General features: G+C 35.3%; 2 protein-coding genes across 2 annotated transcripts; both read right to left on the bottom strand.

Annotated features, from left to right (window-relative positions):
- Nucleotides 1-6,435: 6,435 nt before the first annotated feature.
- LOC121245979 (serine/threonine-protein phosphatase 4 regulatory subunit 3-like) lies at nucleotides 6,436-41,579 on the bottom strand. The gene is made up of 24 exons (XM_041143923.1): nucleotides 41,242-41,579; nucleotides 31,061-31,141; nucleotides 30,803-30,902; nucleotides 30,611-30,695; nucleotides 30,455-30,504; nucleotides 29,019-29,098; nucleotides 15,290-15,349; nucleotides 14,998-15,097; nucleotides 14,822-14,899; nucleotides 13,707-13,774; nucleotides 13,536-13,604; nucleotides 13,364-13,441; nucleotides 13,191-13,286; nucleotides 12,432-12,502; nucleotides 10,944-11,021; nucleotides 10,722-10,815; nucleotides 9,805-9,903; nucleotides 9,072-9,289; nucleotides 8,866-8,980; nucleotides 8,252-8,383; nucleotides 8,056-8,163; nucleotides 7,873-7,982; nucleotides 7,689-7,790; nucleotides 6,436-7,586 (listed from the first exon to the last, which is right to left on the bottom strand). Exons 1-24 carry the CDS (start codon nucleotides 41,284-41,286, stop codon nucleotides 7,058-7,060), a joined length of 2,646 nt encoding a protein of 881 aa, XP_040999857.1. The 5' UTR covers nucleotides 41,287-41,579; the 3' UTR covers nucleotides 6,436-7,057.
- Nucleotides 41,580-70,218: 28,639 nt separating this feature from the next.
- Nucleotides 70,219-70,956, bottom strand: LOC121245980 (60S ribosomal protein L29-1-like). Its single transcript, XM_041143925.1, has 3 exons — nucleotides 70,813-70,956; nucleotides 70,624-70,727; nucleotides 70,219-70,526 (listed from the first exon to the last, which is right to left on the bottom strand). The coding sequence occupies exons 2-3, from the start codon at nucleotides 70,723-70,725 to the stop codon at nucleotides 70,443-70,445; spliced, it is 186 nt and encodes a 61-aa protein (XP_040999859.1). The 5' UTR covers nucleotides 70,726-70,727; nucleotides 70,813-70,956; the 3' UTR covers nucleotides 70,219-70,442.
- Nucleotides 70,957-71,966: the final 1,010 nt, after the last annotated feature.

Genomic DNA, 71,966 nt, shown 5'->3' on the forward strand with positions numbered 1-71,966 from the left:
TTAATTTTTTTAAATTATAAAATAATAATAATATTAAAAAATAATATTTTAATAATATTTTATTTAATTTTTAACTTTTTTATCAACTCACCATCCAAACAAAAGATTAATCTTGATCGTCATCTGTTTCATGCTATAGCTAGTAGAATAGATTATTTGTATTATATTTTATAATTTTATCCATAATTCTTGATGATCATGAACACATTTTAACTTTTTACTAGCATCTCTATAAACTCCACACACACATATATATTAATACTTTTCAAATAACATGTTTAGTCTTCAGAATATAATTTCATCTAACTTATTTAAATATTAAAAATATTCTCAATATAATTATATATAGAGATAACAGTACTATAAAAATAAGGTTTTTATATAAGTTTATATAAAATGTAATAATCAATTATAATTTTGTATTAGACGACTCATTTAATAAACAGATCATTATAAAGTATTTGATCGAACAATTTCGAGCGTCTTGTGATCAATATTTAATTATACTATTACTAACAACTATATATATTTTTACAGTAAAAATTTCGAAGCAGAATTTTATATCAATTTCATTAAAGCATTGTAATCGTAGCTAAAACTTCTAAGTAATTAGTTGTTAATGTCATGATAAACTTAGAAAATAATTATAATGACATACAGATTGCCATTGGAAGTAAATAAACATCAATATATCGAGAAGAAATAATCTTCACAGCAGCCATTGCTTGGCTACATCCATTGCACACATGATGTGTGGACCGGACCGGAAGACATTGAACAGGGTTTGCTCCGTTCTCTCAGCCCTTATTCCGTCATTCAACATTTCGCCTCAAAGCCCCCTCAACCCTCAGAGCCCCCTCAACCCTAGCAAACCCTAAGCCCAAACCTCAGAGCCATCGACAGAGCTCGCAGCCACCGACCTCAGCCCTAAGCCACCACGACCCTTAGAGCCCCCTCAACCCCAAGCCCTAAGCCCGAACCTCAAAGCCATCGACCGAGCTCGCGGCCACCAACCTCAGCCCTAAGCCACCACGACCCTCAGAGCCCCCTCGACCCCAAGCCCCAAGCCCGAACCTCAGAGTCATCGAGCTCGCGGCCACCGACCTCAGCCCTAACCCACCAAGACCCCACCACGACACCATTTCGCCCGGAGCATCTCTGTGCACCAACGAAGCCCTCGCCACCACGACCCAGCCCTACCCACGACGACCTCAGCCCCAAGCCAGAATGTCCCATCTCAGTCCACCGAAGCCGCCCTCAGTCCACCAACGAGGGTTAGCATACATTTTATTTCCCCTCTGTTTTAGCATACATTTTGTGTATATAGATTACAAAATTTATACTTTGTAGCATACATTTTATCACAAAATTTATACTAGGACCTTCCGACATTTTAGCATACATTTTACTTTGACTGAGAAGGGTTAGCATACATTTTTTTTCCCTCTGTTTACTCCATATCTGTATCATCACTTAGTCGATTTTCATCACTTATTAGATTTAGCATACAGGTTTTCAAGTATAAATTTAATCTGCACTTAAAAAATTGGAACAACTTAGTATAAATTTTCTAAGTAAATAGAATAATGTCTTTATCATCACTTAGTGGATTTTCAAGTATAAATTTAATCTGCACTTAAAAATTGGTTGAATATTTAGCCTGGGACAGTTGCCTTTAGGATTTAAGATTCAACGATTTTGTAGAACCATTATTTATATGCATTTTGTGATGATGTGGAACCTCACCAAGGAGCAGGACCTGTAGAAGCATTATTTAAGTGCATTGAAAGTAACTAGAAAAGAATTAGAAAAATCTATATATGAATCAGAACCAACATCATTTGTTTAAGTGCATTGAAGGTAGCTTCAAACCTATTGAAAATCACATCTATCTATTTTCTAGAAATCAGAACTCATTACTTATTAAAGAAAAATAAGAATTCATTGACAACAAATAAATTATGCTAGAGATCATGATTCTTATTTGTTTGACTGCCCAAACTATAATACGGTAAAACAAACTTTGATATTTGTCATATTTGCATATCAATTTGTTGATCAGCAGGGTGTATTTTATCATGTTAATTGTGGAAGTGCGTACTGTGTGCAGGGAGATGCGAGGTGTGAATTCTTCGTATGGGCGGATATACTTCATCTGCTAGAGGAGAATTTTTTGTGTAAGAGAGAATAAGGATGATGTACTATAGTGCAAGTATGATGTTCGAAAAAGAGAAGATAAACTGAGAGAGATGGCGAAGAATCTGAAAAGTGAAAAGCGAAAATTGTTGTGTTTGTACTGGGTTCTCACATTTGTAATAGTGTTGGCTTGGTTCAGATGAATTCCATGTAAAAAGCACGTTATATGGATTAGATTGGTAGCTCATGAATGGAAACAACTTGTTAACATCATGTTTTGATGAAAAACATGTAATGAAGGAAGTTAAATCAACCTATGTAAGGTCTTCTTGTAAAAATATGCACGAAGTCATTTATATGGGTAGCTTCTGTGCAGTTTCATGAATGGAAACAGCTATCTTTCCGTTGTTGGAAAATTGACTCTCAGATTAAAAATATGCTTATAGTAAAGTGGGTAGTTACCAAACATTAAAACATTTGAGCTATAGATATGTATTAATTAAGTGTGTTTGGATCGCAGGATTTATGGTTGGCCACTGTGGTTGGTGATATTGTGCTTTATTTCCAAGATATCATGGCATTTGAATGACTCTATTAGATATGGTGTTAGGGCCATAATTCAGCATATGTTACGTGATTTAAAAAAGGAAAAATCATAAAGATGTACCCTGAGAAAGAAAACCCCCATTAGAATTGGATGATTGATGCAGACTGCTCGATGTGCTCATGGTTGGTGTGGACAAGCGAAAACAGAGCACTATGAGCATTTATCTATATTACAAGCAACTCAATAAAAACTTCTCCCCTGTGAACAACGAAAGCTGGTGATTCAAATAGGAAATACATGCTATACCACGAATTCGAAAATCTTTTCTTTATTTCCATAGTTTTTCTCATTCCTCCACCCCAATATACAATTAAGTTATAACCATAACTGATTAATTAAAAAAAAAATGTAGTTACAACCATTAATAAAACATGTCTCTCTCTTTTCCTTGGAAAAGAGAGATCAGTCCCACCCTCCAAAATTTTAGAGAAACAAAAAGAGTTTCAGGAAGCTCAAGCAATTGCAGCACTTGTGTGAAGCGCAACAAGGGAGGCATAAGACCCATCTTGGATATTAATCAAAGTCTCATGCTTTCCTTTCTCCACAATTGCTCCTGCTCGCCGGACAATTGCAGTCCTCGTTCTCCTACTATAGTATCATAACCCTGCATTTTGCATCATGAAGAACAAATGTTTTAAGTGCTGAGTATTTGCAAATGCACCTTTGAGAAAAGAGTGCTCCAAGAATTGGCCGATCATTAAAGTTGGACCTAAGAAATAAATTTTGCAGCAATAAGAAACAAAATGATAGTACTTAGCATAAGCACTTTCATTTTCCCACTTCTGATTCTGCAACTTCCTTCTGATTGCCATTGCCTTCTGTGTTGCGTTGCATAAAAAGCAACTTTTGTTGATCCTCATCAGTCTCTCGTGCATTTACTTCTTTTACATCTTTAGGCTTTTTGCTCGTAGATTGCTGATACATAACCCCACCAAGCATACAAATTAAAAGCTCCATTGTTCCCACAAATGTCGAATGCATGTCCCAAACAACCAAACTAATCACAACCGTTCATAGGTTGTTCACTATCCCAAGAATAGTAAATCCTGTTGCTGAAATGGCCCTCCGGCAAGAAAATCCAAAGAAAGAGATGGATAAACCAAACAAGCAAGATAACCCACCGGCAAAACCACCTGGAAAGAGTACCAATCTGACATGGAGAAGCAGCTCACTGTTGGTGAAGAGAGAAAGGTAGAATATAATTGTTGCAGGCATGAATATATAGGTCAGGTATGTATGCTTTCCTCCAGAAATGAGTAATTCCCAATTTTACAATATAAATATTCACATGATCCCACTATACCGACCAAAAATGAACATTGCTGAGTGGATTTGGTTTTTCACCACATCAATTGTCAAACTTCATTTAATTTCTCACTTGAAGAACTCAATGGCAAGTCTCATCTAATGGTAAATCTAACAAGAAAAAGAAAAGAAATTGATCAACTAAGCAGCGTTGTTGACTATCTATCAATGAAAAATCAAGGAAAAAAAACAATTCAAAGAACAAATAAAATTTAAAATAAAGAAAAGGCTAAAGCGAATAAAATTCCAATATTATGTTGAAATTTTTGAATCTCATATCAATAATGGCAATAACTTAAGAATCATCTACTCAACACCACCAATTTTTTCCCAAAATACAATCACAATGGAGAAAGCATCCATAATCTTGGCCATTAATCATATCTGGAGAACCAAGGAATGGCTCCAAAACATTTATAAGAGATTCCAGATGAATTTACCTTTTGGATAAACATATATTTGCCACCCAAAACAATATAAAAAAAAGCGAGATAATGCTAGACATTAAGAACTTCGGGGATTAGATGGGTATTTTTTCTCATGCTAAAAACATATCGGGACAAGTTTTGTACTCATAAGACTATGCATTGTTTTAGTTCATAAAAAGCTTTGAATTTTTCAAAGCACATTCTTCTATCTTTTTCACTAGGATTATGCACATTCCAAACGATAGGTAGCCCATAAAGTGCCAAATTGGGTCTAATACCTTTCTCAGCCTCAAAGTCTTTGTCTTTTAGCCACCAACAACCGAACTCTCATCTTAATCCCAAGCTAGAAACACTCATCTCTCATGTTAACACAACAAAAACCCAACTCAGATTTCAAGAGTAACCACCTTATAGAGAGGCAGAACATACCCAGAAGAGCAGAGGAAGAAAGGTAGTGTAAAAAGGCACAGACACAACACAGGACAACCCATACAGAGTCGCTCCTCGCCATGCTGCTATGCTTTCCATGTTTCTCTCTCTATATCTCTCGGATTACTCGGATTACCCTATTTTTCAAGAGAGATCTTAGAAGAGAAACAATGAGAGATACAAAAAACAAAAAAATAAAATAAGCAAAAAGGGGAAAACTAGCGGCAGGACTTTGAGTCGTAGACTAATATTTAAGCGTTGTAAATCACTAAAAGAAGAGAAACAATGGAAATGCTATATAACAATTCTGTGAAAACTCAAGTATATGAACATACAAAGATATATTGAAGCCCAGAAAACTCAAATCAAATTAAGAAAGAAAAAAGAAAAAAAAGCCATTGACGATAAGGGGGAGGAAGGAGAATCTCACATTTACAAAGGCATTAATTTGAAATCAACCCAAGCATACATAAATAAGTATTACAGAGAGTGAATGAACGAGAAAATGCAACGGAAATAGTGGGTGAGAGAGAGAGAGAGAGAGAGAGTTATTACAAAGGGGAGTGGCGGTGCTGGGGAGAAGTAGGAGCGTCGCGAGGTGGCGCTGAATAGAGAGAAGCTGTTGCGAGGTGGCACTGGGAAGAGGAAGCCACGTGGGTTCGTGGCGAGGAAAGAGGGTGGGTTTCGCGAGATTCAAATCTGGTTTCGGGTTTGCTCCATTCAACAAGCTCGCGGGAAGTGACGGCGTTGGGCAGACGGAGGAGCGCCACTCGATGGCGCTGACGAGAGAGACGGTGTTGCCGGGAGGCATTGGGTAGAGGAACCTGACACAGGTTGCCGTCGAGGGAGAATGTGTTCCACAGGATGAATTCAAATGGGGATGAAATTATTCAAATTGAATCGCACGTTTTGGTTAAACAAAAAAAAAAAAAAAAAACCACAGTGTGTACACCGAGTGCACTGCTACAGTAACTTCTACGTAGCAAACCTCTATGGAAAATATCTTAACTTTTCAGTTTTTCTATTTATCAGGCATTTGGGAAAACAAAAAAAAAAAAAAGAGTTTGGAGCATTTCTAGGAAGATTAAATTTAGATTCTTTAAATAGCTTTGACCTGAATAAATTAGAAGGATTACCAGCGTATACAATCATAACAAGCGTCCAAGGCTACAATTACGTACAAAGGCCTCCCAAAGACAGAATAATAATAATAATAATAATAATAAAAGATTAAAAAAAAAAACATAATGACCAAAAAAAAGTAATTCCGCTCTACAAGAAGTCCCCCAAGAAAAGAAGACAGCTCCACATGAAATCACGTCTTTGAGAGTAATACTTGGGAAAGTTGGTTTTATGAAGAAACCATGATAGATATCATTTTAGCCTTGTAAATTGTTATGCTCACACAAAAGTATCACCCAAGAGTGGTTTAAATTAATGGTCCAATCTTAAGTAGAAAGCTCTGTTCTTGAGTCAGTTCAGCAGCAAGAAAATTAGAATCTAAATGACAACTACAAGAATTAGAAGCTATTGCACGAACATTTTCAAGACCCTTCAGAAGTGTTCAAAGTCTAATTTACAGTGGAACTCATTGTAGAACTTTGCCCTCTATCCAACTCACTAGACCACCTCTATTACAACCCACACCCACCACAAAACTGAAGGAATAAATAAATAAAAAAAACTATGAATGGGCAGACATTGGTGCCCTCTTTATCATATTGTTCACATGGCTAAAAGTAAACTAAATAAATAAAGGGTAATTGGAAGAGGGGGGGGAGGGGGGGGGGGGGGGGGGGGAAGGAAAGAGGAAATGAAAGCTTGTGAGAAAATTGGGAAAAAAAAAAATTAATCCTGATAAATGTTATACAGATGAGACAACTACTAAGCTCAAAGCATCAGAAACACCAACTGAAGAGGGAGATCTGACCCATATTGTTGTAGAGATTTCTCGTCTATCAGTAGCTCTATACAGTATCCCCTTCCAATCAACGTAAAGCCATCAAGCAAATTCATCCCCCCTTGTTAACTTCTTCTCTGTTGAAGTGCATTGTTACTTCGGTATCGCACAGCCACTCCACCGCCAAGATCATCCATGAGTAGAAGAAAACAGAACAAAATGTCAACCCTGCTCAATATGAGCCTGGAGAAATTAGGATCCATTTACAGCCATTTCTGGTGAGGATTTTGGTGGTATTAATGGAGCGTCCTCTCCACCCAACTGTCCATTGTCTGAAGTGCTATGCAAGCGATCAGAACATATTTTAGGAGCAGCAGGTTCCTCCTCTCCGTGGTTCTCATCTGAAGTGGTGCTGCTGTCAGAATTGTTTCTGTCAGAGTCAGGTTTGTTCTCAAGATTTTCTTCAACTGAAATTTGGTTCCCATCAGCTGTATGAGGAGTCGTGTCAATGGTGCAAGCAGTTTTCTTAGGTAGCACCGCCTGGCTTAGTGTCGAGCACAAAGCAGCAAATACACTATCTTTTGACTTGGAGTTTTTTCCAATCCGCTGCATCTTTGACACCTCAGGCTTGTTATCTGCAGATGCCGGTTTCCGCTTCAACCTAAGAGACTCCATTGTTCCTTCATCTTCATCAGAAGTTTCTGGCTGCTTCCTGGGGGGTGGCCTGTAGTCTTCATCATCCTCATCATCATCATAGTCAACCAGTCCACCAGCTCTTGGACTACAAAAGTCGAGAAGTAAATCAAGACAAATGCATAGAGTTGATAGAAAATATACTATGACATGCCTTCGTCACTTTCCTAGGGTGAAAAGATTCCTTCACCTTGATGGCCGGTGGCTTGGTGTAACTCCATTGGATAAAATAGGTTGAGACTCTACTTTTTGGGTATTCGACATTGATGCAGATGCTGTATCTTCTTCATCACTGATTCAAGTGTCCAAATTGAGAGGCTATGGCTAGAAAATTGTTGCAAAAAAGTATCCAAACACATTTTCCCTATATGTACCTGTCCTCATTGAAATAGTCTTCCTCTTCTTTCTCCAGAGCACGTTCATCAATTCGTTTTCTGGGGTCTGACACACTACCCGTGCCTTTTGTTCCACAATTCTCCAGGGACTGCAAAAGACAGTGGTGAGACCCAGAAAATTTGGAAACAAATGTCGGAAAATTAAGCAAGAATGAAGAATACCTGCTCATATTTAACTTTCAGCGCATGAATGGAAGCCAAATACTCAAAATTGACCAACTGGTTCCAAAATGTATCAACTATATATCTAAGCAATGATTTCAAGTTTTCCTGAAAGACACAAGATCATCAGCAGAGAATTAATTACCTTTTCATATATCTAAAATCTAAATGCAAAGAGGCATTAAAAAATGAGCACCTTTCGAATGTACTCGAAAAGCTCTAAAACTGCTGAGTTGAGTAGATTATAACGACTACCATTACCAACAAAGGCATCCACAATTGGTTTGAGAAGGTTATTCTTAACAACATGATTTATCAGATGTTCATCCTGCATATAAGCACATAATCCGAGTTGTTATACACTAGCCAAAATAAATGCTAGTCTACTCGAAAGTCGCAAACAAAATCAGCAGAGTTAAGGCTAGTTCAATGCAGAAGAACAACATTTAGCATTATACAACTATTATAGTCCATGAATAGACTGATAATTGTGTATGCACAAGTATTGAGTAGAATATACAAGAGAAGTCCATTTTGACATGGTATATGAGAGTCGTCCATCCTGTCACAATCGAGTACAATTTCAGAGTAACTAGTTGGCTACTAACGGTAGACGTGCATGATGGTCATCAATAAAGTGATATCAAATAACACAACCAGCACTAACCAAGCAGAGCCCACGTAGCAAATCATCTTACACATGTAGCAAATTATTCACTAACATATTGCCTCGAACAAATTTTTGGCTGTTAATGTTCTATCAAGCATAAAAATGTTCCATCACATTATTCACTAATCAGGTTTACTTACATGGCGCAAAAGAATAGTGCGAAAAAATCGAACAGCAGCAACAACTAGGTATTTTTCCCTTCTTTGTGTCACCAACAAAACTTTATCTATCACGTTGTTAAGGAGAAAATTACACCTGCAAACAGAAGAAACCAGCACACTTGCATTTAAATTTCTTCCGCAAGAATTCAATTCTTAATGATTCCATGAGAAAAACCAAATATTACTTTATTCTATATGGATGGTGCAGAACACAAAAGCATAGCAATTCACATATGTTGAACAGTATTTCAGGCTTTGTGCCATTTTGATTTCCAATTCTTCCACTAGATCCCACAGATTTGCCGCTTGATTGAGCCACACCTTCCGAGGGACAAGATGCTGTTATGACATCTATTAGTTGACCCAAATACTTCTCATAGAAAATCTCAATAATGTTATCTCTCTGCAACAAAACAGTAACATTAGAAACTCAATAACATGAATAAAGGCATCTAAATCTACTTAAACTAAAGAAGGGAAAAGAAAATCCATCAAAATAAGCCTTCAATTTCATAGTCAGAGACTAAAGGTGAGTTTTTTTATTTTTTTATTTTTTGGAGAAGCAGTCATATTGCTTAAGCTGAGTATAAATTTTATTTGCTGACGATTAATTTTATTTAAGCTATACATATTAACTACTAGGATTCATGTTTCAAATGGTCGAGCAGGCTCCTCATGGTGAACAAGTTCAAATTCCGCTCAGCTTTAATGATGGAGCTCAAGCTTAGTTACAAGAAGAGATAAGTTCAAAATGCATAAAAGTCAAGCTGACATGATACATGCAAATATGAAATAGAGTTAGAATATAGGAAAAAGCATAAATGCAATTGAAGATTTATTTCAGAATGGAACAAAAGCCTCACACTGAAAAAAGCTAATTAAAAGAAACAAATACAAATGAATGGTCAAGGCAAGCACCTGTGCTCCAGACAATGTGTATGAATCCAGTAAACTGCGAAGAATTTCAAGAAACTGACAGTTCATGTCCTCCCCAAAGTCTGTTATCATTCCTTTAACCTACATCAACAAGCAACAGTAAGTCAACACTGGTTAGCAAATATGCGTCATTCCAGGGGAGGGTTTACTTCCAGGTAACTTTTCACAATTTCAAAAAACTCTAATGCCCTGCGCAGGAAGATGCACAAAGTACAGGTGAAATCACTGTCAGCAACTGTAGGTAGACAACTTTCATGATTTCCTGGAAGTAGACAAATGTAGGTAGACTTTAATGGTCTCAACTTTCATGATTTCCTTGTATCCGTTTCCAGTTCCTAACCAGGTGTAATCTTTTGTATACTTCCTGTGTACTTGGGCTATGCCTACTTCAATATCAAGAAAATATCTTCTTACTTATCCAAAAGCAATTGTAGGTAGACAACCTTTCAAGACAACCATTAATCGATAAACCTGTCTGAACCCAACTACCATATTGAATTGCAATATGTGGTTTAGAATGTCCATCTTTGGAAAGAATGGCACAGTTTTGCTTTTCAATTCAGTTTTACTTCTTCCAGAACCAGAGAGACATCATTCTTCAGTATCATATTTACCTGTTTTAGGCTTTATATCGGCAGTCATACATACCTTGTGTGTATTTATTTATTTAGGTACATATATTAATATATCATCAATTAGAACCGACACCAAACAGCTTGTCATGTCTATGGTAACTTATGTTCAGAATTTGATGGGTTGGCATAAAGTGGGAAGACTATGAGTCCCTGGGAGGGAGATGGGGTGCAGCACATGCCATAACACTCGGAGCTGTTTGATTTACGTGACATGTGATCTTATGTCAAAGTTATAAAAGACAAAAATCCCGATGAAAAGCATACCAAGAGTCCCAGAAGTAGAACTCCTTCCTGCCGAACAACATAAGAACGAAGAAGGTTAGGATCCTGATTCAAGAAAAGGATGAGGATATCTGTCCTGCATTCATTAGAATAACCTATTGTTAGTATGATGATTATTCTTTGGACTATATCATACAAAACGATAAAATTTTAGATATAAAGCATAAAAAAGGCCACAGGCAGGCACTAGGTGTTCATTACTACCCAGTTAATACGAGCTTTTTGTCTTCACTCTGCAAAGCATCAGTGATGATGTCAAAAATTCCTTCATTCATAAGATCCCTGCAAGAATTTTAGACTTTTGACTCTTAGAAACAAGTACCTAACTGATGATCCCAAAGATAACATTTTCACAGCAATCACTTTAAAAAAAAAAGGGTTAGCGACAGGGAATGCAAGGTCTACATCAACATGAATTATTATGTAATGCTCGGGATCCTCCTCCTATCATAAATTCGAGCCTTTGGGTGAGAAGATGTAGCATGAGAGAGGAAGGAAGCTTAGACAGCATGGAGACCTACTGTTAAAAAGTTAAAGATGCTGCTGGCTGATTTTGTTTCCAAGGTGAACAAAGTATCAGTTTCTCCATTTCAGAGCTTTGTTATTTAGCAACTTGTAATACCAATAGTAGATGTAAGAAAACTGAGCATAAAAGTTCTGTACCGGTATAAACCAGTTGATGAGAGAGTCAAGCTCAATGTGACGGGAGTTGATTTGGAATCCGGGTCTTAGGCTACGTTTGGGTACCAAGAGTACCTCAAGTACTCTCACTACTATTCTTTACTTTATTATTACTTTTCACCTACTTTTTTACTATTCATTACTTTTTACCTACTATTCATTATTCTATTATTACTTTTTTACTACTTTTTCACTACTATTCACAAACATTCTCAACACTTCTCAGGTATTCTCACTACCCAAACGTAGCCAGTGGTGGTGGTGGTAGGGTGGTGAGAAATGAATGAGGACAATTTTTAGTGGGTATACAAAAGATTACACCTAGTTAAGGTGGTGACAATATCCATCTAAAATGGCTTGCACCTCAGCCCCTGTATTTTAGGTTGTCACAATATTTAATGAAATAAACTACAAAACTCGTGCAAGAAATATTGTGACAACCTAAAATACAGGGGCTGAGGTGCAAGCCATTTTAGATGGCTTGAAGTTCTGTGTACAGCAGGATTTTTTGGTTGTTGCGGTGGAGTTAGATTGAAAAGTGGTGGTTGAATGGCTGGAAGGGCATGGCTATTGTCCTTGGTATCTCAGAGATTTGTTGGAGCAGATCGAAGAGATTCAGAAATTATGTACCCATTTGTTCCATCATATGTTTCGGGAGGTTAATCAAGTAGCAGATAATTTGGCCAACCTAGAAGTGCAAGGAGAGGCTCAGATCTATGATAATTGGAATGAATTACCATGTGATGTGTTTGGAGCTTTGGTATTGGATAGGGCAGGAACTCCACATATTCGTTGTAAATGACTCGGAGTTGTAAAGGAATAAATTTTTGTTTCAGTGTTTCTGTTAAACATTGATTTTGGGATTTATTGATTTAGGATGCAACCCAAGGTGAGAGATTGTAACCATGGCTTTCCTCTGCCACAAGGGTCTTTAATAATACAGGGTGCCGTCTTTTTAAAAAAAAAAAAAAAGAAACGTGAATCATTCCAGAAATGGCATAAATAGCATACCTAAATAGCCGGAGCTGTTGGACCATCTGCAGACTCTTGCTTAAACTACAAAACTCGTGCAAGAAATATACCTATAATTGAAAACAAAACACGGTTGGTATTGAGGGTTACCAGACCAACATGATCCACTATAATTACCAAGAGTAACTCCATACAATGACCGACCATCTCTAACACACTACACTCATAATCAAGTTGCTTGATCGTTATGGTAGTTAGTCAAGATCAAATAAATCATTCAAATATAAAACCATTCATCAAAAACACCAGTAATCGCATAGTTTTAGAGGAAACAACTAGCTGACATCAGAGGAAAAAGGTGGTTCACACCAAAGAATGAACACCTAGTCTAGGATCTAGACATGGACTATCAACTTCCTCAACATCCTGATATTGGGTAAACAATAAAATAAGATGACCACAATGAATGATGACACTAATGTTCGAACAGCCCCTAAAAAGGCAGTATTAAGAGGACCATTCACACTAAAAACAAAAAACAAAAAAAATGTGAAAAGACTGCAATTCGAAACAGAACATTAACAGGATAAAAAAATAAGAAAAAAATTCATAGGCAAAAATCTTATTAATATTAAAAGAAGAATAGATATTGTCCAAGTACACAGGATGCATAAAGAGAAAACAAAATAATAAAAGTAAGCATTAAGAACAATGAGAGTGATTATAGCATTAAGAGGACTGTGCTAACATGCTCAAGAAAGGCAAATGGATGTATGTATTCCAGGCTAAAAATATTACCAGATTTTTCTTAGATTCTGCAGAGATGGAGGGTGATCTCAACCTGGCAAACAATTCCTGAATAAAGGTACTATCATCCTTTAACAAAGAAACAACCTACCACAGAACAACAGAATTAGAGGCAAAATAGCATGATACTCTGTCTTTCTAAACAAGTGATTTTTAAAACTTACAATAGCATTGTTAGCATGAATTATAGAATTAAGATTTGCAATAGTCGCCTCATCCGCTACTCGAGCCAAAACAACATCCTAAAAGAGGTAAATGTAAGAGTAACGTAGTAAGTAAAAGTTGCACTACAAACAGGCAAGCCGGTAACCAGGGTTTATCATTAACAATTCACACCTTCATATAACCAACTCTGTATGTCTGGTGTATCTTAGACAGAACTAAAGGATCTTTAATTGGTATGGCCTACAAAATAGAATAAATGCCCACAAATTAGCAAGCAGCAGCAACATCTAACCATCACATCCTCCTCTAATAAAAGAGAAGAACCAGCTACCAAGACATTACCTCCTTGAAGACAACATGCTCCTTTAAAAAATTACGATGATGTTGGTCATGATTGACCTCTGGATCATCTGAAAATTACATTTATAATGATCATAACAAAAATAAACAAAAAAGATCAAAGAATTATAAAAACTAAGGACCAAGCCATCAGCTCAGATACCCCAAAAATGTAGAACCATGACAAATTAAAAATGGCCATGTACACACCAAATTTGTTTCTGTTCATCCTAGTATAATGGAGGCTAACAAGTATTAAATATCGGGATACAAAATAAAGAAGTATTGTTCCAACACTGATGCAGTACCCATCGATAATGAATATTTCAATCCAGGTACAAACTTCAAACTCAAGACATAACGGTTGGTCTACTTGTAAAAAAAAAATCATAAGGGTTCGGCATGTAATCACCAGAATAGATTATACAAAAATGAAAAAACAAATCTCAGCCATTACAGATATACGCATCAAGATTCAAGGTTACTGGGTGGCACAAAGGAGGTGTCTGAATATTAGTGAAAAACAAAAACACCATCTGAATATTAGTGAAAAACAAAAGTATTCCCAATGGGTTATGTAAAACCCATGTTTTTGTAAAATTTTAAGGAAATAGCTCAATATAGCCCATCCAATGGATTACATATTTTATAACTAATATCCAGTTTGCTACAGTACCATCTCTACATCTATGGAACACTATTCACACTTGTATAAAAATTTAATTCATTTCTCTCTATACTTTTTACTCTTTATTCATTTCTTTATCTACTTTCTACTTTTTACTTTATTTGAAATGAATAAAGTATAATATTTAAATTCTATAAAGAAAAATTGATAAACTGATATATGGTATATTGTAAAAGTCAGTATATAAAATAGAAAAAGTAGATTTTGATGATGTATTTTAAAGGATAGGATGAAGAATCCATTGGGAGTGCTCGACAGACAAGATGAAACATTGATGGATGTATAAAATAAACTCACACTCTGCGTGATGGGTGTATAAAAGAGCAATCAATTAAACAACAGTACCAACTAAACTATAAACTCAAATATTGAAACTTCGTGCTAACATGAAATATCACCATAAATATTTTAAACCAACAATGAAACTTACACTCCAGTGAACCAATGATATCCATAATCAATTCATCACCAAATATCTTCTCGAAGACCTGAGGACTATTGAGCAAAACTACAAGTAACCAGACCAACCAGTCAATATCAATGAAGGATGTGCATACAAATAGCACATCAGAAGGACATAATGGTGAAATGAAAAGGATTACTTACTAATCCCTTTGACTATTTTGTATATCATATGAAGACCATCAAGATTTTCTAAGTCTTCACAGATTTTAAACAGATCCATCAGCTTTCGAAAAAACTCTTGCTGCATCAAAAAAATACATATGCAAGTAAGAAATTAAAAATGAATCAAAGGATATCAGAAAAGTGGATCTTCCACTAACTGACAAAGGATAAAACTTTGAAATGATAGGAAAACATGGAGGGATACATGGGGCATAAAGTGTATAAAATATAGAATGTAGTATTGTTATGGAAAAATAAGATAGAAACTTACATCACTCAAAATGAGCTCTGTCAGTCGCATCTGATCAGCTATGCCACTCTCAACCACAGTCTGTAAAACAAAGATTGATCAGTTCTATTCAATACTCTGGTGAGTAGGTGCACAAATAATTATTCCAAAAAAAATGCAAACTAGAAACTTTTTGTATTAGTAAATGCAATTTTATTCAGAAGTGCAAAGAGTCGCAATCAGTGTAGATACAAGCATACAAGAGAAATCGCCCATTTAGGATAGATGAGGAAACAAGAGTGCATAAAATCTAAAATAAAAAGGGAGCACACCAGTTCGGGTGACCCTCATCCAGACAGAGAGATCTGAACATGAACCGTGATAGTTACACAGAATAAAAGCACGGAGGCAAAAACAAGCCAATTTTCATGCACTGTTCACGTGAACGGTGCTTTTTTCCCTCCATGCTTTTATTTTGTGCACTTATCCCGTGTCTTTGGCATTTCCCTTTGAACACATAAAGGATTGGAGCTCTAACACCCACACCTAGTCTTCAAAACTATTTGAGTTTTATTTTCCTCCCAAACACACTGCATTAAACAAATGTCATCATGCGCAAAACTTCTTATCAACATGGACTACCCTTCTTCCATTCCAAGCAAGCCACAAGTTCCACCACCCTTTGAGGCACAACACACGCTATCCCAAGGTGACAAAATATCAAGAACCACAATCCCTAGTCATAGAAGGTCTAGTGATTCCCCACTCTTCTTGTACACCAACCAATCACTAGAACTCGCTTTTTCCTTAAATTGTCCAAGGTTATTTCCTAGAGTTATCTAAATAAAAAATGTCATTCGTGTGGGCAGTGACCATGGTAGATTGTGTTACGCTATAGACTTTCTTAGGGGGAAAAAACCCCACCATTATGGGAGTGGATACTGTGGTAGAATATGCGAACCTCAAATGTCCACTTCTTGGAGGGATGCATGGGATTTTCTCCTATACACCTTTGCTCAACCTAATGGTATACAAACTATTGAAGAACAAAGAAAACAAATCCACTTCCCAATCACGAGCTAGTTGAATAAAGGTGATATTCCACCATCATTTTCATTGTTAAATTGAAAATTATCAATCACCGAAGCCTCCTCGCAAGAGATGCAAAACAACTCAAGGAAAGCCACCTTCAAAGGTTGATCTCCACACCACAGACCATGCTAAAATTTATCACTCCCATCACACACCTCAAAGCTAATGAATCTAGAGAAATCCCCCTCCCCCATCTCATATTCTTCCACACCCTCACCCCAGCAGTCCAATAACTACTAACTATGTTGGGACTCCACCCTCCCAACAGGCTACTCTAATTAATCTCCACAACCAATCACAAAGCCTTTTCTTTTCATGACGTAACGCCATAGTCAATTTCCCAAGAGGGCTTGGCTAAGCATATCAAATGACTCATCTCTAATCAGTTCAAGATAATGGAGTACAAAATTTACAACAATTGACAAGGCGGAACTTAAATTCGTCACCAAGTCTGCCCCACAAGAAATCCCTATGCAGCTTTGCAATTATATTTGCCACTCCAACCCGGATGGGGAAAAGGGACGTGAAATAGGTAGGCAAGTTCAAGATAGCACTTTGATTAGATTAAGTTGCGCTCCTTTAGAGAGATAAGTTTGCTTCCACCTAGCTTACCGACGTTCCATCTTCTCTAGAAAGCCATCATATATTATTTTTCCTAAAATGTTGCTCCAACAGAAAATCTAGGTACTTTATTGGTAGAGAGGGCATGCCACATCCAAGGATACAAGCTAAGCCTCCTATGTCTTCCACAAACCCATCGGTATTATTTTTTATAAGTGATAAAATTTCATTAAAAAGTGTAGAAGGAACAACCCAAGCACATAAGTATACAAGATAGACAAATCATCTTGGAAAAAAAGATAAAAGAAAATTCATGAAAGTTAAGCCCAAATCTATCAAAGGTGTCCAAAGGAGAAGAAGAGTATTGAAAGAGAAATTTATGAGTTCCTCTGGTGTCCATTCATGGTCCTAAAAAATTTCTATCATTCATTTCCCTCCAAGCACACCATATGAGGCAAACAGGAACCATCTTCCATACTGTTGCAATTTGTAGGCTGCCACCTAACCCTCTCCAAGAGTTAAATAAAATTCTACAATTCTTATAGACACAATCTAAGCTAAAGCAAACCTACTTAAAAATAAGAAAAGGAAATGTATATGCCAGCAATGATACACATAGACCTTTCAGAAAATAAGTGTATCATTCACAAAAAGTAGTACGACACAAGTAACTCCTCAAAATTTCTATGCCCAAGCTAGAAACTTGATAATAGCCCCCTCCCTACAGTGGAATCATTTTACTCAAAGTCTCCATGACAACTACAAAGAGAGTGGGAAAAAGGATCTCTTTGTTGTAAGTCTCAAGACCCATTAAGAAAGCCAGTTAGTGTGCCATTTCCCAACATAGAGAGATTCACTATAGAAATACAGTCTGCAATCCACTTGCACCACTTCTCCCTAAAACCACATCTCCGTAAACTATACAATAAGAGATCACAAATATTGATCATAAGCCTTCTCTAGATCCCATTTGCATACTACATCAGGAACCCTTGGTCAAATTCTGCAATTCCGGTATTATTTGGCACTAAGAACCGAATCTAAAATCTGTCACCCTTGATGAAGGCATTCTGGGACCCAGAAATAATCTTCTACAATATTGTTTTCATTTTATAAGGTAGGACTTGAAGATAATTTTATAAACCCCTCCACAAGGCTAATAGCATGGAATCATTGATCTTCATAACCCCCACCCCACCTTCCTAGAAATGAGAGGACTCTGTAGAAAACTTGTCTTTTTTCTTTTTCTTTTTCTTTTTTCTTTTTCTTTTTTTTTTTTTTTTGCTGATGATATGTCAGATTGGTAAGGGCTTGTGGAGGAATTTTGTTGATGTGAGATAACGCCAATCCACATGTTGAGAAACCTAGAAACCCCACAATGAAATCGACACAGACCACATTTTGGCTTCTTGCAGACTAACAATATCAGTCTTCCACTAGCCAAACAAATTCCTTATCCTCATCCTTTTATCCCTCTCATCCAGCCCTTTCCATTTCCATGACAATATTGGTCTTCACTTGCTTGACCACACGGTATCATCGTTTATACAACAAATCAGTTGGTTTAACTCTCTATCCCCTTCCCTTGAACATTAGGAAGCTAAAATTGGAGAATTAACTCTTCGTCGGGAAACAAACCACAATAAGGTAGTGCAAATGGCGGGATTGATGTCGAGCTCCAGGCGTTTGAAGGTGGAATCAAAGACCTTTGTCTTTTCGAAGGAGGGTGGAAATTTCATTCACATTCTTGGGAAGACTACACATTCAACATTCGTTTGGTGGGTGGTTCTAAAGCCCTTGTTTTGGAACACGTAAACAGAGCTCAAAACGCTCAGGTCATACAAGCTAAGGACCGGCATAGGGAGGGGTTCGGTGGCATGTTGTCTCTGAGGAGTGCCTTCCTCCCAAACGATGCCTCATACGTGTCGGTCTTGAAGAAATCGGCAGGTCCTCCAGCAAGAAATAGCTCAAATGGTGGGGAGGGTGATGGTCGGAGGAATAGCATCATAAGGAGGCATGTGGGAGTGGCGGTTCGCATTCTGTGAGTATCCCGACGGTGGGAGAAGTCGAAGGGGTGTTGTGGGCTGCCAGAGCTGAGTTGTCGGGTGTCTTGTAGAAGATTAGCGATTTGATGACCAAAATAGACACGGGCTTGGGCTTGGGTTTGGTTATGGGCCCGGGTAGCAGGATGAACAGCCCATGTCATTTAAGTTCCCCCTCAACAAGCGCCAATGGCCTAAGATAGCAAATGGACGAGGCGATGGGCTTGAACAAAAGGGCTGGAGGATCGATCATGAGGCCCATTTCTCAAATGTGGAGGGTCAAATCCCTTTTCGGGTCCTCTTGCTCAGGCACGAGCATGAACAGAACTCAAAAACCGCGGGCGGTTGCTTAGGCATCACTCCGCCATCATAGAATAGGTCACCAGTCACTGACAACCCTCTAGCTCCTAAGTCAGCGCCGATTTCCGTCTCGCATAGGGTGACTAGTGGTGGAGAGGTTGTAGAAACTTTTACAGCCACGCAAAATGAGGTTTCTTTCAATACCCAAGGCATCGCTAGCCTTCCTATTCATTCTGATTGTCCACAGTTGCCCCCCCTCTGCTTCTAGTGACGTCGTTTTTTATGAATATGAGTGGGTGTCTCCCCAGATGAACGACGGGGAGGAATTTTCCAGGGTCTTGTGCATTGTTGAGGACAATGACTTGGTGATGGGTCTGCTGAAGAGCATGATTTACAGTTGGTATGCAGGGGGATTGGGGTGGCTGCTTCTATTAATGGATTGGAAGATTCGGGGGATGAGCCTAGTCCCATCTGCTCTCTGCCTCCGGCTCACTCTTGGGCTGGTTTACATTCCGATTGGGTTCTACAGAAGGTGGATGAAATCCATGACTCGTAGGGATTTCTTACGAGGGCCTCAAAGAACAATTTAAACATCTTATTGCTATCGAGGCAAGACAGCCTCTTTTGGCAAGATCTTTCTCAAAAATAGAAAGAGAGCTCAAGAGACTATCATGCTCTATCAATTACGATGCAAGGGAAGGTAGAGCAAGTAGAGGAAGGCACAAAGACAGGACGAACAACAATGATATATGAAGCTGAAGATCCTCTGTTGGAATGTACAAGGGTTGAATGACCCGTGCAAGCGTCTTCACGAAAGAAATCTGATTCGGGAATAGAAAGTAGGGGTCATTAGTATGCAGGAAACCAAATTGAAGTTCATTGATGGAAATATTATAAGAAGTTTGTGGCGTTGTTCTTTTTTTTTTATAAGTATTTTATACATATATTACTAGGAGTAACCAAGTACACTGGATGTATACAAGAAAATCCCTAACCCATACTAGAGAGCTCCTATTGCCCCAAAAGCCTGCGAAAAACTACCCAACATACATCAAGCCCGATTTAGACTAAATCACACCTCCCCAACCCCAACCCAATGTTTCCTATAGCCCAACCTCCATCCGAAATACCCTCTATCCAAAAGACTACCCAACATACATCAACCTCTATGCCCTCGACTTGAGCTTCCACCCTTAGCGTCATAGTTGATTGCACAAAAAAGACGCTTCAACTCCTTGCTTTTCTTAAAACTTGATTTGGTATCACGCGAGTGGCTCGCCTCAATCACAATGATTAGAGCTTTAAACTGGTCTTATGTGGCGTTGTTCTTATGTGGGATGGGACTCGTTTGCTTCTCAAGGGGCTTCTGGAGGTATTATTTTGATGTGGGATAAGATAGTAAATCTGGTGGAAGAGTATGTTGGGGAATTTCTGGTGGCTTGTTCTTTTACAAATGTAAATGATGGTTTCGGGTGGGGTTTTGCTGGTGTGTACAGGCCCAATGTTGATAGTGATAGTAGATTTCTTTGGAATGAGATTGCTGCCTGCTAGTTTGTGCAGTTGGTGGGCGGGCCCATGGTGTATTGGTGGTGATTTTAACATCACTCAAGCCTCGTTTGTTTTCAAAGATGAGATAAAATGAGTTGAGATTAAAATTAAAAAGTTAAATAAAATATTGTTAGAATATTATTTTTGTTTTGGAATTTAAAAAAGTTAAATTGTTTATTTTATTTTGTGTGAGAATTTGGGAAAGTTGTAATGATGAGATGGGAGGTTTTCAAAGTTTTCAAAGTTTTGAGTTTTAGTCTTGAAAGCAAACCAGGTCTCAGTTTCCGAGTGAAAGGTCGGGAGATTCTCGTATTGGTCTAGCCATGGTTCATTTTTCTGACTTAATCTTTGACCTGGGTTTGGTTGATTTACTTACCTTTGGCAGAGGGCGATTTCACTTGGTCGAACAGGAGGGCATGGTCTAGGTTGGACAGATTTCTTATTTCCCCTTCTTGGGAGGTGCACTTCCTTGACTTATGTCAAAAACGTTTTCCAAGATTGAGCTCTGATCATTTCCTCATCCTATTGGACTGTGGGGGTAGTCATGAGGGGCAGAGATATTTTAAATTTGAGAACACGTTAAAAGTCAAATGGGTTTGTAGATAAGGTGAGAGAGCGTGGTAGTCCTCTTATCAGTTGTTGGGTACACCCAACTTTGTTTTAGCTGGAAAACTCGAAGCTTTGAAAAAATGACTTGAACAAATGGAATGAGGAAGTTCTTGGGAACATTGTGGATTAGAGAAACTCTTTTCAAGGAGCAACATTGCTTTGATGAAAAAGGGGTTGTAGGGGTTCTCACGATTGATGAGAAGGAAAGGAAACTCGGTGTTGCTACTTAACTGAAAAAATACTCTTATCGAGGAGATTTCTTGGCGACAAAAGTCTGGGACTCTTTGGTTGAGGGAAGGGGACAAGTGCACCAAATTCTTTCATAGATTTGCCAATTCCCATCGAAGGAATAATGCCATTGAGGTGCTCCACTCGGAAGGTAGTTAAGGATCACATTGTTCATTTCTATGAAAAGCTCCTTAGGGAGCATTATTCTTCGCGACCTAAGGTTGATGGGCTGGTGTTTGATTCGATTGATCAGCCTAGTGCAGTTTGGTTGGAGAGAATGTTCAAAGACGAGGTGCTCAGCGTGATAAGAGGAATGGACAAAGCTAAAGCTCTTGAACCAAATGGCATTTTTTCAGGCATGTTGGAACATTATTAGGGAGGACGTCATGAAGGTTTTTCTTGAATTTCACTCATTTAGGAAGTTCAAGAAAAGCCTTAATGATATCTTCATTGCGTTTATACCTAAAAAAGTTGGGTCCATGGAGGTGAAGGATTTTCTTCCCATTAGTCTTGTTAGTGGTGTGTCCAAGATCATCTCAAAGGTGCTTACCAACCATTTGAGTGTGGTTATGGGGAACATCATCACAAAGTCCCAAAATGCCTTTGTCAAGGGAAGACAAGTACTTGATTCCATTCTCATTAATAATGAATGCTTGGAGAGTAGAATCAGAGGCGGTGTGTTCCAGGCAACCTTTGCAAATTGGATATGGAGAAGGTTTTTGACCACATCAATTGGAACTTTTTGGTACATATCCTTGGTAGGTATGGTCTTGGGGAGAGGTGGTGTAAGCGGATGAAGCATTGCATATATACAGCTAGATTTTCAGGTGGTGTAAGTGGATGAAGCATTGCATATATACAGCTAGATTTTCAATCTTGGTTAATGGCACTCCAACTATTTTTTTTAACAACTCTCGGGGACCCGAAATGAAACCCCTATCCACCGTCACCTTCAACGTTCTGCTCAACACATACATAACTAAAACAAAGAAGTAAGGGGACAGAGGATCCCCTTGTCTCGATGGACAGTTCTTCGCATGGCAGTATTACTATTTCTCATTTACTCTTTGCGGATGACACTTTGATCCTTTGTGAGCCCAATCCTGATTAGATCCGTTCACTACGGGCACTTTTGTAATGTTTTGAAGTTGTATCCGGTTTAAAGGTGAACTTGTCAAAGTCTGAAATGGTGCCCGTAGGTTTGGTCACTAATTTAGGGGATTTGGCTAAGATTTTGGGTTGCAAGGTTTCTACTTTGCCTATGAAGAATCTTGGTCTTCCTTTGGAGTCACCTTATAAATCCAAGGCAATTTGGGACGGGGTTATAGAGAAGACTGAATGAAGATTGGCTGGTTGGAAAACGATTTATTTGTCAAAAGGTGATAGAATCACCTTAATCAAGAGTATCTTATCTAATATCCCAACCTATTTCTGTAACATACGGGTTCAAATTTAGGGCTTAAAACTAGTATTATTTCATTTTTTATTTTTTATTTTTTTTATTTATTTTACTTTTATTATCATCTTAGGAAATATGCTAACGGTAAATTAGTGATTTCCTTCCCTATCAAAATCCTCTCAGAATCCGTATCCTCGTAGGAATAATTTTCCAAGTGTAGCCAACTTCAAACCCTAGCATATCTACTGAGGACTCACGCCGCTCACCTCCCCATTGTCTATAAACCCCACGAAAATCCTCTGTTTTTAAACACACTGAAAGACCTGGAAGAAGAACACTTTCGCATAAGCCTTATTTTCTGCCCAGCCACCGCCGACCACCCTAGGACGTCGGAGCACCAACCACGGTGCCAGAAACTGCCGGCGAACCTAGCCCTATCACACCCACTCCCTTCCAATAAGCCCATCGCCGTCGGCCACCATTTCCTCTCCCTAGTGTTTTTTGGTTTGATAGTTCTCTCTCTAAACTCTCTAAACTCACTCTCTCTCTTGCGTCGCACAACTGCCCAGAGGACCCAGTCGCATCGCCGGTCGCTTCCAGCCACCGGAGAGCCGCTGTCACCTAAGCCTTCTTCCCTCAGTGAGTTCCATGTTACCGCTCAACACCTTCCCTCTCACAAACTCCTCTCAGACTTGTGTTTTTGCCTTTGATGTTAAAGTGGCCTGGTAATTTTATTCTTGTAAGGGCTGAACTATCAGATGGGCTTTGTCCTGTACTAGGCCCGATCCTTATTCCTTTCAACACCTGTGTTAGTAGGCCAAAATCCCTTATATTACGTAGACAATACTTAGGAGTTAATTAGATTATTGTTTTAATTTATATATTTTTACAGGATAAAACCTTAAATTTCAGATTTAGTTCTACACTATTTATCTAGCAGATTTATATTAAACCCAATTATACTACTAAGCTATTTATTCTTGATTAATTATATATTACAAGTATTCATTAATTTTGCATGGAAACAAGATAACTAATATGTTAAATTCCAATTTTTTATTTAATCACGTAAAGAACCGTGACGCGTCTCTCTAGAAAATTAGTAACATCGAGTACCTTGTATATGTAACGCGCTACAAGTTGAAAATCAAGAAGCAGCGCTAAGAGGTAAATAGTATGATCATATAAATGCATGCATACTGTGAATATTATTGTTATGTATGAAAATATGATGTGCTTATGATGGTGAACTACGCTACGCTAAGAGGCAAGTCAAGGTTAGATTCCTTTTGCGATCTTTGATGAAATATGAGATTATGCTTGAATGAAAGAATTTGTTGTTCGATTGATTGAATGTTACTAAAATCATATGAAAGCCATGAGATGTTCATGTAGTAATTCAAGTCAAGTATGCCATGTAATGGAATAGTCAGATTATGCAAGCCATGTCCATGCAATACATAGATTATGTATGCCATGTTCATATAGTACTTAGATCATGTATGCCATGTTCATGTAGTACTTAGATCATGTATGCCATGGAATGTCATAAAACGTTCAGAGCATGTTATGTTATGTCATGTCACGTTATGCTATGCCATGTATAAGAAAATGCGATGTTATGCTATGCCATGCTATACCATGTACAAGAATATGCCATGCTATGCTATACTATGTACAAGAATATGTCATGCTATGCTATAACATGTACAAGAATATGCCATGTTAGAAATGTTCATGAAGCCTAATAAATTCTCGTGCATTAAGAAAGATAAGAAATGTTACGGTGCCATGGACTCAAGCGTGGTTAACTACAAGTTAAGTGGAACACGGACCCAAGCGTGTTTCACTCCATGTTATGACAAGATAAACAAGTTATTATGCATTCACGTTACATGTTTGTCATGATTATGTATGCTTCCGCTCATGTTAATGATGAATATATATATGCTATGTGAATATGTGACGATATATGTATATATGTGAAGTTTTTCAGAAAGCTATATTACGTGTATGATTGGGAATCTGTGATGCTATGTGTGCTGTTAAGAGATTTCAAAAATTAAATCCATGCTAGACCAGATTATATTTTACAGTATGATGTGCTATTTACTGAGTATTCGACTTATTTTTGTTTGTCTTCCTGTTTTCTTTCATGCCTAATTTTTACAGATGGTGTTTATGATGACGCAAAGCTGAATGGCTTGGAGTAGATCTAGTATAAAAACTTGGGAAGAAATAAGTGATTTTTACACGAACTATAATCCTTTTATGTCATTCGTAGGATGGGTTTATGTCTTTCCACATTACGTTCAGTTTTGAAACAATTATGTTCATTTCAGTTTTTGATGCTTTTCAATAAACGAGGTAATTCAGGATATGAATCTCTTTACTGGGCTTTATGCTATGAATGTTAATAACATCTCTATCCTATGGGAACGGGGTGTTACAATTTCCTATCTCTATTTCCTTTGCCTGCAAGAGTGGCTAATAGAATGGAAAGGATATTTCATGCTTTCTTGTGGGTGGATTGGAGGATGAGAAGAAATTCCACTTGCTTAAGTGGGACAAGATTTGTACTCATTTATCTTTGGGAGGTTTGGGGATTAGAAAGCTGAAAATTTTCAATAAGGCACTCTTAGGGAAATGGTTGTGGCGATACCATCAAGAAGGGGATGCTCTTTGAAGGATTGTTATTGATGCCAAATATGGGAGTATTTGGTGAGGTTGGTGCTCAAACGAAGTAAGAGGGGCATACAGTGTGCGAGTGTGGAAATTCATTCGTAATGGATGGGGGAGTTCTCCAGAAATTTCAGATTTTAGGTGGGTAAGGGACTGGATCAGTTTTTGGCATGACTTATGGTGTGGGGATGAGGCTTTGAAGAATTTTTCCCTTCTCTCTTTAGAATTGCTTTGGATAAAGGCACTTCCGCAGCTGATTATATGGACAACACTGCTGGTTTTATTCAGTGGTCAGTAAGCTTTATTAGAGACGTCCAGGATTGGAGGTGGGGACATCACTGATTTTTACAGCTTGCTCTATGTTTTAAATATAAAATCCGGAGGGGCGGATAGATTAATCTGGAATCAGCTTGGCAATAAGAATTTTTTGGTTAGATCTTTGTACAAGGTCTTTGCGTCACATTCTTCTACTGATTTTTTTTTCTCGGAAAAATATTTGGAGATGCAAAGTGCCTCTCAAGGTGGCTTTCTTCGGGTGGTTGGCTTCTCATGGGAAAATTCTTATTATTGATAAGCTGAGAAAGCACGGTATCGTTGCAATGGACTGGTGCTTTATGTGCAAAAAGTGTGGAGAATCAGCGGATCACCTTCTTCTCCATTGCGATGTGTCAAAGGCTTTGTGGGATGAGGTTTTTTCTAAGCTTAGCATTGCTTGGGTGATGCCCAAGAGGGTAGTGAATCTTTTGGCATGTTGGAGAGGAATTTAAGGAAATCATCAAATAGCAGCCGTTTGGAAGATGGTACCTCTTTGTCTTATGTGGTGTATTTGGAATGAGAGGAATGGGCGCTGTTTTGACAATAGAAAACGCTCGGTGGAAGGGATTAGAGCCTTCTTTTTTCATACTTTGTTGCTTTGGGCTTCGGTTATTGTAATGGATGGGATTAGTCTTAATGACTTTTGTGCTGTATTTCAGTTTAGCTTGTAATTAGGTGTTTTTCTCTTGTATACTTCTTGTGTACTTGAGCTATGCCTAATTACGTGGTTTAAAAAATTTCTTACTTATAAAAAAACAAACCACAATAAAAAAAGGTCACAATCACCAACATTTGGCATGAATCCACTGCTTAAGAATGGCTTCTTTCAAAGGCCATGAACAGAGCCATCAATCAGATCATCCTCAAACCCATTGCATGACAGCCCCACAAACTTGTGAAAATTCCCTACCTTTTGCAACACCAAGTCCGGGGAGTCTAAAATAAGGTGAGATGGGGTTCGACATTCAAAGGTTCGCACTAAATGGGTCCATCCCCTTCAAAGAGCATCAACAACAAACTGGATCTTTTGAGGGTCCTACACACGTAGGAACCATTCTTCCCTATTTTCTCATCTAGTACCACCTTTTCCAATGCCTCTGACGAGCCCACAAGGACTACATCACCTTCCACTTGCTCCCTCCCAAGTGCAAACCATGTGAGTGCTCCCAAGACTAAGTGTGGAATTAAGATTCTGGGACTAGATCCTTCAGTGGGTTTTGGGCACATCTTGAGAGTTACTACACCTCATTGGTTCCTTTTCAAGAATCTGCACCCTTGCAGGTATACTTTGTGTAAGTCGCCTAGCCATCAAACCCTTTCAAAGTCCTTCGTTGTGTACTACCAGAACTATCAGCACCTTAGGCATAGTCTCTTAGCATATTCATGTTCTGGATGGAGGCTGCATTGTCTTTATCAGTCACAACCTACTCCTTTCCCTTTTAAGGGAACCCATTTTTCAGTTGTCACCTTACTTATCAAAAAAAAAAATTCCGTTGTCACCTACCCCTACGGTTGTTGGCAATGTCAACGCCAGGCCCCACTGGCAGCATCACTAGCTCAGGTGATATGACACCTTGAGGAGCCAAGGAGTGAAGCCCATCTCTAAACCAACTATTGCCTCCACGCTCAAACACGCCCGAGACTCCACTTCGTCCATTTATTTATGATTGAGGAAGTAGGTTTGGGCCAAGAAATTTGACATTAGTATGAAAGGACGAGGATACAACTTAAAATACAAACACTTTCTAGGTGCCCATACTCACATTAAGTTACCCCATCACTAGACCTACCAAAATATATATAAATACTTCTTGCACACACAAAAAAAAAATTGCCCACAATCTTCCTAGCGCTAAAAACCTCCATGCTTCAATTTCTCTACGATTGGACAGCTGCCCACAATAATACCCGTTTCTTCTTTCGTAGATTTTATGAATTCTTGTTCACCTTCTCCATAATTTGATGCTCTCGTTTATATACTCCTAATGTACTTAAGTTGCAGGTGCCCTTGAGCACAAATTAATAAAATTGGCATACTTATAAAAATATATATATATATATTATGCGCAAAAATATTAGACTAGACATCTCATGTAAAGTAATGCTAGTAAAGAGAGAGTTAATACAATGATAGTATCAAGACATAACATCTAGATAAGGATAAAATTGGTTTCATTCAATTGAGTTGAGACTGAGCTATTTAACTAGGGGGAAAGATTAAAATCTACAACACAGCCAAAGAGTAGAACATGCAGTTGGGAATTAAAATTCAAATTACCAAGTTTATGAGTTAAAGTCTGATGCTCAATGATTTCTTTTTTTTTTTATAAGTCTGATGCTCAATGATTTCTGATCAGAAAAAGATGAAAGGGAAATGTATATAAAGGAATTCTTATTGCACAAGTGAAAAGATGTGAACTCTACTTATCAAAAAAATGAAAATATATGAACTCGGATCCTTGACGGCTAGCTGCCTATAATTTGGGGCATATATGACAAGAAACAATCTAGCTAAACAGCCAAAGAGGCTGGGGAACTTTTTGCAGAAACTTTTTTTTTTTTTTTTTTTTTTTTTTTTTGGCTACAAAAGCGATTTTGGCTGGAATGAGTTTCCCAGCTATTACGGCAGTCGAATATCAATTCCAATATGCTATCAAGCTACCCGATGACAAACTACAGAAAAGAATGGAAAGCATGTCACAGCAATGAATAATTTTCCTTATTGACCAACTTGCTTTATATTGTTAATCATTAAATTTTATACACTTGAATCCAACTAATTAAGATATCAGGAAGAAGTAACATGAAAAAAATAATATTTTGGAGAGAGATAGAGAGAGCGAGATCACAATTAGATGCCACCAATATCAAGATGGAGCCACAAGCAAGCTAGTGAAAGTTACATCATGCTCAATGGCCGAAAATGAATTAAGCAAACAATATGAAACTTGAGACAGACTATAAAATCAGATAGAACTAGAGCATCCTTTTGTACCTTAAGTATTAAAGGAAGTGTGGATAGCTCGAGTGCAGGCAACTCCCTCAACTCGCTGTTCACACTGTGAAATGTCTCATCTGCATACATCACGAAAGAGAGCGTAAATAATTGCACATGCCAAATAGAACCCTAAATATGTAATCTAGTATATAAATGTTAAAAAGTGACTGATGATATTTTCCCTAATATTTGGACTTGTTCTCGATGGCATAAATTATTTGTTTGTTGCGCCCCCCCCCCCCCCCCCCCCCCCCCCCCCCGGGGGGTCTTTGGCATAAATCTTCAATTACCTAAGAGACTTGATTATTTATTTGTAACACATCTGTGGACAAAATTACTATCCATGCATATGAGAAATCAGATGATTACCACAAGCTATATATTTGCAAATTAAATTTGAACCACCAAGTTATCCGGTCCTATTTACTTCTTCCACAACCAACTTCACACTAGACCTCATGGATGGAGGAGCCTGGAGTTACAAACTTGATATAGTATCACGTGTAGCTTCTATCCTTTCTAGGGCTGCTGTCTATCCAGAAGAAAAAAATGAAAGTATTTTCACAGCTCCAAGATGGATACGTTTTCATGTGAGCATTAGTTGTTGGCGTCTCCCTACATACATTACATACAAGGAACTACTAACATATTGTTGACCATGTCAGATTATTGTTGGATGATGGACGTCTCTTTTTCGCCTTCAGCTTAATTTTTTTAGCCCCCTCAACCAAATTTATTTTTCCTTTCTAAACACTTCCCATAACTACTCACTATTTGAAATCAAAGGAAAACCTACTAAAATGCAACACAGACCCCCACCTGCTTCATAAATCATAAGCATGCACCTCACACCCTCCTTCACCAGCTTCTAAGCTGACAGATTCAGCCAAAACTCTATTGCTTGGGTTCAGAACTTTCATCAATACACTCCGTTACAAATTCAAACTCAAACCAGACTTTTGACCCTAATGACTAATCTGAGGATGTCATATTTAGTTTCATAAACTCCATTAAGAATATCCCATCCCACAAGTTTCTAAATGAGCCCCAAGTTTAAGCTCAATCGGCTGGCTGTTAAGTGCTATGTATTGTACCATCCATAAATTTTCCCACTAATTATTTCCGCATTCCACAAGTTACACTTGCATAACAAGATAGACCACTTAACTGTAAATCAAAAACATAAGATCACAGGGAAATTGGGGAAAGAAAGATGAGAGACTCTATAGCACATGGAGAAGTCAACTTAAATTGTTTGCCATGGAATACCCCTAACGCACCTAACGACTCAATCACCTGGCAATAACCACCTTAACACACATGAAGGTCAAGAACTCAGGAATCAGGATGCAATTAATACATTCCAAATTGGTACAAGACTGATAATATTGCAAATAATTTTTTTTGATAAGTATAATATTGTAAATACTTACTGCTAAGAGCACTGAAATGCAGGCTTCTTTGCGCAGTACAGATATGGTCCCTAAATAAAACAAGCATGATATTGAGTAGGCATTGAATGATGGCTGAAGCAGAAAGCTTTTGAAAAAAAAAAAAGGGATATGTGAAGAGTAAATATTAATCATTACCATATGTAAGAACAGCCCGTGGTCTCTTGAAAGCTAAGTGCTAATTCTGTAGAATATTCCGGATCTCTCCACGAGATAATCGTATCTGAAAAATATAAAAGTCACATTACAACCTGACATTTAAACCAATTGGCTGCATTAGCTACAACTGGAAAAAAGAAAAAAAAAAAAGGAAAATAGAATTCATAATACCTTCTTGCTTTCTGTAGATATCATCTGAGCTAATACGATGCAAAAGTAATGTCTCATTGTCTTCTTCATCAATGACAAACAGACCCAGCTCTTCTGATCGCTGTGACATAATATGTGCATTCAATCAAAATGCATGAGAGGTTTAATATCTTTAGATAACCAATAAGATTTTAAAAGTTTTCTTGAGACGAATTTTTTTACTCCAAAATCTACTTGTCAATGTCAGCCAAACATCAAAGAGATTAAATGTAAACGTACCTCCAAATAGTCAACAGTGACATGCCCAGTTCCTTGGTCATCCCATTTACCATCACCATTCAAACGGTAGACCTTAACACGCTGAAACCAAAAAAAATAAAAATGAAAAGCCACTTCTATCAGTCATCAATGCTTCTAGTGTTAAGCAGTCACATTAATCACCTTTCCTTCCATAAGCATGCACTTTTGAGTGTTTTAACTGAAAAGTTATTAGAATGAGTTCATAGTGGTTAATGTGCACCTGTGTTGTGAATTATTGTCCTTTGTGCATCCTACTTCCACAGTTACCCCAAGTGATTGAATGCCTAAGTTAATGTGCACCTGTGTAGTTAGTTATATAAAAAAAAATTTTATAAGAGTTAGTTATATAAAATTTATACATAATTAGTAAATTTTATATATATAAAATTTCGTGTTGCATAATACTCTTATAAATTGAGTCAACAGGCTAATATATTTCCAACTTGTTTTTTTTTTTCAATCCGTGCCAACTTGCTTTTTAAACGTTTTGTTATTATATTGTACGGAATTTTTGTTAATATGCATCATCTGGTTTGTTTTAGTTCAATCAGGTGCACGCTTGTGCTTTGCGCCTCAGCTCTAGACAACATTTGCGTTCAAACGCGCCTAACGCTTTCACCAACACTGCGCTGAAGATTTGTAGATAATCCGGCACTGATGCATCCTTAGAACATGACATACTAAATAATTTTTTTTTACAAGTAAGAAATTTATTAATAAACATAAATAGGCAGAGCCCTAATACACAGGAAGTGTACATAGTGAGACACCTAATTACAAGCTAACCCTGAAAAACATTACAGAAGTCATTAAGACTTTTGTAAATAATTCCAAAAAGGCTACCTTTGAAAAACATACTAAATAATTCCAAGAAGGCTACCTTAAGAGATTGATCCTTACACCACACATCATGCCAAATCTAACCTTCAAGCCATCACCCACTGCATCTAGTCTAGAAAGAGAAATTCCCCCAACTCCTCTTGATATTTTTCTAGAGATTAACACTAAATGACCCATTAACCTCATTTGAATGCTACCCACCCACAAGCTATCATACTTAAAAAGTCCACTACCCACCTCCAAAGTCTCTTGTAAGCATAATTCCATGATCACTTCCTAGGAGAGCTAAATCCAAAAATTATATTCTGCAGCCCCACAATGCCCTCAGAAATCAAAGAAAAAACCTTAGACCAATTTATTAAATGAAAATTGGCCTCCTCACCCATCCCACTCCACAACAATTCCCATTATGACATCTCTAGGCAATTGCCTACACCAACAGGGAGGGAGAAAAGAGGCATGAAATATGTACGAAAGTTTGAAAATGAACTTCTGATTAGGGTGGTTTAATCATCTCAACAAATATAAGTGCTTCCAACCCACCAAGGGACACATTCTTTTCAAGTATTCCATCCCAAAATGACAAGCAAGGTAGTTTGCTTTTTCGAGAGAGAGAGAGAGAGTGTGTCTGTCTCGTGAGCCCTAAGTGCGTGGTGGCGCAGCCTAAACAACCAACGGCTCCTTTGGCCATGTCAACACAAATAGAGTCGACAGTGACCGGCGACTCTTCTAAGCGTACTCTGGCGAGATCTTCTCCGTTGATGGAAGAGAGAAGGTTCTCATCTCTACGTGTCGCCAAAAATAAATCCAGCTCCGTCGCCATCTCGCACAAGAATTGCTAATCAGCCACTCTTAAGCCACCAAGTTGCGAGATATCACCAGAAGCATGGAGGTCCTCAATAAAAATTGTGGAGAAGAGCAGAAGGGTTTGGAGGTCTGTAGCTATGGGTTGTAGTGGTATAGGGTGGTTGGTGGCTACAGTGGAAGCAGTGTTACAAGTTGAGAGAAATTTGGAATTCACAAAACACTTGTGCGAAGGAAACAAAGCCTTTGTGGCTCAACGATGCTCCAACGTGCATGGTAGATATCTAACTGTTACCAAATATGGTGGAGGCTGACGGAGTGATGTAGTCATTCCGAAAGGGTATGAAGGTCTAGGTTGGGAGAAATTTGTTGTCAAATTATGAAAAGCCGCTACTCTGTTTTTCTCCATTCATGTTGATGGGTCAAGGAAAGAAAGCCAAAAGAGGACATCCAGTCATGAGAACATCAACTTGGAGTTGAAACAAAAAGACCCAAGCACAACCACGGTGGCATGGCGATTATATGCGGCAGTTCTGAAGACGGGTCATGTTGGGTGACTCAGCTTGACACCAAGGGCAAGAAGGAGAACTGTGAAAGTGGCCTACAGATCATGCAAGCTCAGAACCAGCACGAGTCTGACTCCTTCGAAAAAAATGAGTACAGCAGTATGGCCAAAAAAGAAATGCACAGTACACTAAAGGAGATGGAAACCCAGTTTGTCGAGTGAAGGCAGCGATCCCTTTTTTGTCTATGAAAATAGACTTGCTTTCAGCTGGAGGCAACAGTGATATAAGAAACGAGCCCAAGACCGGCCCGAATCCTTTAAAATTAAATAAAGGAAAACGGGGTTTTGACTCAGTCCCTATAACCAGATCCATGAAAGTGTGGCGGGCCAAAACAAAAACCAGGTCATTCGAAGTGGGTTCTATGCCGAGTATTGGCGTAGAGACGACCGAAATGGAATGTCCTCCGCCACAGGAGGCATAGAAAAGGCCGATAGTCGGTGTTACACCCTTGGTCAGTGTTCTACCTGAAGAAACTATAGCACCCACACCGGAGTTGAAGGAAAATGGTGTAACGCCGAGGTCTGAGGGAGATGTAGGGTCCGTCGAAGTTGTACAGAAAGTATCATCAAGGGGTGGCACACCTCCAATCAATGTTCTCGCTGACGAAACAATGTCACCCATGCTGGAGGTGAAGGAACTTGATGTACTATCGAGACTTGCCGCCAACCCACAACCTCCAATACCTCAAGATGCCAATTTGTCAATATCTATTCAGACATCTTGTGACAACAATGGAGCTGTTAAGGAGGTATGGGATTTAAATGCAGGAGATGGCAAGGGGAAAATATGGGTTTGTCATTGGTGCCTTGCGAGGAGGAATGTTTAGGGGCTGGTGTACAGTTGGGAGCTATTTCTGGGGAAGATGTCCCCCCCCCCCCCCCCCCCCGGCGGGTATTTCTTCTTCTAATAAACAATATAGCTGGTTTATCATCAAATTGGATTTTGCAAAAGATTAACGAGATACAGCAGTGTTTGGGGATTACGTGTGGAGGACTAATTCACACTACTCACTACAATTAAGGCGGGTCACTCGCTTGAAATAAAATCAAAATTTAATAAGAGCAGGGAGTTAAAGCCCCTTACTTGGGTGATCAACTACGATGCAAAGGGAGGTAGTACAAGTCAAGGGAGGACTAGAGGGAGGGCTGGAGTATGAAGCATTCCTCTATCCTCTCGTAGGATCATTCGGGTGAAGTATTAGTCTTGTGGGAAACAAGGGGTTGGGGTAGTTACAGTGATTTGATTTGCTTTGGGGAGGCGTGGTTTTGTCCCAATCAGACTTGGTGTATATTGGATAGGTTTCTAATTTCTCCCTCTTGGGCGATGTTCATTAGGGGCTCTTTATTATGGGTTAGGTGTTTTCTCTTGTATACACCTAGTGTATTTGGTTACACCTATTGATATTAATACATTTTTATTTATTCAAAAAAAAAAAGTATTCCATCCAAAATAGAATCAAGGTTGAAGGAAGCTCCTAGAGGAAGATCGAGACATGTACAGGAAAGGAGGAAAAACTACACACAAAATGCGCACCATATATCAACATCCTCAATAGTACCCATATGGGTCAGTTTAGACTTTTTTGAATCATTACCTATTATAAAAAATAATAATAATAATTTGTCACATTAATTCTAAAACCTAAGATGGCTTTGAAACATAAGCATGAGCATAAGCAATGCAAGCAATGAAGGTGAGCTGAGTCAACATCACAAATAACATAGTATCATCCTCAAACAAAAGGTGAAAAATGGTAAGTCCTCCAAGCCTGGACCTCAAAAAAAACCTGACAAGAAGCACAAACTCATTGTAGCAAAAATCATTTTACATTAGAGCCTCCATGAGTATTAAAAAAGGTAGTACGGATCAAGGATCTCCCTGTGGCCTCTTGGGTCATGGGAGTCGAGAGCGAGTAAAAATCCCAAAGGAGCATCATTCACCCATACCGAGAAGCACACTAAAGAATACAATTAGCAATTCACTTGCACCAAGTCCCCTCAAATCCACACATTTTCAGATTCACAATAGGAAATTCCAGTTGGCATGCAATCACAAGAACTGGGAGTTCCAGTTGTACAAGTTGAGGAGGTACAGTTTTGGGGAGAAGTGGTGCGCTAGCTTGCTCAATGCATTCACATAGTGCATTTTTTCATTATTGGTGAATGGTGTCCCCACGGGCTTTTTTTATAGCTCTCATGGATTGCAACAAAGGGATCCTTTGTCTCCTTTGATGTTTTTTATTATCATGGAGACCCTTATTACCTGTAAAAGAAAAGTTAGTGTCATGGAAACTCTTAGTAAGATGATCTCAATCTTGGTGGATAGGAGTCTCCTAGCAAACTCCTTAGAGGGGACCCAAAGTGAGAAAGGACTTATTGTCTCACACTTGTTTGTATATGACACTAATTTGTTTTTTTTATATATAGGTAAAAGAAAATTTTACACTAATTTATGGTGAGACAAACCCTAAACACTAGCGTTCTTTTGCTGCATGTTCCTTTCTTTTGAAACGATATTAAGCTTGAAAATCAATTTAGCTAAGCCTGAGATAGTACCGATTGGTAGGGTGGATGACGTAGGAAACTTGGTTCATAACTTGTGATGTAGTGTCTTCATTACCTTTGACATACCTAGGCCTTTCATTGTGAGTTCATTTTAAATCCAAAACGATTTGGGAGGGTACTTTTGGAAAAGTTGGAGCATTGGTTGGCTCGATGAAAGAGGTCGAATTTGTCTAAGGGAGGCCCAATAATCTTGATTAGGAGCACTCCATCAAACTTGTCAACTCATTTTGTGTCCATTCCACTCCCTATTAGTGTCGCTAATCAAATTGAAAAGTTGGTAGCTTCTAATGGGGAGGTAAGGGAGATGAGCTGAAATTTCACATGGTATAGTGGATTGACGTGCGTTCCCTGATATCGAAAGGTGGTCTAGATATTAGAAGAATGAATACTTTTAATAGGGCCCTATTGGGAAAATGGCTTTGGTGCTATAAAAGAGATAGCCTCTTAAGAACGGTGATAGACATGAATTATGACAGTACATGGAGTGTATGGAGATCTAATGATGTGATTTAGAAATATGGGGTGATAATGGAAGAACTTCTTATGGGTATTGGATGGCGTTTTCTCAATATATCATATTTGAGGTAAGCGATGGGGTCCAACATAAAGTTATGGTATGATGTACAATGTGGAGATCAACCCCTCAACAAAGTATTCTTGGATTTATTCAACCTTTCTAGGGCCATGAAGCATCAGTGGCAGACAATCTACAACTCTCTAATGGCCACCTCAATGGGAAGTGAAGTTTAGATGCACAACAAAAAATTAGGAGTCGGATTCTTTAATCTTTTTATGTCGGTTGCATGTTTTCAGACTGAGACATGGTGGAGCAGAAAAGTTTTGTTGGAGCATATCCATGGGAGGGGTGTTCAAGATTAAGTCATATTACTCACATACAACAACATTTCCACTCCATGAAAGACCAATTGGAGTAATTCACCCTCAAGAGAGGCTTTATTTGTTTGGAAAGTTGCATTAGTTAAGATTTCTCCATAGATAATTTGAGTAAGAGACACGTACTAATGGTAGAATGGTGTTGTATGTGCAAGCATAATGGGAAATCAGTGGACCATCTCTTACTTCACTAGGGAGCTAGCTCCTTGTGGCAAGTGGTGCTTCGACTATTAGGGCTACTCTAGTGGTGCTTAGACTAATGATGGATCAACTAGGAACAGGAAAAGGCAGTTTGCAAGTTATCATAACAAGACCCTATTGAAAATGATAATAATTTTCTTGCTATGGTGCATATGGAGGGAAAGAAATGATAAAAGCTTTGAAGATAACGCAAGTGTAAAGGAAGAACTCGAGCTTTTTTTTATTCCCTATACCATGGATGGCAACCCACTTATGTCTTTCTAGAGTTAGTTTCCAAGAATTTCTTAATTTTCTCTCTTTATATGAATGTAATATGGGCCACAACATTACATGCTTTGCATCTTTTGTAGATTTTACTAATTCATGCAACCCAACCATTACTTAAGATAGGAGGTCCCTTTGTATACCCCCAAGATACTTGAATTACACCCCTAGTACTACTAAAGAAAATGTGTTAAGAAATCTCAAAATCAATACTCAAATTGAAACCCCAAGACTAGGAAAGAAAATTTCATCATATGTACTGAAGTTTAAAACCCTTTTTTTTTTATAAGTAAAAATTTATTAATATCAATAGGTGTAACCAATTACACTAGGTGTATACAAGAGAGAACACCTAGCCCATAATAGAGTACCCTTAATGACCAGTAAGTCCATCCAATATACACCAAGCCCGATTGGGACAAGATGCTCCTCCCCGCAGCAAAGCAACTGTAACTACCCCAACCCCTTGTTTAAAACCTAAGACTATAAAGAGCTCACACAACCATATGCTTCTTCTGAATAAAGGTAGTTCCAATAAGAAATGCGGGCCCCCGCTACAAATGGCACCACACAAACTTCTCTACTCTAGTGAAGATCTTTTGATGGTGTTAATAACTTACAACCATGAAGCTAAATCCCTACAATCTCCACTGTGAGTTGTCCCTAGATTCATGGGAGCTGATTTAAGGGCACCTCAACGTTTTTAGGCTTGTCTTTGGCTTGAAAGTAAACTATGCAAAGTCAGAGTTGGTTTCGAGTGGCAGTGTCCACAATATAAGGAGCCTAGCTAGTGTATTGGGATGCAACGTATCTTCTCTGCCTATGAAGTACCTTAATTTGCCCCTAGAAGCACATTTCAAATCCAAAAATTATATGGGATGAAGTGATTCAGAAGCTTAAAAGTGTAGGTTGGCAGAGTGGAAGAGAATGTACCTATCGAAAGGTGGTTTGATCACTCTAATCAAGAGCACTCTCTCCAATTTGCTCACCTATTTCCTTTCTCTTTTTCCTTCACGGGCAAGTGTGGCGAAGCATATTGAGAAACTTTACAGTGATTTTCTACAGAGTGGACTAGGCGGGGAATTCAAATTCCACCCAATCAATTGGCGGAAGGTATGCTCTCCAATATTTGGTGGCAGGTTGGGGGTTCGTTATTTGAAGATGTTCGACTGAGCACTTCATCGGAAATGGTTGTGGTGTTACCACCAAAAGAGGGATGCAATGTGGAGAGTAATGATTGATTCCAGCATGTGGTGCATGGGGGTGGTGGTGCTCTAATATGGTAAATGGGGCGTATGGCCTAAGGTTGTGGAAGAATATCAAAGGGGATGGAGGTCATCTATCGACATATCAAATTCATGGTGGGTGATGGCTCTAGGACTAGATTTTGACAATATATCTGGTGTGGAGATTTTTTTTATCACTATATATGGTGTAGAGATAGGACCCTTTCCAACAGTGTATAGGTTACCGAAAGAGAAGGAAGCCTCGGTGGCTGAATTGTTTGGAGTTTTGAGAGGCTCTATGCTCTGGAAGGCCAATTTTCGCAGGACAGCCCAAAATTGGGAAATTTGTATGTTCTATGACTTTTTTTTAATTAATAATACTCTATGGAAGTAAAGGATGGAGGAAGCGATAAGATGTTTTGGATTCCATCTCGAAAAGGGAAACTCTATGTCTGCTCTTTCTATGAGGTTATCACTACTAGTTAGCACCATAATCCTTTTCCTTAGAGTATTTGGAGAAGAAAGGCACTTCTTTAAGGCCAGTTTCTTCGTCTCAACAACTGCTTTAGGGAAGATTCTAACCATGGATAACTTAAGAAAAAGACGCATCATAGTAATTGACTAGTATTGTCTATTTAGAAGAAGTGGAGAGACATTGGATCATTTGCTTCTTCATTGTGAGGTGGCTAGGGCCCTATGGGATGATATATTTAGTAGAGTGTAGCATGGGTTATGCCTGGTAGGGTGGTTGATCTCCTTGCCAGCTATAAAGGTCTATACAGCCTCCTACAAATTGTTGCACTATGGAAGATGGACCCCATATGTCTACTGTGGTGCATTTGGAAGGAAATGAACGATTGAAACATTGAAGATAAGGAACGCTCGGATGAACTTAGACATTTCTTCTTTGACACACTAATGTCATGGACACCTGCTATAGATTTCAACAAACTCAGGCTTCATGATTTTCTTGTATCTATTTCTACGAGGTCCTTTCTCTTGTATATATCCTATGTACTTGGGCTACGCCTATTTACATTTTTGTTAATAAGTCTTCTTTTACGTATAAAAAAAAAATGTCATCCCCAGGTGGGTAGGGCATAAACAACCATCTAACCTCAAAATGTCGATTATCCAATAGGGAAACATTAAAAGCAGTAATATAAAAGGGAATGTTAGGATAGAACAAAAATTGTAAATCTTGGTCATGCATAAACAAGCACACATGTTAACCTCTTTATCTTTTGATGAGTAAGATTCTAAAAATATCCTAAACAGGGAAGAACCATAAATGTCAAGGTTATTTTACTAGGGTATACCTAGCATTATAAAACTGACACATACATGACTAAAAGTGCATATAAGGTAGAACTAGAGAAAGAAGATAAAATAAAATAAAATAATTAACATAGTTCAGTTTTAAAAAGTATAGATATTGCATCTTAACTAAAAGTCTTCACTAACAATGACAAAATCAATAGATAGGGTTGGAATGATATAGATATATGCCACTGCTTTAATGCGGTGTTGAAAAAGTCATGTCTACTTAAATGTGGCCATTTCATAAAACTATCAAAGTCAACGAATAAAGCAGCTAGTCATGTAGCATGATGAGCTGCGCATTGCAAAAATTGACAGAGTAAGAAAAATAAATTAAAGGCAATATAAAGAAAAAGGCTGTAAATCCCTTGCCTAGATAGGATCAATAAATTTTGCACGAAGAAAATCACAACAGCAATCTTGTAAATCCCTTACTTGCCTAGATAGCGACAAACACTATAGAAAAGCTAAAAAAACTCCCAAATCAAATCAGATTTGTTTCAAAATCCTCATTTATAACAAATTAAACCAGAAATGGCTTTAGAAATCTGAATTAAGCTTAAACAGCAGGTATCAAATGAATTAGAAATCTCTATAAAGCATAACCACCATATACTTCCCAACTTTGAGCTCAAATAGTCCAACACAAGGCTACCAGACTAGAGAATTCACTAATTTACCACTTTACATATACAAAAACGCATTGGGTTTTTGTTTTTCTTTCAGTTTCATTGAGAGCATCATGTGGATCAAACTTGTCCACCAGACTGTACTTATGAAAAAACAATGCCCTCCAACCAACTAATGAAAAAAAATACATTTAATCTCGAGACGATGACTACCAATCCCTTTCAACTACAAAACGAGTTGATGTCTGATCCCAAGCCCAGCAACCAACTGTTGTAACTTTGTCAGACACTTCAATAAGAAATTACTTTGAAACATTCCCCCCGCCCCCAGGCCATGCATTTTGGCATTTTCAGACAGACTGCACCGCAGCTTTATTTTTTTTTTATAAGAGATAAATTTCATTGATACAAATGAAATAAGCATAGCCCATGTACACAGGGAGTATATAAAAGAACACCTAAATACATAGAAGCTAATGGACTAGACAGACTGCACCGCAACTTTATAGAAGCTAATGGAATACAAATGGTTAATACGCCTTAACGGACCAGCACAAAAACCTCTCAAGACACAAATAATAATACTTCGCACAATGACCGGAACTAATAGCATAAAACCTAATCCAATCCAATCGAATTATATATATTTGCACTCAATCTATGACTTCCTCTGACCTCATCACCATAAAATTAAACAATAATCATACCAAAATTTATAATTTACAGACTAGGAGAGACCAAAATATGCAACCAAAAAAAAACAAAAACAACTGGAATGAGAAATTACATCTGTGCCGAGTTCAATTCTAGGGCAAAGTAATGAGCTTTCGATAACACTAAAGCAAGACTCACCTGCATCGAATTGGCATTGACCTGTGACTTCTCCGGCGCGCCCATACCAGCTCCTATATCAGCGATTCAAATTTGAAGATAAAATTAGAGGGATTGAATCGTCCGAATCGAAACCGGAACGGAAAGGCTTCAAAAAGGACAAATTAGGGCTTTGAGGAGAGAAGAGACGGAAAGCGTAGGAAGGAGATTAAAGTTTATTCTAACTTTTGGAGGGGGGATCAATGAAAAACCCTAACCGCCATTAAAGTAGCAGTGTGAACCTCTCTCTCTCTGTCTCTCTCTCTCTCTCTCTCTCTCCTTTTTATTCTTTTCTGTTCCAAGTGCCTGTGCCCAGGACCTTCGATAATAGAGAAGTAGAGAAAACAATTGCACGCATGTTAGTGACCGTGTAATATCGGTAATGCCCTAGCTTTTCGTGGAGAATTACAGTAGAAGAGGTGCCATTGACCTTGGTTTTTCGCGATCCAATCACGAGGAAGTAAGTGCGCGGGGTCCGAAGGTGGTCCCCCTCAACCCGATTGTGCCCGAAAGACGCACGCGGATTCCACTCATTGGCCCTTGAACAATATCAACACGTGTATATCTTTTAGACACCGGCCCGTGACGGGACCATGAAAAACAGTCCAATCAAGGCCACAGGCATCCCACTAACACGGCGTAGCACCAAAAGCAGTACAACCGAACTCGTGACGTTAGCAAGTAGAATAACAACAGGTTGTCGTCAGGATACCGAGGTGAAACGTGGCAACCTGTCACTGGTGATATGGCTGCGCAGTTTGGATGCAGATAGCATGGAATATTAAAGAAAAATAAGGTTTCGTATGGATCATCAGACATCTCAATTCATTATTATAATTTTTTAAAATTTTAACACAAAATATAATAAACAATTCAAATTTTTTAAATTTTGAAATAATAATAATATTAAAAAATAATATTCTAACAATATTTTATCATCTCAACTCAACTCAACTCACTTCAACATTTAAACGCAACCTTTGTTTCTTCATTCTTACACCGCATTAAAAATAAATATTTATATGTTGAGTAGTGTTAGAGAGCAGCACTGTAACTGTGCACATATTGCATACACTAGATAGCTGCTTCTCATCCTTTTGTTTTTTTTTTTTTTTGCAAAACGTAAACAGCTTCTCATCTCTCTCTCTCATTAGCGTCTCTCTCTCATCAGTTCTTTCTCTCTCCTTGACTCTCTCTCTCTCATCGTCTCTCTATCTTTGATTCTCTCTCTCATCCCTCATCATCTCTCTCTCATCTCGATTCTCTCTCTCCTCGACTTTCATTTCCGCTCTCTCTCTCATCTCTCTCTAATTTCAAATTTAAGCGATATGTAGTTTAGATAATACCACATAATATATACAAAAATTGCTACTCTCAACAGTGGTTGCTCCCAATAATATTTCTTATACGTTACAGAATTTTTAAATATCATTTAAATATAAAAGAGTTTTCAACTTTTCAAAAAAAAAAATTATCTAGAAAGCCCCTCCAAATCAAACGCGGTGCTATTATAGGATTTACACCCTCTAATAGAAGGGTGACATATGTTCAGCCCAATAAATTTATGATAGAAGCTAAATATGAAGGGTGACACATATACAGCCCAAAGTAGCATGCTCACTTGCCTGCTAGTTATTTTTGTAACTTTTTTTTTATTTTTTTATTCACATTTTTTAATATATTTAAATATTTTTAAAAAATACACAAATACATTTAAAATTAGGCCTGCAACCCAACCTAGTACAATCGGGTTTGTGCCCGACCCGAATGAACCCATTTAAGGCGCCAAACTGATTCGATCTGGTCCAAACAAAATAAAGTCGGGTCGAACCCGTACGACCCGGGAAAAAAAATTTATTCTTCTGCACTTCGATTTACAAAATCTCTATTTCATACAAAATCTCTCCATTATCTGAATTTCAGATCTACAATCATCCTCAAATCCAAGAAAAGACCTAAAAAACACTTGCAAAATAGAAGAGCCACTTGCAGAAGAAAAACGAAGGAAAAAATAAAAATAAAAAGAGAAAAAGGGAAACGAAAACATCACCATCGACATCATAAACATGATGCCTTTGGAGTTTCTCAAAACTCATCCCTAAGCTTCACTTCGTAGTTTCAACAGAATAATAACATGACTCAGAGTTAACGATGTTAGTTTTGAAAAATATCCAAATTTTAGTATCGTACGTTGTGACTGTGCAATAATTCAACCGCAGCAGCAACCCACTCCTTTTCCTTCCATAGAAATGTCAAACCCTGGTTCCTCGATCTTTTTATTCAGAAGCTTATCGAGTTCCCCTTTGGGTCTTCTAGGATGATTTCCAAGGCCATTTTTGTGGCCATTGTCTTTCTCCGACGATAGCAAATGGGGTATTTGCAGATGGGTTTGTTCTTCTTCTTCTTGTTAGGAAATGGTTTTGGGGTTTGTGGAAGCAGCTGATTTTGTAAAGTTTTTTTCCTCTCACTCTTACCCCAAATCTCTCACATTGCCTCTGTAAGAAAGGGCTTCGATTTCAAACCCCCCAAACCCCAATGTTTCTCATGACCAAGACCGAACCCACAAATAGAGATCAGGAATTTTTGGAATAAACTAAAACGGAGAAATGGATTTGTCTAAAACAGAGACCAAAGGATGACGAAGAAGAAGATAATAATACTCAAGGAAGGTTGCAATGCCATCTCGCTGGCTTGCTCTGTAGATCCAAAACCAAGTCATGCGGAAGGGGAACAGAGCATGAGCAGGGAAGGAGAAGACGCAGGGGCTAGGGTTCTTGTAGAAGTGAAAGAGAAGTTAAATAGACGGGTTGCAAATTATGGCTTGACATTCATCAGATCCGACAGTATCGAAACCGACTATTGGTTTCAACCCGACTTTATCGGGTCAGATCCAATCTTGTAGGATGGGTTAATCAGCTTATCAGACTTTTTGCACAGGCCTACTTAAAATCACTTCCTCAATCACTAAGTAAAAATAAAATTTTTTTTTCCCAAGCAGTCAAGTATAGCAGTACAACTTGAGAGGCAAAGTAATTTTTTCCAATATGAAAATATCTCTCATTTCACTCAGTTCGGACTGTCCCCTTGCCTCTCTCTCTCTCTCTCTCTCTACCAACTCTCTCAATTCCATGTATGTCTCACATTTCTTTAAACTCGAGTAATTTCGACCCTTCATTTCTCACTTCTTCTCTTTTTGTTTCCATTTATTTACCACTGCTATTTATCCATGTTCACCTCTTTGAGCCTTATTCTGAATTCTTCTTGCATCCTCTCTTTCTACTCGATCTTTGATCTCTTTATAGAAGTTCTTTGAAGTAGCAAGGCATTTAATATTGTTCTGTTCAAGGGTATCTCGCTAGCATTAGGAACAAAGGAATTATATGTTTTGCGGTTAAGATATGGGTCTCCTTCTTCTTCTTCTTTGGGGTTATATGTTTTGCAGTTGTTTTGTTAGTATCACTATGGAATATTGGTCACCAAGGAAGAGAAGTACAAATAGGTAGATAGACAAACTGCAAGAATTTAAGAGGTATACAATACTTCAACAACTGCTAGACGGTGAGGACGGAGAAATAGAGGGTGAGGACAAAGAGGGAGGAATAGACAGGACGAGAGGGCTTGAAAGAGTGAATTCGAAGAGATAGAGAGGGAGAAACGAACTCATAAGAAGGCAAAAGATCAGCAATTGTAACGTGTAAGTATACACATAATAAGTATAATGGATTGATGATGTATCACCCTTTCATTGAGGGTGTAAAATGCCCAAAAGCACCTAGTAAGATAAACTCTTTTATCTAATCATTAACTAAATCCTTGTTCAAAAATAAAAATCAATACAATTTTTATAAATTTCAAACTAAAATACAAAAATCAATACAATTTTTACAAATTTTAGAATAAAAATAATATTAAAAAATTGTATTCACTTTATAATATTTTTATTCAACTTATTTATTTTTCTTTTATAAAATATAATAAAACATATTCACTCAACAATTTAACTACTAATCAAAAAAATTCTAAGATACTTTAACTGTCCAAATATGCCTTCAGTTCCTTTCGATATAGAAGTTCATTGTCCAATGCTATCCTTGTGCAGTTGTGACTTGGATGTGATGGAAGTGACGAATGTATGGTGTAGATTCATAGTAGTTGGTGGTCAGGTCTCGTATATTTAGTTTTTATTTGAATATAAGTTGTGCTCAAACTTTTCATTGTATTCGATTTTATGATTTCGAACAGCTCGTATAATATTTGAGCAAGTTCAAGTTTATTCGTGAGTTATTTCATTTAAATAAAGTAGATTATTTGTAATGTTTTTTTGACAAGCAAGTTTGGACTTTCTACTAACATTTTTACAAAGTTTGGATTTGCTCTAATCTCCTTGAATATTTGAAATATTATCATTATAAATATAGATATAATCCTATTAAAAATAGTAACTACAAAATTATTTGAGTTTATATGAACTTATGAGTTGAACCAAGTTTTGTATTGAGTTATATTGTTTAATAATCAATCATAATTTTGTGTTCACGAACATCTCATTTAATAATAGAATTAGGCCGAACTCAAGTTTCGCTGAATCGATCTCGAATAGCTTGCCGAGTAGTATTTTATTTATTTAGAGACCTTAACACATAGATGCTGTTGATAGTAATTTAATAAAGTGGTTAATTAAAAAATATTGTTTTTTCGAATTAATATTGTTATCTTTATTTTTATTTAAATAATTGATTTACTACTTCATTTGAAACTTAATAATATTATTTATTATTGAGAAATATTTTGTCTACACATAAATTTTACTTTAGAAAATCTATATATTGACATGGTTTAATGAGATCCATAAATTTTTAAATTTTTTTATTATAAAATAAATCTAATATATTACAAAAAACTATCAATGTTTAAACTTTATTGTATAAGATTTGCGTGCAGTCCTAACACTTCTCTTTCGTTAATTCATATACCAATCATTCAATAACACGTTAAAGAATATGAATAATAATTCTTTAAATATAACACTTCAGTCAATATGATTAAAAATAAATAGTAATGACATAAAAATCTGCATATGGTGCTTTACAAAATGTTAAACAATTTTATGAACAAATGAGGTTATGGGTGGTCTGAAATAATATGACACCTTATGTTTTTGTATATGATTGTTACAAAGAATATTTTGTTGCCAAAATAGTCAATGACTAATGAAAGAATGCATAAAAATAATGATGTTTTATAGGCTTAATTTGGATTAAGAAACACTTTCAATCTATTTCATTTTATCTCATTCAATTATTACAATTTTATCAATTTTACACATAAAATATAATAAATAATTTAAATTTTTTAAATTTTAAAATAATAATATTATTAAAAAAATAATATTTTATTCAACTTTAATTTCAACTCATCTTATTTCAATTCATTATCCAAACAAACTTAAACCATATGACATATCAAGGAGTTAAGAAATTATATTCTTATAATAAGCATGATAGGATATATAAATAATACTTGGGATGAAGTTTTTTTGGTACTTTCAGCGACGGTTTTCATTGACTTGTAAAACGAATCCTTTGAAGATTCTCTGCCACTTTTAAATACTGGTCGAAATCAATTTAAGTACAAGAGAATAACGTACACCGGACAAATCAGATTGATGAACAGGTTACAGACTCCGACCTGCTGCCAAGAACAAATCTGCATTGTACAGCAATTAAATAATATATGAAATGATATGTTTATAATTTTGTTTATTAACAGAATAAGGTCTCGTCTGAATATAGAACCGGATTTATTTTATTTCATTTTATCTTATTTTATTTTATTTTATTTTATTTTTATAATTTTTTTAAATTTTTATATAAAATATAATAAATAATTTAATTTTTTTAAATTATAAAATAATAATAATATTAAAAAAATAAAATTTTAACAACATTTTATTTAACTTTCAACTTTTATTTAAAATTATTTTATTTCATTTCATTATCTCGTTAATATATTATTCTATAAAAATTATGACATTAATTAACATTAAAATATTTGTTATTTTTATAAATATAATAATTATCGCAATAAATAATATGTTTACATGTCAACTCAGAATTCATATGATAACCAATCTCATTTGGAGACAAATTCGGATATATTCTACAGAAAAAAATATTTATAAATCGATATGGATAATATACATATTAAAGGGCTTATATAGCATCATAATTTGATTTAAAAAATAAAATTTAAAATTTAAATCTTACAAATTAAATTTAAATTATATAAATAGTATGTTTTACACTCTTGCTTAAGAATATAATAAGTTGATATCTCTCATGCATGAATAGAATCTCACTGCTTAAAAAAATAAAAAAAATTTGAAATGTTCAAATTTTTTACTTTCTAATAAATAAGTTGTTATAAATCAAGACATAATGATTGCATGTTATTCACCACTCAATTAGGCTTATAAATTTATCAATCATATCATCAATTGGTATTCTTTTTTTCTTTTTTTCCTTTCTTCGAGCATTCGATCGACGTCTTTAAATGATAAATTTAATAATTTTATTTAATAAAAAAAATTAACATTTCATTGAAAGGTAGATTCGATTAGCATTTCAATTCAGAGAATTAATTTCCATGATCTTAACTCTATTCTATTTTGTTTCTTGTCAAAATTTTAAAAATTTAGTTGCCTGAAAAATCTTATTCACACGGGTCAAATGGGTTTTCACAACTTACGCAATATGATAAACACTACATTTGAGTTTTGAGTCTTTTGATCAACAGGTTTCATGAGATTGTTTTAAGTCACATAGTAATCTTGCAACTCCATACGTGTGTTCATGTAACGTCTCGAATCTTTGTCACTTTAATTCTAAAAGAGAGAAATTCAAGCCCTTTATAAAATGACTAATGATTCGCCCTTTCAACTGTAACAGTGACTAGCTAATAATATAATCATTTGGCTCAAAATTTGGTTAAGTTTTTATTACCTAAAATTTTAGGCGAGAGTATGTTATCATGGGTGTTTCTATTTAGCTACATGAGTTTGCCCCGCTCAAACTTACCACTAATGCATATTACATTTTTTTTTATCTTTCTTTTAAACATATTTTAAACATCTTTAAATATTTTTAAAAAATAAAAAAAAAATACACAATTTTACTAATAATTACTTCTTTAACCATTACAAAAAAAAAAAATATCCAAACGGTAACTTTGATGGGACAAACTCATAGGACCAAGTATCATTTTCCTATTATTATTGATTGAAGTATATTATTAGTCGATATAGTTATACACTTAAAATACATAAACTAGTCATAATATGACATCTTCATATAGAGCGAATACGAGTAGCATATGTATCAAATGATTTCAATTTTAGGTGTCGCCTTTTGTTTACCTCCATCTTGTCATGCATCCGAAACAACATTTTTAAATCTCTTTGACATCTCGAATTCATCAAGATCAATGTCAAATGGTGTAACATCTCATCCCTTAGGGTTAGGAATGTCACATGCTTACGTACATATATTTTATAATTTAATAAAACATTGTTTATCATATAAAATAGTTGATAAACTAAACCATGTCTTAACCAAACATAACCAAAATTCTCAAACTGACTAAAATGGAAATCACACAATAAAGTCACTAAGTTCATAGTCTGCTCCTTCTATACTCGGTTCGCCTGCTCGCACTGATCATCATTCTGACCTGGGTGGTTTAAAAATATGAAATAAAACTAAAATGAGTCAAAGACTCAATAATAAACTCATCATAATGCAAACATAATAAACGTAAGGATTTTATAAAAGTTTTCATGCTGAGAGTTTAAAATCATGACTGATCATACTGATACTTATGCTATGTATGACTTGTCTTAATTTATCTAAATTAACTTACTGATCTAATTTATCTTACTGATCTGGCTGGCTAACACACTTAACCATGTGTGCAAGGTCGTGCACTAACTTCCCCTGCTATAACAAAGAAAGCCGATTGTGTAGTACTCTGACATACTACGGTGGACCACACTTGAGTCATTGGCTTGCATGCCCACCTTTATCTAACTGTATTGGTACTATGCATCTGAATAACTATCTGATTAACTGATATTATCTTATCTTGCACTTGAACTTAAGATAGTTTATGTATCTTATGCGACGTGAGATGCATGATATATATACTGATATAAATAAATGTAAATTTCTGAATCTGAACATGATGCTGAATTACATGATCGTGTGTTGTGCTGGGTGATATGCTTGCATATGACATGAGTGGTACATAAAAAATGGCTATCAAAGAATTGACTCTAATAATAATTTATATAAATTGAAATGTGATGATCTTAATTTGTTATCAAATTACTTACCTCGTTATGTTGTTTCCTGAATCTCACTTCGTAACTTGTCACTCAAGAAAAAACAAGAAAAAGAGATACCATGGGAGAGAGGCGCGACGAAACTGGGTTGAGGATAGAGATGTGACAGAGGGAATTGGAGGAGTATAAATACACACTACAACAAATAAGGTCTTTTGGAACGAAAAGTTTCATCTTAAAAGACTGGAATTTGTCCCAAAATATAATGTCCCAGGATCGTCCTAATAAAACTTTCCCAAAAGGTATTTTGGGATGAAAATCATAAATTCGTCTAAAAAAATATCTTTTGAGAAGAAATTAAGCTAGACCGTTCAATCATGTTCGAAGGAAATATTTTTCTAGGACAATTTAAATTCGTCTCAGAAAGTCGTTCAAACGGTGTAAATAACGTTCGAACAATATTTATGTTTGAATGGCTACTTCATGACTGGTCGATCAATACCAGTCTGTTCGAAATACACATGAAAAAACGTTCGAACAAACAAATTGATGATCAAACGTAAATAGTGAATTACCTATTCGAATGCATTTTATCCGGGCGAACGATTTTGTAAAGTCGTCAATTTTTTGGGATGAAATTTAAATTTTGTCTTAAAAAATGACTTTTAGGGACGAAATTTAGTTCATCCCAAAATAATTTTATCTTTAAACGTCAAATTTGTTATAGTGACAGTGCATAAGTTGGCAAATCTGAAATCTTTGAGACGAACAAATCAGCTGAAGGGCCAAAATTTTTCAGGCCAAGCAATGCCAAAGGCGGTTTATAAAGAGTGGAAGATTAGCGAATAAAATCACAATAAAAATAGATCTATCTATATATCTTTATATATATAAAGTGGCTATCTAACGGAAATTCTTGTTTTAACAGATTTTGTTATTTTTCTGTTTAAGTTAACGTCGTTGGTCCCATCCGAGTATTGTGAATCTAATAGTTACTAAAAAGACACTTTAGCTTCATTAAATATTGTATCATGATTGCATTTTTATTGATAATTTCAAAATAATTATTCATTGGCTGTTACAATTCTCTAATTATTAATTGGACGTTACAATTCCATAATTGATAATTACACTGTAATTTAATGGTTACAAAGAAGACACTGCAGCTTGCATTTTGATTGACAATTTCAAACTATTATTTATTGATTGTTACAATTCTCCATTTACATATTAAGAAAAATACAAACGAATAAAATTTAAACAATAATCCACACAAACGCATCACCAAAGAAATCCCTCTATTTCTTCTAATACTGCATTTTGATTGATAATTTTAAAACAATTATTTATTGACTGTTACAATTCTCCAATTATTTATTGGACGTTGCAATTCTGCAATTGACATTTCATTACAGCTTCATTAAATACTGCATTTTAATTAATAATTTCAAAACAATTATTTATTGACTGTTACAATTCACTTATTACATATTAAAAAACCAAAGACAAATGAACAAAAATTAAAAATTAACCCACACAAACGCATCTGAAGAAATCCCCTCCATTTCTCCTTGAGTTTCTATTCATCTTTGTGTTGTTGGAAGTTATTAGGGATTTACTCTGGTATTGATCTATATTAATCAACATTTTTTAATTCTTCCAATAAATGATTTATGTTTATCTTCTCTTCTAAATCCCAAAATCAAAATTCCTTTCAGATTGTTTTGATCTTTCTGCTGTTGGGAGGTATTGAAATTTTGGTGGGTTTAAGGTAATCATCCATTTCTTTATTAATCTATTTTATGTTAACTATTAGGGAAAAAAATGTCATGTTTTTCCTTCCAAATCTACATATTTCACACCAATTTTCAAAAAGTTACTAAAGATTAATAAAGAAATCTAAGTAAACATCTGATGCATATAACTAATATTTCATAATTTTGAAAGGAAGAATCTAAAACCCATAAGCTTTTTTAGTTTAAAATATCCTAAACTACCCTATGCTTACTATGTTGTGTTCTTTATGTTATTGCAAACTTCCTTTTTGTAGGTATAAAGAGCTTTTGAGTTGAATGGATATAAAATTATACACAATTAAACCATAAATGAATAAATCAAGGCATGAAACCACAACAAAAAAAGAAACAGAATACTTAATAAATCATATAGTTACAAAGTTGAAAACTCAATTCAGAAAACTTATTCCTGCAACTGCATATTTATTTTATCTTCTTCTATTTCTTTCAATTTTTTCTAAGCGTTGTTTCTCACAAATCATGTGTGTGGAAGCAATGCAGTGGTCCTAAGGTTTTAAGGAATATTGAAAAGGTCAGTCTAAATGCCTTTTTTGTGTTTATAGTATATATATAGTCTATAAATACATTACACATGCTCGTTCATATTTCTAAGAAAAATATAGCAGAAATAATTAGAAAATCAAGTAAAAAAACTTAGGGAAATAAAAAGGTCAAAAATAATTGAAACCTCTACATGGCGTATAACAAATTTCACAGCACCAGCACCTAACCAGCGAACCAGACCAGATCAAACAACAATAAACATTACATTTCATAAGATGCTCAAGATTTAGGTTGCGTTTGGATGTTAAAGTGAGTTGAGTTGAGATGATAAAATATTGTTAGAATATTATTTTTTAATATTATTATTATTTTTAGATTTGAAAAAGTTGAATTGTTTATTATATTTTGTGTTGGAATTTGAAAAAATTGTAATGAAGAGTTGAGATGAGTTGAGAGAAATTAAGCATCCAAACGAAGCCTTAGGTTTAAGGTTAATGCATATAAATGTTTGAGTTTTGGAAAGAAAGTTGAACGTCTTATATATAACAGATTGTTTATTTTCTAACTATAAAAAACCTCAATACCAAGAGAATAGAGGGGTCTGTATTTTGGATTAATTAATTTGATGTTAATGAAAAACAATACCAATATATTATAAGTAATCTAGGAACCATGCTATTGTAGTGAATATGCATACCTAGAGTATCATATAAAGGAACACAATAGAGTCCATGAGTATTGCAGGTCTGTATTAGTTTTTCAGTGTTAATCAAAATTTTTCAAAGAAAAAGCACACTGTTTCTAGGAGAAACTAAAGTCCATGACAACTAAGCAATAGAGAGCGTCATCAATCTGTATAAACATTAGATATTAAAACAAACCTACAAGATAAAAGTAAATAATATACATAATGAAAAATTATATTTTTTCACAAATCTACAAACTACAAAACTCAAAAAAAAATTATTTTCTAACAAATCTGTAGATCAAATAATCCAAATAAGGTACAAGCTATTTGATAAAAAAATATCAACGAAAAAAAAAACATTAAAACAATGTAAAAATTTGTATTCTTTCAAAAATATGTACATCACTAAAGTAAAGAACAAACAAACTAACAACATGCAAACCGAAAAAACAAAAACCCATATACTTTGTTCTAAAAAAATCCATCTACTTTGTTCCAAAAAATAAAAATGAAAACCGTATATAAAACCCAAAGACAAAACTCACAACATGCATACCCACAAGAAAAAAAACACTGTCGAACATAAAAAAAATTATATTTTTTCAAAAATGTTTAAATAACGAAAGCAAAGAATAGAAAGCAGACAACTCAAGACATGTAAATCTGAAGGAAAAAAAAATCAAATATCCAAAACAAAAAAGATATTTTAAATAATCTGTAAATAGCGAAATGTGAAAAAAAAACCGTCAATAAAATGAAAAAAATATATATATATATTTTACAAACCTGAAGAGAGAAGTGTCAAAGCTGAAGATGAAGACAAACTTGAAGAGAGAAGTGTCAAAGATGAAGACGAAAACAACATACAAAATGAAGAAAAGACAGAAGACGAAGAGAGAAAGAAGTCTGGTTTCTGAGAGAGAAGATGAGGAGAAATCGCGAAAGAGAGAGGGCGGACAAGAAGATAGAGAAGAAAGTGTGAGGAGAGAGGAAAGAAGAAAATAAGAATAGTTGAGAAGAAATGAATGTGTCGACATGTAGAAGAAAAGAAGTAGACGGAAGAAATAAATCTTAGGTTTAGTTGACAGTTTGTTTATTAAAAACTATGAAACTATCGGTGCTGAAATGAAAGTATCGGTGATGAGAGTTATTTTTTCTTTAAAAGGCGCCGTATAGAGGTATGTATTTAAGTTAAGATCATACACTCCACAGGCGATCATGATCCTACACCGGAGCTTCTCTCTCGTAAATGAAATGAGAGAAACAAAACTGATGACAAATTTAAGAGGGGTGCAGTAAATAATTGTCATTTTCACGTGGTTTTGTTACTTTTGGATCTCTAAGCTCTTCATTTTCACGTGGTGTCAGGATGTAGGTACTATTTGTACCAAGATATATATTGGGAATGGGTAATGCTACAAAGCCCACATTTTATACCGATAATCGACCGATTTTACACGTGACAATTTAAAATAATAAAAAGAAAGAGAAAAGAATTAGAAACAAAGAAAGAGGGAAAATCATTTGAGTTTTGAGTAGCTCCATTCCCATCCTCCCTCTATTGATACCCATCCCACCCTCATCCTCCCTTCATCTTGTACGGAATCAGCGAGTTGGCGTCAGGAAAAACCCATTTCAGATCTGAATACCTCCATTCCCATCCTCCCTTCATCCATTCTCATCCCTCCCTCATCCTCTCTCGATCTTGTACAAAATCAGTTAGTTCGTTTGACGTTATAGAAACTTTACTTTCCTTGTAGTTCTTCTCAGCGAACAAACAAGTGATCACAAAAGAAAAAAAAATTAGAAGAAAAAAAATCCAAATAGACATGAATTTCTATTTTCCTAAGTAAAGAGAATTGTATATTTAAAAAATCCATATCTAGCATGTCTATACGAAAAAAGTATAGCATTTTTCTTTATTGTTTTTGGAGAATCTGTAGTAATGGAAAATGCTAGACATGGATTTCTATTTTCCTAAGTAAAGCAAGTCTGCTTCATTTCCACGTACCCATGAACGGAACGACTGGTCACGGATTCACCCATGTTCAAGGGATTAAATAGAAATCCATATAGATTCACAGATATTGCAATTTCAGCCGAGCCAGAGGGGAGGGAGGGGGCATAGAAAGAAAGAAAGAGATGAGTTTATTTGTACAGTTTTATTTTTTAAAGATTTTTTATGGGCCATTAAAAAAAAAAGACATGTGGTATTGGTTGAATTATCGGTTTGAACTCTCTGTTCATCTAGCATTTTCTATTGGGAATATATATAGAATGGTAAAAGGTAGGGGATAGAGGTTAAAATAAGAAATTATTATTGTGAGGATGGAAAATTGAAATAGGGTTTAATAGAGTGAAATAATATATAAAAAAAATAAAATTAAGTTTCATAATTCAGAAATCAAAAACAAATTTAGGGCTTGTTTGTTTTCAAGAATAAAATCTAAAATTTTAGAAACTTTAAAAACCTCTCATCTCATTATTATATTTTTTTAAAATTTGTTACATAAAATAAAATAAATAATTCAACTTTTTTAAATCTTAAAATAAAAATAATATTAAAAAATATATTTTAATAATATTTTATTAAACTTTTTAATTTTAATCTCAATTCATTTCATCTCATTTCATCTAATCTCTGAAAACAAATGAGGCCTAAACAACAAAAACATGGTTCACATAAGGATTTTAGATTTCGGAAATGATGCATGCATGGCCCCCAACGAGTAAATGATGTTAAAATCCTTATGTGAACTATGAATCATATGACAACAAACAATTAACAGTAGATTTCGGCTGAATCATGACATCCAGTCGGCCTAGGTCTGACAGTAGGATCCTCAAGATCGTGATCATCATGAATCATGTAACAACAACAATTGACAATTAAGTATAAAAAAAAAATTCTAATTATCTGAGACTATATTAAAGAGTAATAAAATCATGATATTTAAAAAAGATTATAATTAAACGGATCTAGCACTTCTTTAAAGATGAGCAACCCATGATCTATCTCCAAATAATTTATCACAATATAGCTAGGCCAAGTCGATAAAACAGAGAGATCCGTAGAAAACAAAAATATATGCTAAACAAAGAGCATCTAGAAGCAACTCGATTCGTATAAATGATTCCACATCATTTGGTGATGATAATTTAGATACATCTGTTGGTGATCAAACAACTACGTCGATTGTTCGATATTCAAACAATGATGTTTAATATACGGACAACATTCAAGATTTTAGTCTTGTTCAAAGAGACAACGGAATTCTGATATTTATATTGATATCATTGAAAAGGATTCTTCTCGTGAAGTATATGTTATTCCTGGTGTTGATGTCTGTGTCATTAATTCAGAGATAAATTCATCCATAAAAATGTCTCCAAATCTTCTAATCAACTCTTTATCCAGCAGGTTCTCTCCTAATCATTTTTCAATATTTCTTATTCAACCATCCTCCTTCTGTTCTTTTTCTCTGAGATTTCAGGATTTATTATATAAATAGGATCCATATGTTGTTCGAGAGGAGTCAAGCTACGAAAAAAATATACCGACACCTTGTAGGGGTAATAAACAAATATAAAATTAGTTGATTCTTTTAATTCAGTCGTCAAATCAATATGACGAGTTTGCGTCTATTGCCTTATTTTCATTTTTGAACAAAATAGGTCAGTCGCATCACGATTCTACTGGATTTAGACAATTGTTGAAGGAAGTGTCATCTAAAGTATATTCTCTGCCATTAGTAACCAGCTGTATACATTGTAAAGCAAAGCGATTCCGCCATGAAACAACTGGCTTTTGCTGTGCTGATGGAAAAATTTCTTTAGCCACAACTGATGTTCATGATCAGCTTTATGTATTTTTCACTTTCAACACAGATAAATCAACACATTTTAGGACATACATTTGAACTTATGATAACAAGTTCGCTTTTACATCTTTTGGAATGAAATTTGATAAAGATCTTTGCAGGAGAAATATGAGAATTTATACTTTCAGAACTCAGGGACAGATCTATCACTATATCAACGATTTGTTTCCTTCAAATGGTCATCCTTCTTATCTCCAATTGTATTTCTATGATACAAAGCATGAATTAGAAAATCGTATTTTTTATTCAAACAGAATGGATCCATCAATTGCAACTCAACTTATCGATATTTTTCGCATCAATCCGTATTCTATTTTTTTTCGTTCTCTTAGTAGTTTGTTAGATTTGGAAAATCAAATAATTCATATAAGATTATATGTTAGCCTAGATCAACGTGTATTCAATGCCTCTACATCCTCACAAGTTGCAGTAATATGGGTAGAAAATGATGATAGAGATCAACTAAGAGGATGTGACATTTTTGTTTTTAACCATTCTGGTGGAAGTCATATAGGTTAGTATTATTTTGGGTGTTATGATCCGCTGCAATATCCGTTGTTATTTTGTTTTGGCGATATTGGTTGTTATCAAGGGATTGAAAGGGTTAGTAGATGAAGCATATCTACACATTACGAAACAAACTGATCAATAGATTATCAACAATCAGTGACTGTAGAAGAATTACTTGCAAGAGAACAGCGATGTTAGATTGCACTACTAATATTCAAAAATCTCATTTAATATGTACGTCCAATTTAGTAACATTTCATTCACATTATACTTTTGTAGCGTTAAACAGAGAAATGAAGGATCCAATTATTTCGTGCCGTGAATATTATTGCCATAAATTGCAAATAATAGAAAATGCCAGATCAATTTTGCTACTTTTTGGTTGACTTTTGCAATAATTTGTAGTGAATTTGTATGTTAAGATCGAGACGTCAAGATTAGATTATTTTAGAAACAAGCAGCAACATATTCGATCAGAGTTGTATCAAGGTATTGTTGATACCATTACGTTTAGAGAAGTAATTGCTTCTAATGTTGGGAAACGGATTATACTGACTTTGTCATTTATTGGAGGTCCAAGAGATATGAGAAAAAGATATATGGAAGCAATGGTTTTAGTTCAGCGTTATGGCAAACCAGACAGTTTCTTAACAATGACGTGCAATCCAAACTGGTAAGAAATTACAAACGAACTAAGTCTGCATGAGGAAAGTCAGAATCGACCTGATTTGGTTGCTCGAGTCTTTCATACAAAATTAGAAGAACTAAAGGATCAATTATTCAAGAGGCAAATATTTGGTAAAGTCTCAGCATATGTCTACGTTATTGAGCACCAAAAAAGTGGTCTTCCACATGCGTATTTTTTAATTATCTTACAGAAGGATTGGAAAGTCTATGCGCCTGAATCTTTTGATGAGATCGTATCAGCAGAGGTACCTGATAAAAATACAAACATGCACTTGTATAACTTTATTGTCAAACATGTGATACATAGACCATGTGGAGCCTTGAACCCATCAAATGTTTGCATGAAAAGAAATGGTTATTGCAAAAGTAATTATCCAAAGAATTATGCATCTGCTACGACCATTGGAAATGATTGCTTCCCAATATATAGGCGTTCGAACAATGGAATAACTGTCAAAGTCAGAGGCCAAAATTTAGACAATCATTGGGTTGTTCTATATAATCCATATCTGCTTGCAACATTTGACTGTCACATTAATGTCGAGATTTGTTCTACAATAAAAGCAGTCAAATATCTTTATGAGTACATTTATAAAGGGCATGATCGTGTTACTTTCAACCTAGTTTCTGAACAAAACAATCAACAAGTTGATGAAATCTAATAATTCCAATCGGCCCAATGGATTGCTCCCCTTGAAGCTATGTGGTGAATATATGGCTTTGTTATTAATGAAATGTACCCAGCAGTATATAGTTTACATTTACATTTGGAGGATCAACACTTAGTAACTTTCCGAGCAAATGATAATCTAATCAACGTTGTCAATCTAGATCGTTTTAGAAAATCGATGTTAACAAAATTCTTTATATTAAATCGAGTAGATGATAATGGAAAGAGATTACTGTATAAAGAATTTCCAGAATATTATGTTTGGAGCCAACAATACAAAGAGTGGACTCCTCGAAAAAAGAAAACTGTTATAGGTCGTATTGTTACAACAAATCCATTTGACGGTAAGAGGTATTATCTGCAGATATTGCTAAACCATGTAAGAGGACCTTTATCATCTGAAGATCTTAGAACAGTTGATGGTGTTGTGGCCCCAACATTTCGCGAGGTAGCAACAATGCATGGTTTGCTACAGAGTGACAGTAGTTTAGAAGATTGCTTACATGAAGCATCTCTATATCAAATTTTGTCCAGTTTGAGACAATTATTTGCAACAATATTGGTTTATTATAATCCAACCAATCTGAGTGAGTTTTGGTAACGTTTTGAGCAAGATATGTCAATTGATTTCAAATCAACAGAAAATTATATATCAAATGTAAGAATCCAAGTATTGAGGTCAATATCTTTTACAATTGAATCGATGGGGAAATACATTAATTCCTACCATCTTCTTGATGACGACATCTGCTTTGATGAAAAAGAATTTCAATCTAGAGAAATCGACGATGAATTGGCTGTTGAAATTCCAGAAGAAGATATTGCCGCATCAGAATTTCTTAATAGTGAACAAAAACATATCTATAATGCAGTGCTGGAAAAAGTATTTGCAAATCAAAATGTTGCATTCTTTGTAGATGGTCCGAGTGGGATAGAGAAAACATTCCTATACTAGGCACTTCTCACAACAGTACGATCAAGAAAATTAGTAGCACTTGCAACTGCTTCATCAGATGTTGCTGCATCTATTCTTCCGAGAGGTCGAATGGCACACTCACGTTTCAAACTTCCACTTGATACTGACGAAAGAAGTACGTGTTGTGTCAGCAAACAAAGTGCTCTGGCAAACCTACTTTGTGCAGCAAAATTAATAATATATGATGAGACTCCAATGACAAGAAAACAACACATAGAAGCATTAGATATAATGCTACGAGACATCAATGATTTAGATGTACCATTCGGTGGAAAGGTTGTTGTTTTCAGCGGAGATATTCGCCAGGTTTTACCTGTGGTTCGTAAAGGAACAAGACAAGAACATGTTAATTCCAGTTTGGTTTATTCCTATTTGTGGCCTACATTGACCAAGTTCCGCTTAATTGAAAATATGTGAGCAAAATTGGATCCATTTTTTTCAGATTATGTGTTAGAAGTAGGTAATTGAATGCTACCAAACACAGTTGATGAAACCATAAAAATTCTGAATAAGATGCTTGTTCCCTATGATGATGACAACACTTCTTTAGATCATTTAATAAAATATGTTTTTCATAATATTCACGAATATTCAATAAATATTTCAACTATGATGAATTAGGTCATATTAACACCAAAGAATGGTCCTGTTGATGAAATAAATGCATTATTAATTCATAGGTTCTCAGGTGAAGTTCAACAATATTACAGTTTTGATGAGACAATAGATGCATCTGAACAATCAGTTATGGAAGATTTCTTAAATACTCTAACTCCAAATTGACTTCTACCTCATGAATTATTACTAAAAAAAAACTGTCTCATCATGCTGCTTAGAAACATTAATCCTTCAGAAGGGCTATGCAATGGAACCCGTTTAATTTGTCGGGCTTTTGATCGAAATATCATAGATGTAGAAATTACAGTTGGACACCATATCGGAACAAGGGTGTTCATTCCAAGGATACCATTTTTACCAAATGTTGATCAAAATAGTGGTTTTCTATTTAAACGAACTCAGTTCCCTATAAGATTAAGTTTCGCAATGACTATAAATAAGCTACAAAGGCAGACATTGGATTATGTTGAGATTTATTTATCTCAACCAGTTTTTTCACATGGTCAATTATATGTGACTTTATCAAGGGCGAAGACAGCATCTATAGTGAAGATTCTAATACGACCAGTGTCCACTGAACAACGTGAAAAGAACTGCACAAAAAATATTATGTTTACAGAATTACTAACATTATCATGTTCGAATTAATGTTATATAGGTAACTAGATTTAATTGGATAGTTTCGATTTACTGTCTATTATAATATTAATCTCTATATGATTAATATTTAGTCATTTAATTAAATGTTTTCGTCAATTGTTTTGGTAGTTCATGAATTAAAATTAAGACTTGTTATACTTATGCATTTGATATTTTTGTATCTGAAAAAGGAAAAAAAATGCGGACGGTGTATACATTAATAATAGATATCACTCAAAATACAAATAACTAGAAAATTAAGATGATCGTTGCGGAGAAATCACTTAAGCGAATAAACCAACACACAATAATGAAGTACCAAAATTTGACATTAATTGATCAAGAGGTATAATATTTGTTAGCATATATTATGTTTCCAATTTTTTATATTCTTTGAAATTAGAGGTTCTTAAATTCTATTATATTATATAAAAATATTAATGCTGTTGCATTTATTTATTTATCTTTTTACAACATATTTTGTTTAAAAAAATTCAAACAGACAAAAATTATTAACAAAAATATTATAGTAAAATAATCCTCATAATTTTATATGACACACTATTAATCACAATTATTTTTATTGTTGGACTAGAGAAATCGAGTGCAGGCAGCAATGTTTGGAACTAATATTGACCCTAGGGACGACACTTTAAATATTTTTTAGTCGTATTATATCAGCAATGCACATGTTAAACCAATAGATCCAAAGTATAAAATTGGAGAATATCAATATCAATAGACTCTGAACTCAAGAAAAATAATAGAAGATGTTTAACAAAATGAAGAGCAAATAGAAGCACCAAAATATGAGATCGTCCCATTCATAGACTTAGATGCTTACAAAGGGTCGATTCGAGAAATAGTTAATTTAATTTTAATTTTATTATAAATTAATTATCAATAAATTAACATTTCATATTTGAATATTTAGATATTTTAACTGTTGCAATCAAAATTAAGTCAACTAAATAGGTAACGACAACATTTGGACCAACAACAATCTAAGAGATATATGTTATTGATGAAAGGTAAAAAAATTTTATAACTTCTCATTTCTTTTAAAATTGAATTCCAATATTAATTTAGGAAAATTCTATTAATTCTTTTAATTATTTCAATTTTATAACTTGAACCCAATATGTTTAACCATGGGGGGTCGATTTGTCCAAGACGAATGTCAGAAAATATCAGAAATTATTGAAGATAAACCAATAATACTTGGAACAAAAATATCTGTTCGATCAAATAACGGTATTTAAAAGAATTAAGCAGCTTAGATATTCTTTTATATTATATATGCTTGCATTAATATTGATCTCAATTTCAACAAATGATTGTCTTTGTCATCACGTCCGTTAAGTACTTTTACAATCAATCATCTTCTTCTTTAGGCAGCTACAATGAAACAATAGTAATTCTCGCAAATTAACAATTACATATTAATGCATTTATTTTAGAGTTAATTATGTGATTTATATAATTTACCTATATATTTCATTTCCTTATATTATTTTTCATTTCTAAATTTTAAGGGCAGATAAAAATGATTTGATAATTAAAAGTATCATTGCAAGAAGCTTGACATATCCATCTGCCCCTCTTTTATTTGTTGGTATTCGATAAATTGTGAAGAATTGCGATATTACAGAGTTGATGAAGGTTTGCAACCCATGGCGGTAAATATTATTTTATTAGTAATAAATTAAAATGTTTACACAAGCATTCGTTCTAAAAATTGATTATGATTTAACGTAGAAAGTAAAATTCTGGATAGAGGCGAAGATAAATGTGATTGACTTGACCCAAATATTTTATTACATGTCATGTGTTGGTTGTAATAAAGGAACTAGATATAAATACAATGAAAGATTTGTTTGTATATATTGCAAAAGTCAAGGGGTCTGCAAACCACGGTATGTATCTTACAATTTTAGTTTATAATTGATATCTAATTTAATTTAGAATTTAACACTATTCAAATTGAAAATAATATATTCAATGCATTTAAAGTGCTAGGACATATGTTGAACTCCACGATAATACTGGAAAGTTAGCTGCTACTATGTTCGGTGAAGTAGCAGAAGAGACATTTGGTTTTTTTGCAGTTGAGTTGATGGAACATGCTAGAGAAGTATCTTTTAAATTTTTTATTCAAAAATTCAGTTTGGTTATAATGAGTTAATTAAAAAAGAAATTAGGTTTTTATTAATTATGTAAAACTATTCAAAATTTATTTTGTAGGAACATCGACTATATATTAAAAGTGTTGTGGAGAAATTATCAACAAAAATTTGGAAGATTTAAGTTTATGTAGATCCAGAGAAACTGAAGGAGAAAAAACATAGGCATTTTAATGTTCTCTCTATTGAGACAATGCAAGATGAGGAAAATGTTGGATCGTCATCTTAGAATCAAAATTATCTCAAACAACTTTCATAAGACTATTGACGACGTTTTTTTTTATAGGACCATGTTATAAATTCTATTAATACTTTTCTTTTATATTATATCACAACGTATATTGTTTATAAATTACATGAACATTACAATACTACTTAATCAGCCAAATACATTAAGTCCTTATCAATAAAAAAAATTAGTTCTTAACAAAATAAAATTAAATATAAACTAAGCAAACGTGCATTGCACGTTGCAACCCCCTAGTATATATAAATATGCAAATATATACTATAGAAAGGAGGAAGAGAAGACGTGCATGTTGGGTAATCGACTTGGGGTTTTTCTATAGGAAAATGATAGGATTACTACTCTCCTACTATTCATTTACTATTTTTTTTTATTTGATTTTTTTATTAATTATTTATTTTACTTAATGGTTAAGGAAGTGACTATTAGTAAAATTATATATATTTTTTTATTTTTTTCTTAACGATTAAGGATGTTAAAAAAATACTTAAGAGAAAATAATAAAAAAATAAAAAATTTTAAATATAATATAAATAATAAAGAAGTAGTGAACCGGTTGCAAGGATATCATTACCATTTTCTATGGCCTTGAGTCTTGGTCTTTATGCATATAAACATGGACTTTCAGTTTAATGGGTTCAGTAGCTTTGGTAACCTTAGTGATTCGATATATTAAATTTGAAACTGAGCCCAGCTCATACAATAATATTTTTGGGCTGGTAAAATAATTATTGAATTCTACAAACTTATGAATTGTCAAAAATAAATTTTAGGTATGTGATTATCCAATAATTTGTAATTGGGCTTTTCAACATAACCCATCAACAAAATTTAGGCCCAATTAAATTATCCTTATAATACTGGACCAGTTCATTACAAATGGTGAAAGAAATGAATCAAAATAAGAAAAAAAAAAAACCTCCACTCAACACAGAGATCGCAGCCATGAACATAATAAGACTGGCTCCGTTACCAATAGTTAGAAAATATAATATAACACCAATAGAGAATGCAATTCGATTTGCTAAAAAATTATAAACTGAAATAAAAGATAAAAATCAATTGTAAAACTCTTAGAAACTCTCAACTATATTTCATACTTTTATCAACATGCAAAACATTTATTTAGACTGCTGTTTAGACGAGTAGAGAAAGATCTACCAACATAGACACAATAAATTTTAATTATATATAAGATAATGTTATTATAATTTATAATATAAAACTTTAATCTTAAACATGAAAATTTATTTGATCATATGCTTTAAACATAAAATATATATATTAATAACATTTTATGTCCTAATAAATTCTCAATATATTCCTTTTGATAAATACATAATACATTAGTAATACTAATATATATTAATATATTAATTACATTTCGCTTTAATTAATTAGTATACATTAATATATTAATTACATTTTATACCCTAATACTAATACTATTAAAATCGAAAAATCGGACCGAATTGGTAAAACCGGATGTATCGATTTAGGAGGGTAACCGGTGTGTAATTAGTTTTCAAAAATACAAAATCGGTACATACTAGTTCGGTCCTAGATATTGTCCAAAATTAGACCGGTTACATCCCTACTCACTTGTATTGCATTGGTGATGCTAATTGGAAGATAATGCTTGCACATGCAGCCAATTATGGGTGTAATCGGTCCGGTTTGGTCCAATTTTTGACAAATTTTGGGACCGAACTGGTATACACCAGTTTTGTATTTTCAAAAACCGATACCGCACCGGTTACCCTCCTAAACTGGTACTTTCGGTCCAGTTCGGTCTGATTTTTCAATTTTTAATATATGTTAAATCTCTAATCTCTTATATTTTTATATATATATATATATTAGTAATATACTAATACTATTACTATATGTTAGCGATAATATAATAATTAATATACTAATGTTTATTAGTATTACTAAAATATTTATCAGAAAGAATATGTTGAGAATGTATTAAGCCATAAAATGTAATTAATATATATTTTATATTTAGAACATATGATCAAATAAATGTTCATGTTTAAGATTAAAATTTTATGTTATAAATTATAATAAACATTATTTCATATATAATTATAATTTATAAAAATTATATATAATATAAACAAATATTATATATAATATTAAAAATTAATTGAAAATATATAAATATGCGAACTAGTCTGGTTCGGTCCAATATTAGAAAACATAAAATTGAGACTCGATCGGTTTTTAGAATGGAGGAACCGGTTCCGGACCGAACCAACCGGTTCGAGCCGGTTTTCCTATTCTCCGATTTATTTTTAATGCCCTACAAGCAGTGCACAAGGGATTTTAGGTCCAAAAAGTCTACTTGCACCCGGGGTTGGGGAACCCCCGCGTACTTGAGCGTCCACGTGTACAATGGTGAAAAGGTGTGTTTGATTTTTTATTTTTGAAATTCAATGGAACCCCATAGAACACCCCCAATGACCATGAAGACGAAATAGAGCACGAAACACAGCAAGTTTCCCAAACAAGCCGCCCCACCGACGACCACGAAGGGAGGTACAAGTGCTTCTCATCTTGTTTTGCTCAAACAAGCTGCCCCACCGAAGATGAAACACGAAGGGAGGTACAAGTGCTTCTCATCTTGTTCTGTTAAAACAAGATGTCCCACTGACGACCAAGAAGATGAAACACGAAGGGAGGTACAGGTTCTTCTCATTTTCTTGATCTCATCTTCTTCTTCGCATGCCCAAAACCGATTCGAAATCTCCCATTGGTAGTGTTTCTTCAACCCATGATTTTGAAATTCCCAAAATCACCAAATCGAAATTGCACTTGATTTCGAAATCTTGTACACCTTGAAACACTACCAGGTGAACACAACTTTGGTTCATTGTTATTTTCCACATAATTTTTAGCTATTGTATATAGTAACTCAGGATCTCGTTGCAATTTGCTTAAAGAAGCACATTTATTCCTCTAACTCTAGCTTTGAAATACCATGATTCCAACCAACATTGAATGAACAAACATATTTAAGACATAATGCACAATGAGAAAAATATAGACAAATTTGAATCCCATTAAAAAAATTTGAATACCCAAATTTTTATGGTATACTTATCAAATTCTTCTTTGCCATGAAAAATGATCATTATTGTCAGTGCAAGTCACTACTCTCAGCCTTGGTCTACCCTTTGTTCATCATAAAAACCAAAAAACCCTAATTTATATTACAATGCGCATGAACTCTCTTTCTCTCTCTCTGTTCTTTTTCTTTCCTATGCATAAGTGGTGGCCAAAAGCTTGGATTCCTTCCTTTTTACTTACAAAAAGGAATATCATTTCATTACAAGAAGCCAAAGATATAGAAAAATAGAAACAAAAACTGCATAAAACAGAGGAACAAAGAATGCTCATACCCACGACGGCACTCTCTCTTTCAAAAATCGACCACCGGCGTAGATGGGGGTTTGACAACACAATGAGGCTTATTTCTTCAACGGCACCCAATGCCAGGTAGATGTAAAATATGAGGAATGAACCTTAACGATCTTTTGCGATGGGGGTTGGCACGACGATGCAGATTCTTCTGGGATGGATTATTGTCACACGATCGATTTTGGCGCTAGCTAAGATGGGTTTGATTTCTGCTTCTAAAATCGATTTTGGTTTGGTTTTTTTTTTAATAATATCCATGTCAGCCGATTCCTCAAAAGGTACCCAACGGCGGGTTCTTGTAGCATAATTGTTTTAGGTCACTAGTTTACTATCTGATTAATTGTCTACTGCTTTGGGTCTAAGACATTTTCTTTCACCCATCCTGAAACCGTTATGGTTGGATTAACTGAGATGAAGTTGAATGTTTTAAGTGCTTTCAGTTATGTGAAAACATTCCTAAATATAGCATGCACACATATATGATATGTTGCACTTTACCTAGTTTATTTTCGTCGTAAAAATAAGAGCTCTAATCAATGCGCCCTTTCGATACCTGAGGTTTAGCCTAAACATCAACAATTTGCAGCCTCAAGCAAGGGAGAAAGTTGAAAAAGAGGGATTTGAAATAAGCATCAAAAGACAAGTTTAAAGGCTAATGCAAAGGCCTCGCAGAAAATGAAGGGGAGGGACTTGCTAAGGTTATACATCTGTGCTATTGCCCTATTGATTGGGGACACGAATACAGGTAAGTTTTCTGTGCCACAACTACAACGTTTATGCATGCACCTGACTACTGCTTTTACTGTGACCTTGGTGATGAGTCTTCTGCTCCTTTAGTAAGCAACTATAATCATTTTTCACTCATCCTATAGCTGATGGTGAAAATAGTTTCATGGATGATGTTCAGCACCTTTTGTTCGTACCATGAAGGGCATCAGATTTGCGGTTCATGCACATCCAACCGTGTCCAAAGTGTACGACGAACAGTTTAAATCAGCAGAAGTGAGTCGCACCTATACTCGGCGCTCTAAACATCATGCTGAGCATGCTGCACAAGTATTTCTCTTTTCCACCCTGAGAGATAAGACCCTAGGATAGCAGTCACTTGATGAATCCTTCTACTTGCAAACTAGTATGAAAAAATAACCATCCACATTGCATATATGACAAGATTTGATTGACAAAATTCAAATTTTAACTCAAATTATGTCATGTTAATGGCATGGAAGGTGTGTGTCTTCAACACCACTTGTAAAAGGCTTTTCTCACTTGGTATAGGTAGTGGCTTAAAAGCTTTACTGAAATAAAATGCACGTCTTATAACTTTAATGAGTGGAAAGCACAAGAAATGTGATCTAAACATATGCACTCAGCACAATTCAGTTGAAAATGACTAGCAGCCATAAAAATCCCTGGTATTCAATATATTGTTACATTACTTATATGCATATGCTTCGATTTGGAAACTTATTTTCTTTCCATATTTGAAAAACATTATAAGAGGCCTTCCGATAGTGAGGGTTTTTGGCTGCTTCCAAACAAGTTAGCATTTTCTTTCCCAGTTTTCATGCAAAACCCTCTCGGCCAGTTTAAAAATCTTTGGTGGGGGCGTTTAGACCAACTTTCTTCTTCCTATACTAAAAAGCTATTCGGGAAAAGTACAATTGCAGCTTCTATCGCATCAAATCAGACTGTTAAGATGACAAAAAGTATGCTATTAATATATCTTGACCGTCAAGCTTGACCTGGCATACGACTTAATAATGCAGCTGGAAAGTGCAACATGTAGTAATATTACGTGGAGTACGTAATCGTTATATAATTCATTTGAAAAAGAATAAAATTTATTATTAAAAAATTATTATTTTTTCATACAAGTTCCGTATTTATTTATTTTATTTAAAGTGATTGCACGGTACTTACGCACTCACGACTACAACTGCCATTTTGCATTCCCCAAACTATTATTATATTGATCAACAATTAAACACTAAATCATGAATGAGCACAGACTTAAAACATAAATTCATATTTAATCCGATAAATTTTTTTTCCAAACGATCATATTTTCTTTTCCAAATGGGAAGCCATACGGACTATGTGAGAGGTCGACTTATCAAAAAGAAAAAAATGGGAGCAAGTCCAGATTAGGCTTCAAAATAATAATAAAGCTAAATTAGCCTTCTCAAGTTGAGTCAACCTAATTAATAATCAAGAATCTCTAAAGTTCTTAGAATAATCTAACAATCCTGACAATCAAATTCAATTGTCGAGACTTTTAGAGATTTCCAATTATCATACCACCTATTTTCTGATTCTGTAACCACTACAAAACTATACCAAACCAGGTAAACCACCATATCACTACTGTCACCATCAAGTCCTGAAGGGGAATCTCCCTGGAGACTGGAGACATTTTCAAGGTGAAATCTGAGTTGCTTGAATCAGCCAGGCAGTTGAGATAAGATAGGGTGAGTCGGGACTAGAAGAACTCTTGTATACAGATGCAAGGAAATGAGGACAAGTTCAAATTAGAGTTGAGTAACATACATGGCAAGAAAAAATGATTGTTGCCAGACAGGAATTACAGAGTGAAGGGGTGTCATTTAACAAAAGTGGATGGGTAGTGATCAAAGGATCTGGATTGGGAATTCAGGGGATTTGAGAGCAGGCAGGACCCACATCACATGTACCAGCATGCCAGAGAAGGGGGGCCGAGGCCAAAAGGACCCTATCTCAATTCCATGCCTGATTTTTTCGCCCAATTTGCTGCCCAAATTGCAGATTCCTATCCATGTTCACATATGGACCCGCATCAAACCTGGTAGTAAATTATGCAGAAGAAACCAAGTTCATGGTGATTGCATTTGAGAGGCATATTAAAAGATCCACTTAGAATCTGCTAAAAAATTATAGCACCAGGAAGGATCTCAAAAGGCTGTACAAGTCTCAAATTCCTCTTGCCTCTAGAACTAATAGCAGATTCAAGCCCCATCGAAACACAAAGAACTTCTATTTAAGCAGTTCAATCAGCCCACAGTCCAGGAGAACAGCTATTGTGCATAGAATCCGAAGTTTCCCATCCTATTTTTGTTTTTAATTTTTTCCATCACCTAAAGATCTAAAACTTATGCTTTCATGATAAAAGAAAGTGAAATCTACCTTGCAAAGAGAAAGTGGAACACCCTCTAATCCTCCTGAGTAGCTAGCAATTAACTACTACCAACGGCAACAAGAAATCTATTTCGTCACATATCATCAACCAACACTCTGATCCAGCCTCGATTACCAGAAACAAGCTCAACCACAGTCAATTAAAAAATGCAGGAACCAAAATCGAGACCAACCACAAACCAATCAAAGATACCCGCTGAAGTACGTAGAACACTCATCATTGAGAAAATCCACTGTCCAAAATGAAACTATTTTAACATGACCTTGACCTCTCAGCCAAAAATCCCACAATGTTGCGATAGAAGAATTTGGATTTAAATTTGAATTTCACATCAACCATGATTTCAAATCCAAGATTTTGCAAAGCTCAAAAAACTTGCTTGTTTTGATGCAAATCCAGATTTTAACATATGGTCCAAACAAGGAATTTGGATTTTGAAACCCCAAATCCAAATCATCCACCTAAATCTATTCATCCAAACGCTACATAAGTGAACTCCTCAACTTTTTTTTGTTTTTGATTAGTGAACTCCTCAACTAGCAATCCTAAACATTATTTAAAAGAAGACCTAAAGCAACATAAATCAGAGCACAAAAACCAAATAAAGCACAAAAGACCATAGGCTCCAAACAAATATTAGATAATGAGAATAAAAATAATTCAGAACTTAAGCGTCCTTAACAAACATCGGTAAAGAGGCTTGAGAGAGTTGTCAAAGTGTTATCCCCTACTAGGAATTGAAACAAAACCCATTACAGTAGCACCAAAACACTCTACTACTGAACATTAAAGTAAACAGTAACGAAACCATAGATATCAAACAAAAAGTTTGCCTGTCCACTCTTCTACTCTTCCTCGGTGGCCGACTCAGCACCCTTCTTGTTATGCTTTCGAGCGTACCTCTGGTTCCTCAAGAACTTTGGATCCATCTGTACCCATTAAAATAATAAAAAAACATTTTTTAAAGAATCAATTACATGATTGAAATATGTGGCATAAAAATACACAAAAAATAAAGAGTAGTACCCCTTTGGTGGAGGTATGGCGGTGCTTGCGGGGCTTCTTGATGCCGTTCTTGTGAGCCTTGTAAGACTGGTTGTGAGCTGTGTGGTTCTTCGACTTCGCCATCTCTAAAACCCAATACACACAGTTACATAAAAAAAAAAAAAAAAGCAGTCACACACAAAGCACAGATAGAGAGAGAGACAGACAGACCTGGAAGAGGATGCGTATGTGTGGTTCTGCTGGGGGTTCCTTCGACGGAGCAAATGAGAAGATTTGGGGCGCTTTATCTGAAACCCTAATTCTTAGGTCGCGAGGTATATCAAATGACGGAAATACCATCTCGGGTGTTGTGGTTTTGGGCCTCAGGTCCAAAGAGCTCCAACATTGATAAGCCCAGTAGGAGGAGATAGCTGCGCCCATATTAGTGGACCAGATACAGTGACCCAATTGGTCTAAAAAAGAAGAAGATAGAATTGCCCAATATTCGGCATTATGGGCCCAGAAAAAGAATGACCGATTATAATTTAAGAGTTCTGTTATATACAGTTATTTTTACGTATTTTTTGTACATTCTACTGATATCATTGATCAAATTAGTTATTTATATTAAAAAAATGACGCAGTCAATCACATTAATAAAATTCATTAGCAATACGTAAAAGTGACAAGCTAAGTCCTGATAAACAAGTTGGCATAATATAAGTCAAAGAATTTGAAAAATACAAGACATTATAAGATCACAGTACCTCACCCTAAATCCACCATCCACTTCCTTCTGATCATCCAATAAAAAGTAATTATTCAATATTATTAAATTACAACCACTTGGTATTCTCATCATATCATGGAAAGTGGTCGGATTACCCCCATAATCTCTAGGCCACCCCTTTTATTTGATCAGGAGGGACCTCCTTTCACTATTTTTATTTTTTTATAATAAATTTCTTAAATTTTCATTATTTATAATTTCTAGATTTTTGTATATATTTTATAATTTTATTTTTATGACACGTGGCATGTTTTTATTTGTTATTGCATGACTTACAAACCACGTGATGAGATTCTAGTTATTGGATCTAATGGAATATGTAACGAAATTATCAAAATATTAAGCTTGCATATGAGTAGTAAGGTGATTTCAAATATTTTGTGAATATTAGTGAAAAAATATTAATAAAATATTGAATAGTAATTAATAGTAGTAAAAAAAAAAATAAAAATTAATGATAAAATAATAAATAATAATAAACTATTCTCAAAATACCCTAATACCCAAACAGAACCTAAAATTAAGAGCACAAAGATGAAAGTGTTCAGCTTTAAAAGTCAAGAAATAATCTGTCTGATATTTTTATTAAAGGGTG

The sequence above is a fragment of the Juglans microcarpa x Juglans regia genome, chromosome 1S (assembly GCF_004785595.1).
Source record: "Juglans microcarpa x Juglans regia isolate MS1-56 chromosome 1S, Jm3101_v1.0, whole genome shotgun sequence".
Taxonomy (NCBI): domain Eukaryota; kingdom Viridiplantae; phylum Streptophyta; class Magnoliopsida; order Fagales; family Juglandaceae; genus Juglans; species Juglans microcarpa x Juglans regia.

Bases quoted from the DNA above. Each gene is read 5' to 3' on its own strand.
- LOC121245979 (XM_041143923.1), bottom strand. From the start codon at position 41,286: ATGGGCGCGCCGGAGAAGTCACAGGTCAATGCCAATTCGATGCAG. The intron at 29,099-30,454 runs GTAAGTATTTAC...TGATGTATGCAG, and splicing joins GCATTTCAGTGCTCTTAGCA to ATGAGACATTTCACAGTGTG. The intron at 10,816-10,943 runs GTAGTAATGAAC...TAATGAATGCAG, and splicing joins AAAAAGCTCGTATTAACTGG to GACAGATATCCTCATCCTTT.
- LOC121245980 (XM_041143925.1), bottom strand. From the start codon at position 70,725: ATGGCGAAGTCGAAGAACCACACAGCTCACAACCAGTCTTACAAGGCT. The intron at 70,527-70,623 runs GTACTACTCTTT...TAATGGGTACAG, and splicing joins GCCATACCTCCACCAAAGGG to ATGGATCCAAAGTTCTTGAG.